This window comes from Phacochoerus africanus, chromosome 13 (genome assembly GCF_016906955.1).
Source record: "Phacochoerus africanus isolate WHEZ1 chromosome 13, ROS_Pafr_v1, whole genome shotgun sequence".
In the NCBI taxonomy this organism is placed as follows: Eukaryota; Metazoa; Chordata; class Mammalia; order Artiodactyla; family Suidae; genus Phacochoerus; species Phacochoerus africanus.
The window spans coordinates 5,933,568-6,005,266 of record NC_062556.1 but is presented as its reverse complement, the minus strand read 5'-3'; the positions used below and the strand labels follow the sequence as shown (position 1 = coordinate 6,005,266).

The window sequence follows — 71,699 nt, the reverse complement described above, 5'->3', positions numbered from 1 at the left end:
TGTCAGGGATAGTCAAAGTTTTCAGTAGCTAAAAGCTACTTCCTTTAAAAAGGAAGTGCTTTAATGAATACTGTTTTCACTTTTCTAATGTTTCAGCACTGACGGCCATGACAATATTTCCATAAGTAACACAGGGGTGACTGGGGAAAAAAAAGATTGCAAGTAGTTTCTAAGGAAACGTAAAAATGGAGGAAACAGCCAATCAGGATATAACGTAATTCGTATTTACAGAACCAACACTCATTCCTTCTTTCTGCCCAAAGGTATCCATTTCTTACTGCCCCACCCTCATCCCGGGAGCCCCCCGAGTCCCTGACAACCCACACCCTCTCCTGCCTCCTGTCTGCACACAGTGTTCCACCAGGCCTCCCCCCTCACTGAAACTTTCAAGTCTCAGCCAAAGCACAGCTTCCTCCGTGTGGCCTTTGGGACATTTCTACCTCATCCCACTCCCCCAGGTCCCTGCAGGGCTTCCACAGCTCTCTGTGTCCTGCCATCCTAGCACTTGCCCTCATCTTGTAACTTTTGTCTCCCTACTGGACAGTGAGCACCTCATTATCCCCTCAGGAAGAGCTGAACGAAATGACTACAGAATTGTGTCATCACTTGGAAAAGTTATTGAAAGCTGTATATTTAATGCATTGTGAGAGGAATCAACAATATCGTGCCATAATCATTAGGCCAGCCTTGCAAGTAAGCTGGAAAATGCGCTGGCCCGTATGCATGTTCAACTGGTGTATGGTACTTTCACAGGTCTTTCCATCTCTCCCCTTTTCTAAGGGTCCATATGTAAGAAGACAGATGTCCTGAAGTACATCTAAATGATTAACTCCTTTGGAATCTCTTGAAAGTAGAATCTTGCTTCATAGCATTGCTTGCAGCCTTTTCCTGTTATCCATGATTGCCTGACTAGCAAATGGCACTCATAATTTAAAATACTAGAAACCTTATTTCCAAGACCGTTCCTTTTAGGGTTAGCTAGTGTCTTCTGAGCTATTCTCAGACAGATGGACTGATTTGCATTTTACTTCCTTTTCAACACTCTTCCCAAACCAAAAGTAAAAGCACTTAACTGTTTACAGAATGCTTTCCACATCAGCTGATTTTATGCGCCTCATAACCCTGCAAAGTGGGTCTTCATTTTCCTCCTCTTATAGACAAGGAAGGCAAGCCTCAGACTTGACCTGACTGTGCTTATTCACCCACCGCTAAGCCAGGGTCAGACAGAGGTGGGTTTGGCACGGCGGAGGTTCTTCACGGCCAAGGTTAACAATGACAGACCACAAACCCAGCATCGAGAACTGGATCACAGAGGAGAGGCGGAAGTGCCCCCTGAAAAACACATTAGCACTATCTGTACCCAATTGCCTACAAGCTTGTCTGTTTTTTTTTGTTTTGTTTTGTTTTTGCTTTTTAGGGCCGCACCTGCGGCATATCAAAGTTCCCAGGCTAGGGGTTGAATCTAAGCTATAGCTGCTGGCTTACAACACAGCCACAGCCACAGCCACAGCCAAGTGGGATCTGAGCCAGGTCTTCGACCTACACCACAGCTCATGGCAACGCCAGATCCTTCATTGCACTGAGCAGGGGCAGAGATCGAACCTGCATCCTCATGGATACTCTTTGGATTCGTTTTTGCTGTGCCACAACGGGAACTCCAAGCTTGCATTTTTGAGGTTAGATAAGGTCTTAACAAAGTCCCTTCCAGCTCACCCTTCCCTGATTTCTTTCTTTTCTTTTTTTTATCTTTTTGTCTTTTCTAGGGCCACTCCTGCGGCATATGGAGGTTCCCAGGCTAGGGGTCTACTCGGAGCTGTAGCTGCCAGCCTACGCCAGAGCCACAGCAACGCCAGATCTGAGCCACGTCTGCAACCTACACCACAGCTGACGGCCACACCGGATCCTTAACCCACTGAGCGAGGCCAGGGATCGAACCGAACCGGCAATCTCATGGTTCCTAGTCGGATTCGTTAACCACTGAGCCACAACAGGAAGTCCCCTTCCCTGATTTCACACATTCCACCTGCACTGAAGAGCACACAGACGGAATGGTTTAATAGGGTGGGAGGGATAACAGTTTCCCCACCGAGCAAAAACTCTTTGAGGTGCAGTAAGAGTGTCTGGGGACTGGGCTGAGGTGGCCCAGGGTAGAAACACAGCCTGATTGGGCTAAGCCATCTCTGGAGTGTCTGTCCCAAGAGGTGGTTCTCCCTGAGGAGACTAGAGAAGCACCCAGACTGCTGGTTGGGGGGAGAGGAGGTGGTCATGACCCCACAGAGGCGGGGAGGAGCTACTATCTAATCTCCTGGCAGGTGACCTGGTTATCTAATTAGCTGAACAAAGAATATCAGTAGAATGCCCTGTTTTTATGGAGTCCACATAAAAGAGGAACCAAAAGGAAAAACATGTTTGCATCCATCGCTGTACAAGAGGGACTCGACAGACCACATCTGGTAGAAATAACCACTGCCATCACTAGGGAGGGTGTAATGTTGCTTCTTGGAGGCTGGACCATTCACTAGGATTCTCCAGAGCCTGCGCTGCACAACCTAAAAATCCATTGCTGTACTCTTCTGCTCACTCAGTAATCCTCGGGTTACTCATTCAGCATCCAAAAATCTTGCTAATAAGGATAGAAGGCCCTGGGTTCAGTTTCTTCAAGAAATGTCTGTATATCAGAACCAGCTAAGGAGTTTTTAAAGAAATCTCTGGAGATCCTGATTCAGTTGGTCTGGAGTGGGGTCTTAGAATCTATTACACAGATCTCTCCAGGTGACTGATACCCATTCAGATCTGGAAACTACTGCCCTGGATAAGGGCTTCTCATCCCCAAATGCACATTCAAATAATCAGCGTGGGATGAGCAGTAAAACAAACACAAATACTAAGCCTTATCTTAGGCCAGTGGCTCTTGGTCTTGGCTGACAGGCAGAACCACCTGGAAGCTTTAACACCACCAACGCCCAGGTGCCAGCCAGGCCAACTAAATCAGAATCGCTGGGAGTGGGAGGCGGACATAGTGTTTTTTCAACTGTTCTCCAGGTGATTCTACTACGTGGCCAGGGTTGAGAACCACCGCTCTAGATCGGGAGTCAGCAAGCTTTTTCTGTAAACGGCCAGAGAGCCGGAATGTAAATATTTTTGGCTTTGTGGGCTACATGGTCTATCACAGCTACGTACTTAACCTGCTGTCGTAACACAGGCATCCTAGACCATGCACAGGTGACTGCATGTAGCTCTGCTCCAATACACAGAACATGCAGTGAGCCCACCCCTGGGCCAGGGCAGGAATCTGCTGAACCCCTGCTCTCTGTGGGGGACACACATTTTGGCCACTGGAGAGATATGTCCCTCATTGTAACTACTGGGGTTTTAGATTACAGAATACACACAATAGTGTAAATATATAAAACCCTCTTACAGCGCCAGGTTCAGTTCAGGCGTGAAAGACCAGTCTTATTTGGTGTGAGGTGGTCCCTTGAGTCAGACTGATGCTGGCTGCACTGAGAGAAGTTTCTGGACCTAGCAAGCTTCAGGTCATTACTTAGGTACTGCTGGCCTGGGAATGACGTAGCTAGAGTGTGATCAAGATGGCACCTAGCTCAGATGGTTTCACTGCCACACATTTAAGGAACAAACATATCACTTCCACACCATGTTTCCAGAAAACAGAAGCAGGGAACCCCTTCCCAGCTTCTTTTCTGAGGTTGGCATTATCCTGATACAAACACAGACAAAGAAACGACAAGAAAAGCAAACTACTGTTAAAAAATAATTTAAAAAGACAAGTTAGGTGATACCAACTTTAACACTTCATGAAGGGGACACTCTCCATTTGAGAAGTGCAAAATGGGGTGGAAGGCATGAAGCTTTGATAGGAAAAAAAACAAAACAAAACAAAACAGAAGTAATCCACTTGGCTACATACCTGAAACTAATACAACAGTGTAAGTCAATTATACTCCAATAAAATAAAAAAAAAAACAACTACCGCCTAAAAGAATATAAAGGAAGTAAGTACAGTTGTCCCTTTGTATCCTAGAAATCAGTGCCAGGACCCCTGGCTCCCCGTCGCCATGAGGGTACCAAAAGCCATGGATGCTCAAGTCCCTTATGTGAAACGGCACAGTATTGCATGTAACCTAGGCACGTCCTCCCGCACACTTTAAACCATCTCTAGGTTACTTACAACACCTAATGCAATGTAAATAGTTCCTGGCATGGTAAATTCAAGTTTTGTTTTCAGAATTTTGTGGAATTTTTTAAAAAATATTTTTGATTTGCGATTGGTAGAACCTGTGGCTGTGGCATCTGTGGATAGAGAGGGCCAGTATTATAGAGCCCAGAGTTGGTTGGACATTTGGGGATTGGCTGACTGGATATGCTGCCTTTCTGGTCAACAGAAGCATTTACAGACACAGAAGTCATCTAAATTTTGGGTTGCTGATGTGGCATGCAGGCAGGAGTAGCTCCAGAAAGTTATTTCAGTACTATAGGCTAATAACCTTTAGCCCTTGTTGTGAATAGAAAGTTCACAACAAAATATGAACAAATCAAGCAATATATTAGAAAGATAATCAAGCAATATATTAGAAAGATAAGTGGAGGTCATCCAGAAGCTGCAAGGCTGGCTCAATACTTTGAAGTCACCTAATGTAAAAGTGCATCATATTAACAGATTAAAGGGGAAAAAAACACACACAATGATATCAATAGATGAAAAAAAAAATTTACAGCAGAGATGCTGCTGTGGCACAGTGGCTCAATCCCTGGCTTGGTGCAAAGGGTTAAGGAACTGACATTGCTGGAAGCTGAGGCATAGGTCTCAGATGCAGCTTGGATTGGTGTTGCGGCTATGATATAGGCCTCAGCTGCAGCTCCAATTTCACCCCTGGCTTGGAAACTTCCATATGCCTCAGGTACAGCTATGAAAAACACAAACAGCCAAAAAACCTGGGATAAATTTAACAAAATATGTTTAAGACCTGTACACAGGACAACTATAAAACACTGCTGAGAGAAATTAAAGAAGACCTAAGTGAATGGAAAGGTATATGTTTATGGGTTATGATAACACTGTTAAGCTACAGAAGTTCCAGAAGAGGGGAGTTCCCATCGTGGCTCAGTGGTTAACGAATCCAATTAGGAACCATGAGGTTGCGGGTTCAATCCCTGGCCTTGCTCAGTGGGTTAAGGATCCGGCATGGCCGTGAGTTGTGGCGTAGGTTGCAGACGTGGCTCGGATCCCTCATTGTTGTGGCTGTGGCGTAGGCCAGTGGCTACAGCTCCAATGAGACCCCTAGCCTGGGAATCTCCCTCCATATGCTGCGGAAAAGACAGAAAAGACAAAAAAAAAAAAAAAGTTCCAAAAGAAAACATACAAGAAAATCTTTGTAATCCTGGGTTAGGCAAAATTTCTTTGATAGGATGCCAAATACACAAAACACCAAAACACAGATAGTTTAATTGGATTTCACCTAAGTTAAAATTTTCTGCTCTCTGAAATACACTAATAAGAAAATGAAAAGGCAAGCCAAGATTCCAGAAGGTGTTTGCAATACACGTATCTGCCAGATGCTTTGTATCTAGCATACCAAAAAAACTCTTGCAACTCAGTGAGGTAAGCAAACTACAGATTTGCCTTGACTTATGATGGGGTTGTGTCTGAAGAAACCCATTGTAAATCGAAAATGTCCTAAGTTGAAAATGCATCTAATAGACCCAACCCACCAAACATCACAGCTCAGCCCAGCCTACCTTCATCGTGCTCAGAACACTTACATTAGGCTACAGCTGGACAAAATCATCTAACATAAAACCTATTTCATAATAAAGTGTTGAATATTTCATGCACTTTATCAAATACTGGACGAAAATAAGACTAGCGGTATGGGTCCAGACTGGTTGTAGGTTTATCAGCTGTCCGCTCTTGTGATGGATGGCGGGCGCACCCAGCATCACCAGTAGAGTATTTATTTACTGGGTAGACGGGAAGAGATCCACAGTCAAAATCCCAAGTACGGTTTCTAGTGAATGCCAATTGTTTTTGTACAGTGGAAAAGTTAAAAAGTCGTAAGTCGAACCATTGTAAGTTGAGGACCGGCTATAATATTTAAAAGGTGAAGGAGAGGGCAAAAGATGCAGAGAGCCAAGTCACAAAACAGACACGGTCATGCTCAACACCGCTAGTCATGAGAGAAATGCAAGTTAAAACCACAATGAGACACCATCATGTATGCTCTAGCACGGCTAAAGTTTAAAAAGTGTGACCAGACCAGGTACCAGGGAGGGTGGCGACACCTGGCACGTTCCCACTCTTACCACATGACTCAGCACTGCCACCTGGGTTATTGCCCAAGACGAATGAAAACAGATGTCCACACCAAGGCACGTATGCAAATGTTCACAGAAGCTCCGGCCAGGAGAGTCAAAGACTGGAAATGACTCAAACACCCTTCAGGACATGAATGAGGAGACACAGCACTGGTATATTCGTACAATGACGTAGTGACAATAGAAAAGAACAAAACCACTCAACGACCTAGGTAGGCTGTTAAACACTATACAACGCAAAAGAAGCCAGATACAAAGAAAAACTACCTACTGTGTGACTGCATGTGAAATTCCTGGCGAGTCTACAATGCCAGAAAGCAGGTCGCAGTTTGTGGCAGGAGAAACAGGGATCGAAAGGGACAGGAGAGAACTTTTCGGGGAGGTACAGTGATAAGGACACAGGGCACGCACCTGCCACCTGTATCCTTTAAACTGGCAGCTCCACCTTATGTAAATTACACCTCAACAATGCTCAGTGACGAAGACTGTGTCGGAGCTTGGAAGCCAGCACTCACGTGTGCTTGAAGCCCTTGGTAAAGCAGAGTTCGCCAGCTGATCTTGGGCAAGACAGGCGGCCAGGAGATGGGGGTTCACTCCCACCTTCTCAAAGTACTGGACTGCCTCCCTTTACACAGGGGCTCTCAGAGTGTGGTCCCTGGATTAGCAGCACCACCACCCCTGAGAACTCGCTGGAAGCACAGATGCTCGGGCTTCACCTCAAACCTCCTGGACCCCAAACTCCAGGGGTGGGGCCCAGAATTCTGCTTTTAAAAGCTGCCCTGTGATCCTAATACACCAAAAAAGCTTGAGAACCACTGCTCTGCACCATACGAAGAACTTCTGGCATCTCAGCTTCACTCACCATGGGCCTGTGTGGAATCCGATTTTGCAAATTATTAAAAACACACCCAGCTTCTTGAATTACGAGAATCGGGAACGATCTTGTGCAAAGGCAGCACGCTGATATTCTAAAAGCACAGTCAAAACCTGTGCCCTCACCTGTTTCTGCAGTTCTTGTCGGTGGAAATCGGCTAAGTGCCCACCTTCTTTCTACACGTTAGGTCTCTTTGGATGTGGCCCCTGGGGGGCATATGTTGGGCTACGAGCTCTAGGTTTGGCCATGAAAGAGCCCCGTGGCAAGAGGCTTACGGTTTTCCCTGACAGACTGGCCCCTCAGGTGAAGAAAGTCACAGGGACACAGGAAGAGCCTCCTCAGGAAGACAGGCCTCCTTCCTCAATCTGACTCCCGCTTGACTCGTCCTCAGGGGCCTCGTCAGCGCTGCTGTCCTGCTTTACGTCTAGCAGGGTAGTGACTGGAACAGCTGCACCGAGACTCACATCTGAGGGTTATACCTAGAAGCAATGACAATCTTTAGGTTTCTGTAGGTGCTTTGGAGATCTGAATGTGTTGTTTCCTTGCTTTAAACTTCCCAGTGCTTGGAGTTCCTGTCGTGGCTCAGTGGTCAACGAGACCGACTAGGAACCAAGAGGTTGCAGGTTCGATCCCTGGCCTCACTCAGTGGGTTAAGGATCCGGCATTGCCGTGAGCTGTGTGTGGTGTAGGTCGCAGACGTGGCTCGGATCTGCTGTGGCTGTGGCGTAGGCCGGCGGCTTCAGTTCTGATTAGACCCCTAGCCTGGGAACTTCCCTCCATATGCTGCCGATGTGGCCCTAAAAAGACAAAAAAAAACAAACAAAAAAAACAAACCTCCCAGTGCTGTCAGAAGCAGCCACCCCACCCTCCTGCCTTTTTCATATTCTGATTGCCCAGAAGCGTGCTCTAAAGTTGGGCATGTGGCTTCATGTGACCAGGTGGGGTGGCTATTTTCCGACTGCCTGCCAGAGACAGCTGGGTTTTGCAGCCAGACTCATGGCCTAACTGTATTCAGTCGGATAACTAATCCCCAATTCCCCACCTCTCTGGGGACCTGCCTCCTCTAACACCAACTGTCTGACGCCAATGACTGTATCATTCAGAGATTCCGTTGATTGCAGGCAACAACAGGTACTGCTTATCTTCAGCACCCGGGGATTTACTAGAATGATAGTAGGGGCTCACAGCTTCAATAAAAAGCCTAGGAACAGGCCAAGAAAACAATCAAGAGCCAGGGCAGCGCCTGAGATAAAGCGGCAGCAGCACAGCGAGCACCGTGCAACAGGAAGGGCGAAGGGTGCCGTTCCGCCAGTGACGTGTCACCTCCCTGCCCTCCTCCTGTCCTTGCTCCAGAGTCCGAGTCCAGGAGAGGAGTGTGATCTGCTGACCCAGGTCACTTGCCTGCCCCCAGGAGGCACCAGGAGCAGGGAGGTGGACCCTCTAGAGAGAGAACAGGCACCGTGTCCCTGAGATGACACAACACAGAGGCGAGGCGGTTCCGCTGCAGACGTCAGAGTGCCTTCAGGAAGTGAGAGTGGATGCCAGACAGCCCCAGTAAGACAAACGAGACAAACAAGTGCAAGGTGAACACAGAGAAACGGACTCTGGGGGCTGATCTTGCCTATCTTTCGTCTGTAGCCGAACCCTGGAGGGCCTTGGTGTTTTATCGAAGGAAGACAGAGCCTCTGAAGCCAGGTCTAGATCCCAAAATGGTCATTTGGTCTATGAGCAAGCAAGCGAACAATACAAAACAGAAACACAGATTAAACTGTATGCGCCTTCAATCTGAGACTGGCAACAATGACAAAAATGAATTGGCCGCTGGGCAGGACATTCTTTAAAAACTCATTTTAAAAGTGGCTAAGAATAAAAGTTAAAAAGAAAATATATCTTCCCTGTCTTTTCTGTATCAACTCTATCTCTAACCAAACAGAAGATCACAGTAAGTTTCCTTTGAAGGAAATACCCTGACTGGGAAAAAAAGAAAGAGAAAAATGAAAAAGGCACGACAGATTTAGACTCACCATTTCGCGCACACCCTAATAAGTAAGTGGATCTATGCGTCGCATCGGTGGCCGCCTACATCACGAAATGAGAGCCTGTTAGGCACCACTGTCTTTTTATGGAAAAACACACCACTCATGGGGTGATCGTGCAAAAAATAATGAACCTGAATCTAATCAAGCCCATAGACTCAACTAGCAAATTACAGGAAATACAGGAGTAAGAAGAGCATGTGAAGCTGTGTTACAAAGACGCAAGCAGTGGAGACAAATCCAGCTATGAACCATGAGGTTGCAGGTTCGATCCCTAGCCTCGCTCAGTGGGTCAAGGATCCGCCATTGCTGTGAGCTGTGGTGTAGGTCGCAGATGCGACTCGGATCTGGTGTTGCTGTGGCTGTAGTGTAGACCTGCAGTTGTAGCTCCGATTCGACCCCTAGCCTGGGAACCTCCATATGCTTCGGGAGCGGCCCTAAAAAGACTTAAAAAAAAAACAAAAACAAAAAAAGAAAACAACAAAGATGCCAACAGTAAAATCTAGACTGTGGGAAACTCTATAGAAACCACTTGGTTTCTTCAACAAACAGCAAGAAAAAGAGGAAGAAGTGGAGGTATAAATAAACACACAGCTGGCACAAAACCCAACCACAATTCGCGTAAGTGACTTGGATCATAAAGCATTCAGAATCCATGAGTCCATAAGGATACCTTAAAGAGAAAGAGCAATGAGTGGAAACCTGGCTTTACAAACATTTGTCAACCAATAAATTCAGAAAGGATGCTAAGACAGCACCATTTTTCAGTCCTTTCCTGTCTCCAGTGCCTGTGGAGGATGACTGACTGAGGCAAAGATTTTTCATGGATGCTGAATCCTCTGGATGAAAGATCCCTGGGGAACAGGACACACACAAGGTCTCATTATGAGTTCACAGATGATGCACTGCTTACAAAAGGAAAACTGTCCTTTTACAATGGACAGCTCTGGCAGCCACCACCTGTCAACCAAGTGATCCGCCCTTACCAATAAGGGGGATGACCTGACCTCACCTGGCTGCTGATGGGACACAGTGGGTACACGCATCACTTTTGTATCCCAAATCTAGTCTTGGGGAAATAAGACAACATGCTGACAACTGGTGAATCTCATGAAGGTTACATTGGGGATTCTCTGTATTGTTTTTTTTCCATTTTTCTCTGAGTTTCAGAATTAAAAGTTGGTGAAAAAATAATGTGGCTTATGTTTTGCGAGTTTTCTCTATGATACAGAAAACAAACAAATAAGTAGAGTGGTCTAAGTCTTGAGTTAAATCGAACCTTCTCTCCAAAAGTAATTAAATCTAGCCAAAGTGAAAGCAGAATTCCCCCTGGTCCCTCACTGATCCAAAGCCCTATCTTCTGTGTGGCCCCCGTTTCGTCACAGTAATGAACACTATAGCTCTTTTCTGTCTCCACCAGGTCAAGACACTGCAAAGAAGCAAAAGACACAGTACACCTGACAAAGCACATCTCCAAAAATAAAAATTCAAGATCTGGAAACGAACTCAACATTTCCAAAACTTGGTTTTTCATCTGTAAAAGAAAAAAAAAATCCCTAATATTTTTTTTCAATCTGAAAAAAAAAAAAAATCCTACTGAAATTCTATTTAAAAATCTAACAGTAGGAGTTCCTGTCGTGGCGCAGCGGAAACGAATCTGACTAGTAACCATGAGGTTGCAGGTTCAACCCCTAGCCTTGCTCAGTGGATTACGGACCCAGCGTTGCCATGAGCTTGATGTAAGTTGGAAATACGACTCAGATCCTGATAGCTACAGGTCCAATTCAAGCCCTAGTCTGGGACCCTCCATATGGGGTCCTAAAAAACCAAAAAAAAAAAAAAAAGATGGGGCCCTAAAAATCCAAAAACAAACAAACAAAAACAGAAAACTGAACAGTATGTTCTCTTTAATAATATTTCAATTTTAATATTACCTTTAATAATATTTAAGGACTAATAATAAAACACACTAAAAGCACAGGCTTTTTAAAAATTGAAATACAGATGACCACAATATTATGTTAGTTTCAGGGGTGCTGCATCATAATTTGACCCTTGCATACATCAGGAAACGATCATCATCACAAGTCCCCAAAGTGAGTACAACATTGTTGACATATTCCTTATACTGTATATTACATCCCTGTAGCTTATTTCTTTTATAATTAAGAGGTCTGTACCTCCCAATCGCTTTCATCTATTTTGCCCAGCCTCTTCCCCATCCTCCTCTCTTTGGTGACCACCAGTTTTTTTTTTGTTTTTTGGGTTTTTTTTTATTTTGCCATTTCTTCGGCCACTCCTGCAACATATGGAGGTTCCCAGGCTAGGGGTAGAATCGGAGCTGGAGCTGCCGGCCTACGCCAGAGCCACAGCAACGCGGGATCCGAGCAGCGTCTGCCACCTACACCACAGCTCACGGCAACGCCAGATCCTTAACCCAAGGAGCAAGGCCAGGGATCGAACCCACAACCTCATGGTTCCTCGTCGGATTCCTTAACCACTAAGCCACGACAGGAACTGCTGGTGACCACCAGTTTGCTTTTGGTATCTGTGAGTCTGCTTCTGTTTTGTTGGCTTTGCGCCTTTGTATTTTTTTTCTTTTTTCTTTTAGATTTCATGATGGTATTTGTCTTTCTTGGACTTGCTTTCCTTAGCATAATACCCTCTAGGTCCATCCATGGTGTCGCAAATGGCAAGAGTTCATTTTTTTATGGTTAGGATTATGTGTGTGTGTGTGGATGTCCCGCATCTTCTTTATCCTTTCATCTGCTATGGGCGCTTACGCGGCGTCCACGCCTTGATTACCGGAAATAATGCTGAAATGAACATCGGCGTACATACACATCTTTTCAAATTAGTGTTTTTGTTTTCTTCATAAAAAGACCCAGAAGTGGACTGGTGGATTGTACAGTAGTTACATTTTTAATTTTTTAAGGAACCACCCTCTGTTTTCCACAGTGGCTGCACCAATTTACATTTCTCCCGGACAGAGGACAAGGGTTCCCTTTCTCCCACACCTTTGCCACACTCTTCTATCTTTTTGACCGGCATTTGTTCTGATTTGCATTTCCCTGATGATTAGTGGTGTCAAGCATCTTTTCTTCTGCTAGCCGTCTGTGTATCTTCCTTGGAACAACGTCTATGCAGGTCGTCTGCCCATCTTTTAATTGGGTAGGTTGTTTTTTTGATGTTGAATAGTATGAGACCTTTGGATATGAATTCCTTATCAAATACATCACTTGCAAATACCTTCTCCCATTCAGTAGGTGGCCTTTTTACTTTTTTTTGGCCACACACATGGCATGTGGAAGTTCCTAAGTCCGGGATCAAACCTGCGCCACAGCAGCAAGCTGAGCCACTGCAATGGCAACACCAGATCCTTAACCTGCTATGACACAAGGGAACTCCAGCGGCCTTTTCATGTTGTTGAGAGTTTCTCTGGTTTCTCTGCAGGTGCTGTTTTCCCCCCTGACTTTATTTGGCTGCTCTCTTTTTCCTTAATGAGTCTGGTTAAAGGTTAACCAATTTTGCTTGTCTCTTCTTCAAAGAACCAGCTCTTCTGGAGTTTTCTGACGGCCTAGTGGGTTAAGGCTCTTGTATTTTCACCACTGTGACTCTGGTTGCTGCTATGGCTCAGGTTTGATCCCTAGTCTGGGGGAAATTTCACATGCTGTTGGTGTGGCAAAAAAAGAAAAAAACCAAACCACACCCAAGCGAAAACCAAGAGAGAACCTGAAATAAACAATACGACTCTCGTTTGAAACATTTTTTTTTTTACTTTTGATCTTTTCTACTTTTGTTTTTTGTTTTTTAGTCTCTATTTGATTTACTTCTGCTCTGTCCTTTATATGATTTCTTTCCTTTCACTAACTTTGGGTTTTGTTTGTTCTTTTTCTAGTTCCTTTACTTCTAAAGTTAGATTGTTTGAGATTTTTCTTCTTTGCTGAAGTAGATTTGTATTTCTATAAATTTCCTTCTTTGAACTGCTTTTGCTACAGTCCATAAGTTTTGGCTAGTTGTTTCCATTTTCATTCGTCTCCAGATTTTTTTATTCCTTCTTTGATTTCTTTAGTGACTTATTGGCTGTTTAGTAGCATATTGTTTAGCTTCCACATGTTTGTGGATTTTGTAGTATTTTTCCTTATAATTGATTTCTATTCTCATTCTAGTATGGTTGGAAAAGATGCCTGATATAATTTTAATCTCCTGAAATTTACTGAGACTTTTGTGGTCTAGAATGTGATCTACTCTGGAGAAGGTTCCATCTGCACTTCAAAAGAATTTGTATTCTGTAGTTCGGGGCGGGAATGTTTTATATACGAATATGTGTTAGTTTCATGGGGTCTATTGCATTGTTGAAGGTCTGTATTTCCTTATTTCTTTCTGGATGATCTGTCCAATAAAGTAAATGCTGTGTTGAGTCCCCTGCTATTCTTGTGTTACTGTTGATTTCTCCCTTTATGTTTGTTAATATGTGCTTTATGTGTTTAGGTGTTTCTAATTCAGGTGTGTATGTATTTACAATTGTTCCTATGTTGGGTGCATATATTTACAGTTGTTTTAGCTTCCTCTTGCGCTGATCCCTTTATCATTAGGTCCTTCTTTGTTTCTTGCTGCAGTCTGTTTGAAAGCATGCTTTGCCTGCTACAAGAATCACCACCCCTGGAGTTCCCTTTGCGGCTCAGCGGAAACAAATCTGACTAGCATCCATGAGGACGCAGGTTCCATCCCTAGCCTCACTCGGTGAGTTAAGGATCCAGCATTGTCGTGAGCTGCAGTGTAGGTGGCAGAAGTGGCTTGGATCCCACATTGCCACGGCTGTGGCATAGACCAGCGGCTACAGCTCTGATTCAACCCCTACCCTGGGAACCGCCATATGCCGCGGGTGCGGCCCTAAAAAAAAAGACAAAACCCAAAACGAATGAAGCGCCACCCCAGATTTGCTTCCATTTGCACCTTTTGCCACCCTCACTTTTAGTCTGTATGGATCTCTGTGGGCAGCATATTTATGGGTCTTTTTTTTTTTTTTTTTCGGTCTATTTGGCAATTATATGTCTTCTGATTGGAGTATTTCATCCATTTACATTTCAAGTAATTATCAACAGGTATGTACTTATTGACATTTTGTTAATTGCTTTCTGGTTGTTTTTATAATTCTTTTGTTCCTTTCTTCTTTTGCTCTCTTCTCCTATAATTTGATGACTGTCTTTAGTCTTTAGTGTTATGACTGATTTTTTTTTTGTGTGTGTGTACGTATATACTATAGATTTGGGGACTTTGGTTACCATGAGATTTATATAACCACATATATATGATTGTTTTCAGTTGATGATCTCTCACTTTTTTTTTAATGGCCGCATCTATGTATGACATATGGAAGTTCCCAGGCTAGGGGTCGAATTGGAGCTATAGATGCTGGCCTACGCCACAGCCACAGCCACTCAGGACCTGAGCTGCATTTGTGATCTGCATCACGGCTCACAGCCACACCAGATCCTTAACCCACTGAGCAAGGCCAGGGATCCAACTGGTGTTTTCATGGATACAGCTGGGTTTGTTACCGCTGCACCACAATGGCAACTCTGACACCTCTTAAATGCAAATGCATTCTTGACACCTTACATTTTTACCACCCCCATGCTTAATGTTTTTGAGCATTTTTCTTCGAGTATCTTTACTTACTGTGGATATAGATGATTTTATTACTTTTGTCTTTTAACCTTCCTACTAGCTATGTAAGTGGTGGATCTTTACTGTCCACCACTGTTTGTCTTTACCAGTAAGATATTTCTTTCCCTACATAATTTTCATTTTTAGTTGTGGACTTTTCTGCTTAGACAAGTCTCCTTAACATCTTCTTGTAAAGCCAGTTTAGTGGTACCAAACTCTTTAGCTTTTGCTTGTCTATAAAACTCTCTCGTTCAATTCTTAATGACAGCTTGCCAGGTAGAATATTCTTGGTGGTGATTTCTTCCTTTCTTCACTTTGAGTATGTCCCTTCTGACCTGCAAAGTTTCTACTACAAAGTCAGCTGACAGTCCTGTGGGTACTTCTCTGTAAGTAACTAGTTGCTTTTCTCTTGCTGCTTTTAAGAGTTTCTACCTTGGGAGTTCCCGTCGTGGCTCAGTGGTAACAAACCCGACTAGTATCCACGAGGATGTGAGTTCAATCCCTGGCCTTGCTCAGTGAGTTAAAGGATCTGGCACTGCCGTGAGCTGTACTGTAGGCCGCAAACGCAGCTGGGATCCTGCATTGCTGCGGCTGTGGCGTAGGCCAGCAGCTGCCGCTCCGAATCCACTCCTTGCCACAGGTGCGACCCTAAAAGGAAAAAAGAAAAAAATTCTTTATCTTTTGCCACTTTGTCATGTGTGTCTTGGTGGATACCTCTGTAGGTTCATCTTGTTTAAGAGTTTCTGTGCTTCCTGGACCTGGCTGTTTCCTTCCCCAGGTTAGGAAAGAAACTTTATTTCTTCAAATAAGTTCTCTGCCTGTTTCTCTCTTCTTCTGGCACTCAGGTAATGCAAATGTTAGTATGCTGGATGCTGTCTCCAAGGTTTCTTTAAATTGTCATCATTTTTCAAAACCATTTGTTCTGTTTCGCTTGAGTGATTTCCACTGCTCTGGCTTCCAGACAGCTGATCCATTCCTCTGTATCATCCAATTGGTTGATTCTGTCTAGTTTATTTTTTGTCACTGTATCTTCAGCTTTATAGTCTTTTTATTCTCTGTTGACAACTTCACTGTGCTCACTCATTCTTCTTCCCAGACTCTAGATTTTGACATCGTGACCTTGCTCTCTATCCTGGAGATGGCTTTTTCTCCACTTCATATGGTTCTTTTCCTGAGGTTAGGTTTTGTTCCTCCATTGGGAACATATTCTCTGTGGTTATTTCTCTGTTAGGTAGGCCAGCTGCTTTCCCAGTCTTGAAGGGGTCTTATGTTGGAGATGTCCTCTGGGGCCCAGCAGCACACACCCCTCTGGCCACCAGAGCTGTATACCCTAGGGACGCCCCCATGTGGGACGTGTGCCTGTCTGGTGGTGGGTGTGCTGGTAGGTGGGCCTGGCTCCTGGCCCATGTGGTGGTGAGGCTGTGCCTCCAACAGTGCTTGTACCTGCTGGAGGGCAGGGTGGGCCCCCCACACAGCTGGGCACTCAACAGGGGCACAGAGCTGCTGCTGGCCCAATGGAAGGTGGAACCAGGTCCCTAGAGCTAGCAGGCTGTGAGAATTCCAAAACACTGCTTGCCAACACTAGTGTCATGTGGTAGAACAAGTTCCCCAGAATGGCTGCTGCCAGCATCTCCATCCCCAGGGGGAGTCCCAGTTGCCTTCTGCCTCCCCAGATCCAAGATCGGCAAGCCCGTCTGACCCAGCCTCCATTCACAGTAAGGTCTGCACTCAGCCGGGTTGCACATACCCTTTAAGAGTGAAGTCTGCTTCCTACAGCCTTTCAGCTCTTCTGAATGTAAGCGCCAATGGTTTTCAAAGCCAGATGTTTTGGGGGCTCATCTTGCTGGTGCAGGATCCCCAGGCTCGGGAGTCCAATGCACTCAAGGCTCCCGCTCTCTGGGGGGAAATCTCTGTGATGACGGTTCTCCTCCTGCCTCCTCACCAACCTGTGGGGTGGTTCCTAAGTGCAAACCATGTCTCTGCCCTTCGACCTGTCTCATGCTCCTTCTTTATGGGTTTAGTTATGGAAAAATCTCTTCTCTAGTCTTCAGCTTGTTTTCATAGATACCTGCTCTGTAAATAGGTGTCACTTTGGCATGTTCACGGGAGGAGGTGAGTTCAGGGTCTTCCTACTGTGCCATCTGGGCGACCGCCCCCACCAAAGTATAGGTTATTAATTAAGGATTGACTGCACTTGAAGGAAACTGAATTTCAATTTTGAAATCACGAGTTAAATAAGTTCAATCAATGAGGTATCACAACATTTTTGGTTTTGCTTTATTGAAATATTAAGTCAAAATTTGGTTAAACTTGGACTCATCCAATTGCTGATTCCAGTGGAAGATTATGCGCTACAGAGTCTTTCAAAAGTAACCTACTGTTCAGACCATCTTTCACTTCCTTGAAACGTCTGCATCCAAGAGTAACAAAACGCAGGAAAGCACCGGGCTGTGTTTCTGTGTACTGCTGAAAGAGGGGTAACACCTACTGCAATAAGCCTTTTATATTTTGTACAAGGGGGCAGGACTGAAGAGGCGTGTTTAGTCAGAGCCATTCCATGCTGTGCCAAGTAGTGCTCAATTGTTTGCCAACCTATTCAACGCCTTGAGACAAAACAACCCACAAATTCTTTTATTCCCACATATATAAAAACCTCAGAACTAGACGGTAGCCTCATTAAGTATGTTTACATATTGTGAATTTTATCATTTTAGTGTTAATAAAACTAATTTTAATTAGGCACCAATCTGTGAAGTAACTCTTGCACCAGATTAGTATTTCACAAGCAACAGACAAGAAAAATACTAAATTAATTCCTAAAAAGAGAAAAAAAAAATCACAGCATCTGAAAGAAAAAAAATGCCTAACTGAAGAGTCTGTCGCCTAGGTAAGGCGACTCAGAGGAACCTACGACTGACTCTTCTGAAGGAACCCAAATTACCCTCCCACTCCAGGCAAACACTGCAGACCGAAGAGGTTAAGAAACACGAGCAAATTTTCAGCACCCAGGTACACGGGAAGAACTAACCGGTGCTAATGAATGTCATTAGTATAAAGGCAAAAGCAAGCGAAGAAAGGAAAGCAAGCTTACAAATCAAACGTTCTCCACCCTGGAGAGTTTTTCAAAAGTAGACTTCCTGGGATCTACCCCGGACCAGTCCTACTGGAACTTCTAAGATTCAGACCATGACACTGACTTTTTTCACGAGATTCCCAGGTGATTTTACACGTATCCAGGGATAAGGATCATGGATATAAACACAAGGAAGGTAAAAGAGGAAAAAGGAGAGAGAGGGGAAGCAAAAGACCTCCAGAAAATAAGCACAAATCACGACTGCCAATTGCTGTGTTTAAGGCATCAGCTTTTCCATTTAAACGATGCTCACTAATTTCACAGTACCCTCTACTGGTCAGGAAGAGTATCTATTATTCCTAGAACTAAGGTACAGAAGAAATCTCAAACTCTGTTAGTTAGCTGAAAGAGAACATATTTAGAAACAATCAACTACTGAAACTCATTATTTCCATATTTTCTATAATTTAAGCGTAACGTGGGTTGACAAATATCGTGCAGGCAAAGATGGTTTTAAACTGAACCGCAATAGTCAGGGGCAATTTTTATTACGGGATGTTTAGCACAGTCTCGGCCTTCATGCACTAGATGCCAGCTGGAAACCCGCCCTCCCAAAGTTGTGACAACCAAAATCTTCTCTAGACATTGTTAAATGACCCCCAAAGGGGAGGGGCAATATTGCCTTCAGTTGTCAATTTCTCACAATAAAATGTTCCTGAGAAATGGATAATCATTCATTTTTGTATACTCGGTTCATAAAAAATACGTTATTAAGAACTAGAGATTTATTTTTAAATAATTATGGAATTTGTTCATGTATAGTGTGTGTGTATAGGAATGTCCTTTTTTTTTTTGTCTTTTTGCCTTTTGTGGGCCGCTCTTGCGGCATATGGAGGTTCCCAGGCTAGGGGTTTAATCGCAGCTGTAGCCACAGGCCTACACCACAGCCACAGCAACACGGGATCCGAGCCGTGTCTGCAACCTACACCACAGCTCACAGCAACACCGGATCCTTAACCCACTGAGCAATGCCAGGGACGGAACCTGAAACCTCATGGTTCCCAGTCGGATTTGTTAACCACTGAGCCACGATCGGAGCTCCTCCTTTTTTTTAAATTTAAGCATCTTGTGATATATAAATCTAATGCAGTACCACAGTTTGACATCTGCCAGTTGTTTTAATTTTTCACTTTAAAGACCAAAATTAAAACCTCTGAACTTATACTTTCCAACCTGAAAGAACCAAATAACTTATATTTTATAATTCTAAAGTAGCATCAGTAAAGCAAATGTTATTCTTATTACTATTAATGGACTGTACTAAAAGAAAATAAATATAACACTGTTATTTTGTATTTACTTTGAAATGTTCCCACTGAAATCAATTACAGACATTTATTTGAAAGATGCTACCATGAAGGCTGCTGACTCAAATGCTGATAATGGTTACTCAAAATTAAATTTACGGAGTAACTAGAAAGACTGAATTGGAACCAATGAAGTTTTATATTATTAATTAGCAACATTTTTTTTAAAGACAGAAGGCTATTGTTTTAATATAAATGAGATGTTTTAAAATCATCTTCCTTTAGTGCTTTCAATTATCACACGGGCATAAACCAAAGACCCAAAGAATTTCAAATGATTACAGATACTATTTAGGCAAAAATTCTCAAGTGTCAGTACTTTTAATGTTGTGCACATCAAATTGTAGTAAAAAGACGACTATAAAGTTGCAGACCCTCTATTTCCATGAACAGCACACTGCATTACAGTAAACCGAGTTTATATTCAACCATCAAATGTGGTTCTCCCATTAGTTCACTTTGTGACGGGTCTGAAAACAAACAAAAACAAACATATTAAAGATTCTCAAAAAAAGATAAATTCAATGATTCCACTCACATGAAACTTTACAACAGGCAAAATTAATACAAAGTGACAGAAAACAAACGACTGGTTAGTTGGGGTCCCGGGTGGGGGAACTGACTGCAAAGGGACAAGGACCCTCTGGGGATGATGAAAACCTTTTACATCTTGATTCGGGGCGGGGGGGGGGGGGGGGGGGGGGGGGGGAGACAGTTACTAAAATTCACAGAACGGGGTGCTTACAATGGCTGCATTCTATCGTGCGTCAATTACTTCAACTGAGTTGTTTTTTAAAAAAGAAATACCAACTGAAAAAGTTCTCCTTTTACAAAGTTGCTAAGTTTTCCGGTGGCTTCCCAGATGACTCTAAGAACACTCTCTAATTAAGATTCAACAATCCTTTATCTAATTTGCAAAAAAAAAAAAAAATTATCTCTATCATTTTGTGCTCTGTTGCAAACATATTTACACAAATCAGAATTCTAGAGCAAGAAAACCTTAAAAATCTTCAGTCTCTTGTTTGTACTGATAAGTCAGACAAAGGTCTTCCTTTAACTGAGCACCGATGCTAAGCTGCCTACAGACAAAGCCTTTTTTCTTTTTTGCCTTCTACTCCTCAACACAGGACAAGAAACAGAACACACACCCAAGGACTTAAACTGTAAAATCAGTTTGTAAAAATAATCATTAAAATAATGATCCCTAAGAATAATCACTAAGATCAATTTGGATGTTTCCTCACGGGACCCCTACGGGACTGGAGATTACTGGGTCACGTCAGTCCAGCAACCTCTACTCTTTCTTTTCTTCTTTTGATCTTATGGAAGTTCTCGGGCTAGGGGCCACAGCTGCGGGCCCACACCACAGCCAAAGCAACACTAGATCCAAGCTGCATCTGTGACGTACACCATAGCTCACAGCAACACCGGATCCTTAACCCACTGAGCCAGGCCAGGGATCAAACCTGTGTCCTCATGGATGCCAGTCACATTCATTTCCACTGAGCCTCACCATGGGAACTCCAACGACCTCTACTTTTGACGCTTGCCACACAACAAAGCAGCCCTAGCAACAACTGATGCTGTTATAATTGCTACCAGATTAACTGTGGATACAACAGGCATTCAAAACCTAAATTAAGAAAAAGGATGTCTGCACATAAGTACCAAGAACAAGAGATGTTTGCTGCAGCACTGTTTCGTGTACGTAAGAGAGAAAAAAGTATACATCCAGCAACACATGTGGACGCAATATGCGTACTGTGAGACACAGCATGACACCAACCATGTTAAAAACACAAACCCGAAGCAATGCGCAACTTTTTTACTATATATGTTTGTATGAAGACACAGAGAAAAGAGTCTGGAAGGATATACACTAAAAGCAGCAAGCAATCAGGAAAGGAAAGAAAGAAATGGGTTTGGGGTAATCACGGAACACTTGAGTTTCAGCTGTAATATTTTCAAATTTTAAACAAAATACCTTCATTTATAAAGGCAACTCTGCTTCTTTAAGCTACTGGCGTTAACATTAAATAAGTCACTTGCACCACGTAAGCAAGGCCCTGGTCTAGAGCCTCTGCCATGGGACTCCCAGGGAGGCCAGGGCCTCTTGGTCCGTCTGTCTCCTCATCTTAAAGTGACAGCACTGGAGGAAATAGGAGGCCATGTTTGGCTTTCAGAAGTTGAGCTTTGACTTTCTTACTGCGCTGCCCATACACCCTTCCTTCCCTGTAAAATAATGTGCACACTGTTCCTGGCGAAGCACCTCGCTGATGAGCAAGCAAGCAAAGCCTTCATCATCTCCAACCCTTTAAAAACATAAGTTGGTGAATTATACACATTTTCAGAGTTCCCATTGTGGTTCAGTGGGTTAAGAAGCCAACTAGTATCCACGAGGATGTGGGTTCGATCCCTGGCCTTGCTCAGTGGGTTATAAGGATCCAGCGCTGCTGTGAGCTGTGATGGAGGTCGCAGACGAGACTCAGATCCTGAGTTGCTGTGGCTGGGGTGTAGGCTGGCATCTGTAGCTCCGATTCAAACCCTAGCCTGGGAACTTCCATGTGCTGCAGGAGCAGCCCTAAAAAGAAGAAAAAAAAAGACAGATTTTCATCATGGTTCAATAGTCTTCATGTGGTGCTTAGATTCACAGACCACTCCCTCATTAGACTTAAAATTCCCTCTGAATCAAAGGCAACGAGGAGAACGCGGGGAGCAAGAGCTTTCAACACTCACCAGGGATCAAGCACCTTACGAGGCACTGGGGACACAAAAGTTAACAACACAAAGTCCCCAGCTCTCATGAGGCTTGTATTTAAGTTGGGGAAAACAAATAAGAAACAAGAAAAACATGGGTAAGTGAATGCAGAGAATTAAAGTGAGGTGACAGGGTGGCTGGGACTACTTGAGACTGGGTAATTCAAGGAAGAAGTGACATTTACACGGGGATCTGAAAAATGGAGGGGGGCAGAATACTGTGAGCAGAAGGACTAGCTAAGGCAAGGCCCTGAGGTGAAGCCATAAATGGACCATAAATTATGCAGTCACAGTTCCCTGGAGTGCAGTGCAAGGGTCTCATCCTGAAAAAACCCACCCACCTAATCAGGGCATCTTTCCAGTTCACAGCTCCCTTACAGAGATGCAGTTAAAATGAATATAAAAAGACATCCACAAGTTAGCTAGTGACTTTTAACCAAGAAATTTCATCACACCAAGTCACAGCTTTAAGCCACTCAATGGCTTCCCACTGCAAACTCGGCTGCTGTCTGCGAGGCTCTGGCTCCTCTGTCCCTAACTGGGCTCAGGCTCCTTGCCTTATTCTACTTCCACTTCCCTCACAACACGCCAGCTACAGGGCCTTCTTAACACGCTGTTACGTGTGTTGAGAGACAGTTCTCTAGGGGGCCTCTCGATTCTGCGAATCTTGGAAGTGGAGGCATGTCCGCCTTCATTCTGGACTCTTTCCAAGGCTGTTTCTAAAGAGAGATCGTGTTTCCCATGCAGCACACAATTGGCAGGCTGAGAGCCTGTTACAAAAGATTCGGGCCCCCTGAACTTGGGGTTCCCCAACTGTAATGGAATATATTCATATTCCATTCCATATGTCGGTTTCACCTAACCCTCTTCTTGCTGCCCTGGGGGAACTGGGGCTCAGGGACCCAACAGGAAAGCTGTTGTTCTGGCTCCTCTCCTGCTGTGAGTAAAAAACTGCCCTCCCTCCAGAAGTCTGTCTCTGCCAGCATCCAGGAAACCAAGGCAGGGTCCCCTGCTAGATGTCAGTGAGGTAAGACCTTAAACCCTTCAGAGCTCTTCAGCTGTTCTCGGGTTAGAGACCCTGGACACACTGCTTCTTCTGTCTCAAACATTCTTCCCTCCACTTTTAGCTCAACTAATTCATGTACTTTCCAGGAATCAATGTGTATGTCATATTCGCAGAGGTGCCTGCCCTTCCCACCCAACAACAAACTACGTATCTTCTTTATTCCTGGAATTTAACCACAATATGTAACTGCATGTTTGTGCTTTATCTATTAATGTTTACCTGCTTCATTAGAAAGCACATATGTTTTACTTTTTTTTAACGTCATATATTCAACACCTAGCCCAGTGCCTGACACACGGCATCTGACTAGATAAATCCTCAGTAAGTCCTTCTCCCTTTTTTCACACAGCTTCACAGAGGTTGATTTTTAAATGAAGGCATTTTTGTAACTAATTACAAGTTAGTATGGACCTGAGCAATCACCTTACAATTTTAAATGAGGTCCAGGTTCAATGTAAAAGCTTGGGAATTCTAGGTTTCCTGCATTTCAAAGTTCCCCCAGGAAAGATTCTCAAAGAGGAGGCTCACTCACTAGACTTCTGTTGTGTCCACAGCATCTCCTTACCAGACATTAGCAGCCAAGCAAAATTAACATAATTTAATCTTGTCAGGTTTTTCTGTTTCTCCTGAAATTCTCAGGCATAATGAGCAGAGGCAATACTGGACAGAATTATATTTATCTTCCTCAGAACCAGAAAAAACAGAGGATGCTGCATGCTGAGGATGCTGAAATCACTTATCTCATACATAATACAATTAATTCAGAGAATTTTGTTAAAAATGATAGACTCTTTACTATTGACCATCTACAGAAACACAACTATTACTTGGGGGGAGAGGGAGGCTACTGCTGTTTTTAAAACTACTCTCATCCCACAAACATTTAGAATACTGAAACAATCCTTGTTTAAGCTGCCCTAAGAACATATTAGCCTTACACATCAGACTTGATCCTCAGGGCAAGAAATGAAATTACTGTCATTAGTTGACTGAAATGACTACACTCTCAGAACTCAATAAATAATTTTCACTTTTAAAACCAGCTAAGGAACAGTGATTACCATCAAATTTTATCTTATTTCAGTGAATAAACACAAGTGAATGCAATCAGCTACAAGCTCCATGAATACAAAGACACTGTAGGTTTCGTTTGCTGCTGTTACCTTAATCATTATTCAGCCTCCAACAAAGACACGGAGTGACACTTACCATTAAGAATATCTTCAAATCCAATAGTCTCATCATTACCCCGCAAAATATCCAGGGACAGGTTTGAGCTTGGAAGAAATGGAAGACGCTGAACCTTTAAGAAAAGTGTAACAGGACAAAATTAGGAAAAAAAAGAGAGAGAGAAAATACACATGACCAAATTTCACATTCTTCCCTTTGCTTGTAAAATCGCAAAACTAAGTAAAATATCAATTTAACTGCAGGGGCACAGGGGGAAGGACAGGTTCATATTTTAGATCCAAACCAAATTTTTAAAAACATATCAAAACTTTATTCCTCGAACTAAATAAAGGCACTGAAATTGAACGCTTTTACTAATACTGCATAATTCCATTACGTTTGTACATATTTGGGGGCTTAGCTTCTGTCCAGAAAAATAAAAGCATATACTATGGGATAAAACGCAAAATCCCAGAGCCTAACGCCATGCTTTGTTCCTAATAAATGCAGGATAATCAAATTCCTGAAGAAATTCCAGCTCTCTGAGAGCATTATCCTACCTAGTAAGCTCACTACTCCTTGCTATGTTGTTTTGTACTGGTTATGACCCTTTGACCCTTTAAAGCAGAAAACAATAGTGATAACCAGAAGTGAAGATCAGAGTCACCGTAGGCCTTTAAAAAAACACGATGCCATTCTGAACTAGTGTTCTCTACTTTTTTCAATTATCCATTCAGTCATTCAATGAATACACATACTGTAGGCTAGTACTTAAGTACAGAGGAGAAAGTGTGGGCTGCAGAGTCAGTGAGACCTGGACTCAAATTCTGCTTTTACTGCTTACCAATCCTATGCCTTTGCCTCAGTTTCCTCATCTGTGAAACAGGACAACAGCACCTTCCTCTCACACCTGTAGCATGGCGTGGTATAAGGTGCGTACATATATAGTCACTGGCACATAGTCACTCATACACATATGAGTCACTGGCACTCAACGAACCCGAGCATCTTAAATTCAGTGTAACCCCCTCGAAACAGAAAAACATGTAAGTAGATGCAGGTAAGTTTTCCGACACTGAGCTGATAATGTGGAGGCGTTTTCCATTTCAGGCTTCTTTTCTCTATGAAGTAAGAATCAAGGTCATATCCTAAAACGAGGAAAAGCATGATAGGTTGCTGGGGAGAAGAGAAGGTAAGGTCTGTACAGCTGTTACGGAAACAGAAGACCACTGACCGCCAGCAACACCCCCGTGGGAGGCAGACATGTACCTGACATCCACACACTCACCTGCTGTACTGCCTTGAATTCCATTTGTAGTTTGAGGGGAGCAAACAGACCCTGGATGTTTCTCAGGGTGGAAAAGTTCATTTTATCTTGGTTGAGCTGGAACTACAAAAGACAACAATGTAATTTTAAATGTTATACTCAACATTCTGCTTTCAAAACAGGTAGCATTGAAACATAATACTTAGTGGGAGGATTTCAATATCCTTAACTGAAATAAAAACAGTCTTTTTTACTACTTCAACAAATTTTAGAAAATATACGTCTATATTTCACGTACCATGCAGGTACACTTCACCAGTGTGAAATTACCACCCAAAATTTAGATTTACAAAACTAATAAATTATGGAATGTTCTTCGCATTGCAAAAATATATTTACACAGCATAATCATATTTTGGTGCTTTTGATGAGAATTACCACAAAACTGGTAAAGCAAAAAAAAAAAAGGTATAAGTACTCTGAAATTCAGAGTTACACAGGGACAAAAATTAATAAAAGATTTCTAAGTATGAAAGTATCTTCTTCAAAGGATTTCATCAAAGAAATAGATTTATTACACCATCCTGTTAATTAAACACCAATGTTTAGACTCCACTTTTTTGAGCAACTGAGTCTGGGCACCAAATTCTTTATGTACAATTTGTACTGGGTAGCGATGAGCAATTTTTTTCTGGAGCCATAAGCACTTATATTACTTCTAAAAAACAAGGTTTACTCCACCTAAATGAGTACAACTTATCTTTTGAACCCGAATAAAGAACTTCATGTTCATCTCTTTAAGTATTTTTCTTGAACTTTTGGCCCAGTCCTTTGGTCTATTGTGATGTAGTTGAGCTATCCATCAAACTGAGCTATCCGTACCAGATTTTTCTTCTATAACCCTATTTACGTGACTTCTATGGTTAATCGAAAGTCATTTTTTGACTTGAGATTTTGTAATCTTTTTTTATTCTTTGTGCAGCCACACCTGCAGCACATGGAAGTTCCCAGGCTAGGGGGTGAATCAGAGCCACAGTAACACCAGATCCGAGCCACATCAGTGACCTGATGCTGCAGCTTGCAGCAACGCCGGATCCTTAACCAACGAAGCCAGGGATGGAACCTGTATCCTCACAGAAACATTGGCTCCTTAACCTGCTGAACCACAATAGCAACTCCGAGATTTTGTAATCTTTGAAAAACAATCTTCCGAAGTCAACTTCTTTTTTTTTTTGTCTTTTTGCTATTTCTTGGGCTGCTCCCGCGGCATATGGAGGTTCCCAGGCTAGGGGTCACATCGGAGCTGCAGCCACCGGCCTGTGGCCAGAGCCACAGCAACGCGGGATCCGAGCCGCGTCTGCAACCTACACCACAGCTCACAGCAACGCCAGATCCTTAACCCACTGAGCAAGGGCAGGGACCGAACCCGCAACCTCATGGTTCCTAGTCGGATTCGTTAACCACTGCGCCACGACGGGAACTCCCGAAGTCAACTTCTGAGCATGAAACCAGAATGCACCTAAAGCAACCAGGGGCCTCTTTATTTTCGCATCCAATTTGAACTTTAATTTCATCATTATCATCATATTTGTTCTATACTTTCTCCAAGATCTTTTCCCCTTGCTAAAGAGGGAGGGAACAAAAAAGAGGATGAGGTCAGCTTTCTGTTAACCGCATAACACTGCAGCACCAACCCCAAGTAGCAAGATACTTTGTGCTCTGAACGTGCATCTAAAAACCCTTTAGTTTGTCTTTAGAACATCGGTATAGTCTATATGCTCTTTGGGAATGACCTTTCCCCACCTAACTCTTCAAATATCCCCTCTTCCAGGAAGCCTTCCATAGGTGGCTGCTCAATCCTTGGTCCTCCGCACAGCTTTATGAAGCCCCTATCCACTGCTTGTCCTCCCATTAAATTCTGTCAGCCCCTTAAGGATGGGACTGTATCATATTCGTCTGTGTACCTCCTGCCCCTAGCGATAACTTGGAGATGGAGGGTTTGAAAAGAGGTCAAGGCTAGAGACATGGGCTTGGAAAAAATCAACAGCAAAAATGGCAGGGAAAAGTATACAAGAAACAGGATCATCAAATGGGAAGATATTTTAAGAGGAATAGAGAAGGTGGCCCAACCTCTAGAAATGTCCATTAAAAAAAAGGAGAAGAATGTGTAGAAAGGGAGCCTTAGTGAGGCGGTATAGGGATAACTTGAAGCCCTACTCTGTAAGGATACTGAGAAGAAGGCCTCGATTTCTCTATGGTCAAATGTGCAACATCAGAATTATCTTAATAATGTATTTTTCTACTAGAGGACAAAAATAAAGCCACAGGTAACGTACTTACATTTTTTTCTGATAATTCAAGAGGATGACTGGGCAAAAGTTCATTTCTGACACAAGAAAAGCTGAAAATAACATTTAAGAGGGAGGTTATATATCACTCAACATCTAAAGCTCAAAATCACATCTATAAATATTGCAATGTAATTAAATGGCACAAGGGAGTTTGGGTGGGGGGGATGATGAAACTGTTTTGATCCAGCTTGTGATGGTGATTACAGGACTTGATGCATGTATTGAAATTCACAGAATTACACATCGAAAGGGAGAAAAAAGTCACATTTACTGTAGAATTGTTTGAAGTGCATCTATTATAGATACTGGTGGTCAAGACTTCAATTCACTGGGAGAACGCTCCAAAACATGGTACTGATGATGCCCTATAGCTACAAGAACTTTAATGAAGTATATTTATTACTATTGCTCTGATGACATCATTCTTGTACTATATAAAATATCTACGCTTTTTCTGTCTGTCCAGAATTAACTCATATTCAATAGTAAATGTAATTTTTTCTTTCTTTTTTTTTTTAGGGCTGCACCTGCAACATACGGAAGTTCCAGGCTAGGGTTCGAATCAGAGCTACAGCTGCTGGCCAACATCACAGCTCACAGCAATGCTAGATCCTTGACCCACTGAGCAAGGCCAGGGATTGAAGCTACATCCTCAGAGATTCTAGTCAGGTTCGTTACCACTGAGCCACAACAGCAACTCCAGTAAATGTCTTTCTTTCTTTGTCTTCCTTTCTTTCTTTCTGTCTTTCTGTCTGCCTGTCTCTTTCTGTCTTTCTGTCTGTCTTTCTCTCTCTCTCTCTCTGTCTTTCTCTCTCTCTTTCTTTCTTTCTGTCTTTTTAGGGCCGCATCTGCGGCATATGGACATTCCCAGGCTAGGAGTCAAATCAGAACTACAGCTGCTGGCCTACAGCACAGCCACAGCCCAACCTACACCAACACCAGATCTCAGATCCAATAAGCAAGGACGGGGATTAAACCTGCATCCTCAAGGATACTAGTTGGGTTCCTTACCACTGAGCCACGACGGGAACTCTCCCAGTAAATGTATTTTTATGGACACATGCCGAACAGTCTGTGTGACATTTACTGAACATCTACTACATATAAAGTACCACGCTAGGTGACACAGAGTGAGAACCAGGCCACTAGTCTGTGTCACTCTAGATTTATAAAGATGGTATCCTATATCTTATCGTTCACACCAGGATTTGAGAACTGAAAGAAACCTTAGAAATCCTGCAACAATAGTAGGTACTGAATACTGTCTCTGTACAGAACACTATCTTTGAAGTGGAATTTGCAAATGGTTCTGTCACGGCAATCTTACAGACTAAATGGGAAGAGAAAAGACCATTTTATGTGACCAAAAAAAAAAAAGGAAAACAAAAACCAAATCAAAAGACTTGATTGTTGGCTAGCTTATGAATTTGACTGTACTATAGATCAAGCTTTATCTCCAATTCCAAAGGCTTCAATACACCACACCTTTTGCTAAACAAGGCAAAGGCAATCATGAGGCTGCTCCCAGAGATGGAGTTAGAATGGCCTTCCAGTAAGACTGAATACCTTAAAACTACACATAAAATTTTAAATTTCACAACTCAGTACCTACATGGGAGAGGAAGGCATTACCCTTACTTGATTAAGCTGAAAAACGATCTGTCAAGAAAAAGAACCAGTACTAGAAACTGAGACATAAACATATAAAAACAGAAAGGCCATTGAGGGCAGAGGTGTAACTGTGCTGAAACTAGAAAAGAAAAACAAGAGCAGCTAACACCTAGGTAATGCTTACCAATGTCAGATACTGGTTTAAGTATTTTCCGTGTATTAATTCATTTATTCTTCCAAATAACATATAAGCTATTACCAGCCTTATTTCACAGATGAGGACACTGAGACAGAACAATTAAGTGATCTGCCCAGAGGCAAACATCTAGCTAAGAGCAGAGCCAGGACTAAAACCCAGAGTCCAAGCTTTTTACGACTCTGTTCTAGTCTCTCGCCCCAAAGTAAATTACAGTAACAGTTAACAAGACAAAGAAACAAATGAGCCTCCCAAATTACATCAGCAAGAAGAAGAATCCTACCAGATATGCCACAGGATATCATCTCCTAGGAGGATGCCCTGTTCTAGACACCTACTACCCTGATAAGATGCTCCTTCCACTAAAGTAAGGATCCAAACCTCCTTTCCCTTCCTCCCCTAAAGTGTATTATTTGCTATCTCCTAAATTAAATATATACTTATGACCTATCAAAATCTTTTTAGGAGTTCCCATGGTGGTTCAGCCATGGCAAGCCTCACTGGTGTTCATGAGGATACAGGTTCGGTCGCTGGTGTTGCCGTGAGCTGTGGTGTAGGTCGCAGACATGGCTTGGATCCCACGTTGCTGTGGCTGTGGTGTAGGCCAGCAGCTGCAGCTCCAATTCCAGCCCTGGCCTGGGAACTTCCATATGCTGCAGGTGAGGCTGTAAAAATAAAAAGACCACAAAGTACAAAACAAAATTTAAAACATTGTGGCAATTTACATTTTATTATAACAAAGTCAAAATCACAATTTCCCCACATACCCTTTTCGAAGAAGATCATGACTTTCAAAAGGTCCACTTGCTGAAAGTTCAGTAACTGGAATACTGTCCTTTAGCTGAGATCCAAGTCCTCGGGCATTCTACAGCACAAGTAAAAAACATTATTAAATACAAGAAAAAATTTTAAAACGCACACTGAACATCTATGTTAAAAATACTGTTTAAAGGAGTTCTCTTCTGGCACAGCAGGTTAAGGATCTGGTGTTGTCACTGCAGTGGCTTGGGTTTGACTCCTGGGCCAGGAATTTCCACATGACATATGGCCAAAAAAACAAACAAGAAAAAAAAACAATGTTTAAGCACTATGGAGCAAAGATGAGGGCTTTGCCCTCAGAGAGCCCACAGTCTAGACAACCACCATGAGCCTTAGCATTACGGGAGAGGGATACACACGGGTCAGTGAATAACACTGAATTTAGGGGTAAGAAGGATTCCTGGGTTGATCCGTAAGCGCTGTCATATTGAAAGGCATTCTAGGAGAAAAAGCACATGGCTAAAGGTATAAAACATAAATGAATAAGCTGATGACTACATGTGTGAGTAGAGGAGAAGTAAAGGCTGGCAAAAAGGAACAAATGAAAAGATTTAAATACGCAAAGACAATCGGGTTTTATTCTGAAATTGATGGAGCACCTTCAAAGGGTTGTGGCATGATCAAATTTACTTTCATTGGCAAGATCCCTCCTTGGGTTAGAATGACTGGCACAGAAAGAAAAAAGTTGAGGACAGAGGCCTGGGGAATACCATTCCTCAAGGATCAGAAAAAACAAGGAAAATGGGATTAGGAACAGACAGAATAGCTAGAAGAGAGTAGTCATAGAAGCTAAGAGGAAAAAAAGGGATTTCATTAAGTGTTTGATTCTCATAAGAGGGTACTACCTATGAAAAATAAATACATCTAATTAGGATGCTGTAAATAAAAACAAACAAAAACAAAGACTCACAGTATACATTTGGTACTGGTGTACTGGCACCCTACTCATTTATACTGAGTATTACATCACTTGTTGCTGAAATGTAACATCCTTACAGATGCTGTATTCTGCAGAAAAGGTAAATTCTGCAGAATTTACAGAATTTTCTGCAAATCTGCAGAAAAAAACGTAAAACAGCTACAGGTGGTTTGGTATCCAGTCTTATACTCCTCTATGAGAAGCTATTCTGAGAAATCAACTTTTTTTTTCCCGTCTTTTTGCCTTTTCTAGGGCCACTCCTGTGGCATATGGAGGTTCCCAGGCTAGGGGTCTAATCGGAGCTGTAGCTGCCAGCCTACGCCAGAGCCTCAGCAACGCGGGATCCGAGCCGCATCTGCGACCTACACCACAGCTCACGGCAACGCCAGATCCTTAACCCAAGAAGCAAGGCCAGGGATCGAACCCACAACCTCATGGTTCCTAGTAGGATTCATTAACCACTGCGCCACGATGGGAACTCCAAAACCAACTTTTTAAATTGGCTTTTAACTTCATTTATCTATTTTATTAGGTCAGGTACTTTAAACTGTCCAGGGTTTCTTCAATCTACCGCCTAGTCCAGGCTCTCACACCTGGATAACTTCAACAGCACTCTACTGGGACGTGCTGCCTCTAGCCTCTTCCATTTTCCAATTCTGCAAAGTATGGTTTGCCTGATATGCAATCTCCCCCACCAAAGCCGTTAAAAAACAAGCAAACAAGCCTTTTGGTGATTACACCTAGAACTCAAGACCTGCACAACAGGTTTCAACTCCCCGACAGAGAAGTCATGATTAACTAGGAAAAGCAGCTCAAATGGAGTGTGGATTGTCACTAACCTAACATGTGCCTGTGATGAAGGCAAAGACCCTCTGGTCCTGCTCACTCATCCTTCCAGGTTTCTGAACTCCTTCCAGGACTCGACTTGTAGGGTCCTATTGTTCCAAACACACCTCCTCTTACTTTCCTACACCAACGTTCTCCTCCTCCCAGGCTGCTTTATCATACCACAGAGAGAACGTTTCTTTTGCACACACACAGAAGGTGAATTCTGATCTCTGAGTTCCAGTGTAATCACTGTCCTAATTCTTTTCTGTAATCAGCATTAGTACACGTTTCTAATAAAGTAGTGGAGAAAAACGAATCTATGAAACGTTATGCAACACTAGTTAAATAAAGCCTCTTTTATTTTATAAAACTTCTGAGTCTTTATAAAACCTCTAGATCGGCGGTATTTACCAAAAGAAACTTTCTAGATTTGGATGATCCAGCAGCAAAATTGGTATCAGAGTCACGGACAAAGATCAGGAATCTCTCCTAAATATCGTAACTTATAAGTTAAGAAGAGAAAGAGAAGGGGCGGGGGAGGAGGAGATCCACTAACAGTATGGAAAACAGGGAGCGGTAACTATCTAGTTTTTTCCCCAACATCTGGCTTACTACAAGCTTCCAGAAATGTCTGCAGAGTTACGCTGAGTGATGGAAAGACGACCTACAGTTGTGGGTTTGCTGTCATGGCAGTTCCGAGGGTCGGGGGTGGGTGAGGAGTCTGAGAACTCGGCTCCCAAAGGGTCCCCCCTCGGGGGAGGGGTACTCGGCAGCTCCGCACCCCAGGCCTCGCCCTTTCGGACGGTCCTTTCCGGCTTGGCGCCAAGTACGGGAAGGGGCCAGGCTGGGGCGGGGGGGCTTGGGGATGGGAGAGAGGAGAGGAGGGGGGAGAGGATGAAGCCAAGTCGCCGCTCACGGGCAGCGCCGGAGCCCGGCCCAGACCTCGGCCACGAACCCCCGACCCCGTGACTCGACAGATCATGGCGCCCGAGGCCGGCCTCCTCCTCCCGCCGCCGCTACCACCGGGGGACGGGCTGGGAGCCGGCGGCCTGCTCTTGCAGCCACAGACCCGAGCCCGCCGGCCACTGGGGTCGTCCGGGATCTCACTCACCATCTTCGACTCGCTCTTCTCACAGCCTCTCAACCCGTTACCGTCAGCCGGCCCCGCCGCTCACTTCCGTTTCCGGGGTTGCCCCCCCACATCCGCCGGAAGTGCGTCCGTCCGGGCGAGGAAGGAAATAGGGCGCGGGGCGCCGGTAGGGAGCCGCTCGGGGCCGGGGCTCCCACGCCTGTGGTCCCGAGGGACCGGGGGCCAAGGGCGCAGTAAGGGCGTGGGCTGGAGGGGGTGGCGGGCGGGGGACGAGGGCCGCCGCGCTGTTCGCTTGTGCGGAGTTTGGAGATGGGCCATGCGCCTGGCGAAGTGCTTCGCCCTGTTAATACCGAATCTCTTTGTGGTAGAGATTACGTTTTTCATAAGGGTAAACGAGGCCTAGGGGGATTGAGCTAGACAGACAAACGGGGAACCCAAGGCTTTGGCCAGTTTTTTAATTTTTTAAAATCATGTATCAAAGGCCAGCTGTGTTCAGGACCCAGTGCTGAGGTTGAGAATGCAGAAAGCAGCCAGGCTGATGGGGTTCCTGGGCTACAGGAGTAAAGGAACTGTTGGGGGTGCGGAGGGTGACAGCTGAGAAAGCAGTATGGTTATGACTGACCTTTGGGGGCTCTTACTATATATAGTAACAGTTCCAAATGCTGTACATGAACTATGGTCTTTCATCCTTTCAGCAATCTTATGAAGTGGGTACTACAATTCCCTCAGTTGCATAGGCGCAGAAAGCAAGACATAAAAGGAGTTTAAGATGCCCAAGGTCATGTGATCATCATAGTTACAGTCATAACACTATACTGTATGGTCTTCCAAATAATACGTGATAAGAGACTCACAGTCTGTCACCATGAGATGACACCATGTCACTATCTATCTGGAGATAACTTAAGGAGTCCTTGGGCTGACAGCCAGGTGTAAGGGTGAACTTGGGAGAGTAGTTGAAAAAACATTGCTGGCAGGTTTGCTTGCGCAAAATGCGGGGTGGGATAAAAGGCCAATGTGGCTCAAGTTCAGAGAGTGAGGTAGAGAGTAATGTGACATGAGGCTTTGTAGACGGAAGCAAATTTATTTATTCCCTGTGTGCCAGATCTAAGGAGAAGGCTTTACCTTTAAAAAGCCCCTGAAGGAGGGAAGTGATAAGGTTGTGTGTGTTCTGCATATCCATTGTCATGGTCCGACAGCCTTGAACTTCTGGGATAAGGCAGATTTTTGAGTCTTCTGCACTGCTGTCCTTATGTCTCCCTTTCTTCTTCAGAAGGACCGTGTTTACCTTGAGGTTTGAGCTTGAATGTATCACTTGCATCTTTTTCCTTTCACCTAATCTAAGTTCAACCTAAGGAGAAAGTTTTACACTACAACTCTTTAAAGAAAGGTCCTTTTAATGTTTGTTAGCTACTCACAGTTCAGTCATTAACAATTTATTGAGCATTTGCTTAGTACGAGATTCTGGAGCTAAAGAGAAGCAAAAGCCATTTTCCTGTACTTGAGATGCTTTTATTTTCCTGGGGTAATAGGAATGTAAATAGATATTTAAAATGCAGTGTGGTAAATGCTTAGTGGAGAAAGGAGCTGGATCCGGAAGCGGTTGGGGATAGGGAAAAACAGCATTTGAGGAGAGCAAACGTGGAGGGCAGGGACTTGCAAAAGGGCACACGGGAAGACGCTCTCCACGTGGCTGTAATTCTGTGGGTAGGTGGAGCTAAATGAGATGAGATCGGTTGGGGCTAAAGTGCCGGGCCCTGTGGGGTGTGCTGCGGCTTTGGACTTTTGCTTATAGGAAACAGATAACGGAGGTCTTGTCATAAACACTTGACATTAAAAAAAAAAAAATTATTCTGGTGGCAGCATGAGGGCTCTATGGCATCAGGAGAGACCAGGAACCAGAGTACCATTTAGAGTGTTGTGCTAGTCCGAAGCAGAGATGGTAAAGGCGTGAATGAACGAACGGAGCTCAGCATATTGGAAAGACTCTGAGAATCAGTGGCAAGGAAGGATGAACCTGAGAACTAGTGGAATTCGGGAGGCAGCCGGGAGAAGGGGAAGTGCCTTGGAGACAAAAAAGATGGTCAGAGGAGCAGAAGGAAAACCAAACTGCTCTCTTAGAATCCAGGGGTTGGGGGAAGAAAGTGTTGAGAGGTAGAAAGTAGCTCAAAAGCAAGATGAGAATGTGATTTTAAAGTAGCTTTAAAAAATTGGAGTTCCTGTTTCGGCTCAGCAGGTTAAGAACCTGACGTCTCTCTGAGGGTTTAGGTTGATCCCCGGCCTCACTCAGTGGGTGAAGGATCCAGGATTGCTACAAGCTGTGGAGTAGGTGACAGATGTGGCTTGGAGCCAGTGTTGCCAAGGCTGTGGTGTAGGCCTCAGCCACAGCTCCATTTTGACCCCTGACTGCAAGTGCCGCCATAAAAGGGGGGAAAAAAAATCGTGAAGCCTTGAGAATAGGCCTTTGGTGACCAGTGTGAAAGCAGGCGAGGAGAAAAATCACCTTGTTTTGAGTACTGCACTCAACCAAATTTATATCCTTTTAAAAAGGTTTGTTAGAGCATCAACTAATGCAAAACAGTGTTGAGTATGCCAGGTAATTTAAGGGATTAAATTAGGTTTGATTGTAGAATGGTGTGCTGTGGTTGCTTAAGCTTGCTGTATGCTGTATAGTTTGGAGGATACAATATAACAATAATAGTTAACATCCCTGTTCTTAGTTCATCCTCAGTTACCCTATGAAGTAAGGACTATTGGGTCCACATTTTACACAATAAACTGGCTCATTGTGTGCCTTGTGTGAGAGCAAATATCCCATTTTACTTTTTATTGTCTTCCTCAACTTACCCTCAGGCCTCAATGGCAGAAATATTTGCCAGATGTATGTTAGTTAACATAGAAAACACTCCCTCCTAGACTGCAGGCCGTGATGAAACGTGGGTGAGAAGCAGGTGAATGAGCCCAGCCAGGCAAGCAGCTGAGCCTGCTTATTAGGAGATGTGAGAGCATGCCCGCCTGAAAAACTCCCGTGGCTTTGCTCGAATTCTCATCCCTCCGAAAGTAGAGAAAGGGCGGGGTGACGTAGACGCCTGCCTTTGCCAGAAGACGCAGTTGACTGATGCTGTTGAATGATGAGCAGCAAGAGGTAGGCTGGCATTTTCTTGCCCTGTGGGTCAGGGCAAGTGGGAGAAAGAGCAGACACCACTGGACAAGCTTTTGAGGAAAGAGGCGTCACTTCTGAGAAAGCTGGGTTTCCTCCGGGGTTGGGATGTGCAGAGAAAAAAGCACTGGGCAGTGCAGTTGGAACAGATTGGAGAGGTTTAGCTGCACGGTCCCAGGGACACAGTGGCCGAGGCTGGTGAAGGGTTGGGGGGCTGAGCAGATAGCAGAGGAGTGCCTGAGGGGGAGAAGCCAAGTTCTCTGTGCCCGCATGCTGCCTAGACGCCCTGTACCCACTTCACCATAACCTTTAGCCCCCAGCCGCCGTGCTCTGCTTCCAGGTCTATGTGTGTCTCTTCCACGAGCTCGGTGATGTCTTACACATTGTTGTGGCGGCATCGGGCGTGTAGAAAGCACCCAGTAAATGTTGATTAAATGAAAAGTGTGAGAAAGAGCAGATCAATGGATAGTTGTGCCTAGTAGATAAGACTGATGAATATGGTTGGGAAATAGGTTGGAGATGGATATGGGCGATCTAGGAGCACTTATTTGGAGAAGTTTCTGGAGCAACCTCCTGGGCCTGGAACCCAGCCCTAAAGCTCAGCACTGTAAGCCAAGGCCCTGAATCCTTGTCTGCTTCCCATTACGCCCCTTCCCCCAGGGCTAGACGTACCGGAAACTGGCATCCCACCCCAGAGGCCACAGTTGTGACATCCCCAACATCAGGAGCCACAGGCAGGGAGTTCCCGCTCTGGCACAGTGGGTTGAGGATCCATTATTGCCACAGCTGTGGCATAGGCCGCAGATGCTGCCGGGATTCAATTCCTGGCCAGGGAACTTCCACGCGCTGTGGGTGCAGCGGAAAATAGAGCCACAGGTGGGTGGGTGTGATGGGCCCTCCCCCAGCAGCTACAAATTCTTTCCAGGCCTGCTTGGCCTTTCTTCCTCCCAGTCTCAGAGGGCAGCTCTCAGCCAGATGGAGTCAGAACAAGGGGGTTTGGAGAGTGGCTGGTGGCCATGGTTTTCCCTCAGAGTTTAGGGTAGGGAAGCATGAGCGCTCCATTGCGTGAGAGATGGGAGGGAAAAGGAATTCACTTTGTGTCTCAAGTTTGTAAAACATGACTGTCTTCAAGGTGCCTCATGCTTAGAATATTGTGTGACTGTTTCCGTTTTAGAAATTGCTCCCTTTCAAAGTTGGGCAGGGGTGCCAAGCTCCTGTGGTACAAAGCTCAACGAGAAAGAAACGGACGTTTCAGAGGACTTCTGGAAAGAATATCTAAATTCTTGCAGTGTCAGCAACGGTTCAATGTGCTTAATTTAAGATAAATCCCACTTACACAACTTTCTTGGCAGGTCCCTTTACGCATGTTAAGAGATGGAGGAATATGTTACCTCGAGTTTTATTTGACAGACTCTTCTCTTTCACCCTAAGAGATGAGGGCTTCCTAAATTCTTCTGAAACACTTTGCCGACTGTGATTTCAGTTGGAGCTGCTTTTATTTATTTTTATTTTATTTTATGGTTTGGAGCTGCTTTTAAAAGAGTGTCCTTTGATTATGAAAAGCTGGGTTTTGAGAGTGCTTCCTAATGTAAGCGCTTTTAAGCACAGGTGTTTGGCTTTCCCGGTTTACGTCTGCGTGGCATCAGGTGCAGCAGAGGCTGGCATCCCCTTTTCATGTTTTCACAGCCCTGCCTCGGGTCTGTGTTCCTGAGCCGTGGTTTATATTTTCAGCTTGGTGCGTGTTTACTCACTGGTCTGTGGAGCACGTGGCTTGTAGAATTTATCCAGTGAATTTTAAGTGCTAGCCTTGTTTTTTTTTTTACCCTTCATTTGCCACGCCACATGAAGGAGTGTAGAGTCATTTTAATATTAACGAAAAAAAAGTTCAGAAGGCATATCTGCCAAAAACATTGTACACTGCCTTACAAAACCGAGTAATTACACATGTTTGCTATTGAGGTGCTGTTTTCAGTGACACTGCTGTCAGTACTCGCCTCCACTGGCTGAGTAATTGAGAGGGAAGTTTTTATATTTTTGACAATTCAAAAATTAATTCCCTGAAGTCAGTTAAAGAATCGAGAAGAAACTCGCCTATATTCAAAGCACACCAGAAGGGTGTCTCAGAAGGAATTTACCTTAGTCTGATTTGGAATCAGCAGATTTAGAATTTAAAAGCTGAAAAAGACCGCCTCAGTCACTCTGCCTGATGGGTCTACTTGACTTTTTTGTTTTTTCTTGCTGGAAGCAATACATGCTCATTGTAGAAAGTTAGAAAACCCCCCAAAGCCCAAAGAAGGGCATGGAGAACGAGATACCCCCGGGAACCACGGGCGCTCAGACTTGGGGGTGACAGAATATATTCTTTCGTTTTAAAGAAAATAGAGTGACTCCACTTTCTGAGTTGGGAAGTTTGGGCTTTTTTCATGACCCCGTTAGGACTTAAAAAGAATGTCATTCTGAAGCCTTAAAAACTCCCCTCCTTTTCTTCTTCAAGAAGGGGGATTTTATAAGTGAGCTGGGAAGTTTTCTTTTGGTGTTTTTCATGACCCTGTTCGTACTTAACAAAATGTCATTCTGAAGCCTTAAAAAACTCCCTTCCTTTTCTTCTTCAAGAAGGGTGAATTATACGTAGGCTATTTAACATTTTTCATTCTGTCAGCGTGTTTGGATGCCACATGGCTCTTCTGAGTCATTTTTGAAGGTGTGTTTTTTTGACGCTTTGCCAGGAAAATCATAACTCTTAGAACGCTCCATAGCCCTGACCATTCAGTCGGATTTATGGATAGATATTATGTCCCATGTTTTGTTGTTTTCTCACTATTTTAGTATCTGGGATTAATGCCAAAGGCTCTTCAGCCTCCCTCCATGTATCAGAGTCTACAACTAAGTTTGCACAGTAGGGTTTGGAGGGGCAAAAGGACCTTATTGGTTTAGCCTTCTATTTAGGTGTCTTGGCCTCAGTGAAAAAGGAAAGTATTGTTTCTGAAGTACCTCAGAAATAGAGTATCACGGTTAATGGCATTTATGACCCAGCACCGGAGCCACAGGAGCTTAGGTGTTCCTGAAGAGCTCCTTGCCTTATTCCACACCGTCTTCCCTCCTGCTACCGGTGATGTTTCGTCCCCTGAAATCCAAATCTGTGACTTGCCTCCTTCACGTCATGTGGTCCTCGGTCCTGTCCTCCAGCATTAATTCCAGACTCTGTCGAATGACAAACAGACCGTCTGTGATGTGACTGCCAACCTCATTCTTTCTTGTAGGGCCACCTCTGCAGCAGATGGAAGTTCCCAGGCTAGGGATCCAATTGGAGCTGCGGCTGCCGGCCTGCAGCACAGCCACAGCAGATCCAAGCTGCGTCGGCGACCTACACCACAACTCACAGCCACACCAGGTCCTTAGGCCACTGAGTGAGGCAGGGATCGAACCCACAACCTCATGGATACTAGTTGGGTTCGTTACTGCTGAGCCACAACGGGAACTCCAAAGCAACCTCATTCTTAAATCCTTTCGTCGCATTATTTCTCAAAAATGTCACCGCTTTCATGCCTGTCTTTTATTCCTGCTCTCCCTCTTTGTGGCGTGCTCTACTGCATGGTCTCGGTCAGCCTCACTTCCTCTGTGAAGTCTTGCCATCCGGTCCCCCCTCGTCCCCCTGCCCCTCCCGTGTCCCCCGTCACCTACGCACACTTGTTTTACAGCATCTGTAACACATGGTTGCACTTGTTTTCACATGTGCCTCTCCTTGTCTTTTCCAGTTTTTTAGACTGCAAATCCCACTCACCATCTTTTGGGAGCCCTTTGTAGCTCTCCTCTTTGGGAGCATTTTAATAAATAGCCTTTTGGCCAGCTGCCTGCCTCCACTCTCCGCCACCCCTTCATTCACTGTCCTCTCCAGGGCCCTGTAAGCTCAATAAACAGTGGCTGGATGTTTCAAAGGTCTGGTTGGGACTGGGTGAAACTAGCTTCAGACTGTTAAACAGTTAGCACTGGGGCTCATTTATTCCTATATCAAGGTTGCCTTGACCCCAGCACCAGAGGCTGTGAGAAACTAGACAAAAAATCAGGTGCAGACAGCCAGAAAAGTCTCAGAACCAGAAAGGTAGGGCTGCCAGAACCTGCGTGAGTAGGGTGTTCAGCGGTGTGTTACTGGGGCTTCCTTGGGGTCCTGGGTGGGCGTGGTCATAAAGTCAGAAGCGCTGTCCAGGGACCACAAGGAGAAACAGAGTTCTTTGTTTGGAGCTGGAAGGGGTGTACAGTGTGGCCCAGAAAGGGCAACAGGGGTCTCTCTCGTCAAAGTGTATTCCCTAGGAATCTGAAATTTAAAAATACTGTGGTTCGTGTATGATTACTTGGAATACAAAATAATTCCTTCCTTTTTCACAATATTATCAAATGATTGTTTTGAGACATCATTTGAAAAAATAAATGTAAACATTCAGACTGTAATTCAAATTGTTGATCTCATACGTTAGAAGTGATGGTTCATTGTTACTTTAGTGTGTGTCTCCCTGATTGCTAGTAGAATTAAGCAATTTTCATGTTTTTTTATCATTTAGACTTGTATTTGCATTTTCTGTAAATGCCTCCTGTTCATACAGCCTTTGCTCATTTTACTATGGAGTTTTTCTTCTTCCTATAAATTTGTAGGCCTTCATTATGTACTATAGATATTAACCTTTGTCTTGTGCATAACAAATATTTCGCACAATCTGTTGTTGTAATGGTTTTCTTTTGTTTATGGTATGTTTAACTTAAACATTGAAAATAAATGTCTCCTTTCCTTTACAACTCTCTGGCTTACTGTTTCAGTTGAAAATTTTTCTCTGGAGTTCCCGTCGTGGTGCAGTGGTTAACGAATCCGACTAGGAACCATGAGGTTGCGGGTTGTGTCCCTGCCCTTGCTCAGTGGGTTGACGATCCGGCGTTGCCGTGAGCTGTGGTGTAGGTCGCAGACGCGGCTCGGATCCCGTGTTGCTGTGGCTCTGGCGTAGGTTTGTGGCTACAGCTCCGATTGGACCCCTCTCCTGGGAACCTCCATATGCCTCGGGAGCGACCCAAAGAAATAGCAAAAAAACAAAAAAAAAAAGAAAAAAAAATTTTTCTCTGACTCTTAGTGTATAAATTCTCAAATTTTACTCTAAAACATCATTTTTCACATTTTTTTAAATTCATGGAATTTATTTTTGAATATGGGTTAAAAATAGGAGCCTGATTTTTTTAAAATTTAATTTAACTTTTTTTGTCTTTTTAGGGCCGCACCTACAGCCTTATGGAGGTTCCCAGGCTAGAGGTCGAATCAGAGCTGTGGCCCCTGGCCTACACCACAGCCACAACAATGCTAGATCTGAGCTGCATCTGCGACTTACACCATAGTTCATAGCAACACCTGATCCTTAACCCACTGAGCAAGGCCAGGGATCAAACCTTCATCCTCATGGATGCTAGTCAGATAGTTTCTGCTGAGCCACGACAGGAACTCCAAATCTGTTTTTAACTTCCTCTAGAGGCTATATTAAAATGCCATTTTTACTAAGATATATTTTGAGCCGCTCCATTCTTATAACCTAATTATTTTTCCAAATAACAGAGTTAGGTAACATCTGTTGTATGTACATATGCCAAATACTATCCTAAGCACTTTACATATTCCAGCTAATTTAATCCAGGCAGCAGCATTGTAGGTCAATTTTATTATTCCATGTGAACTCTAAAGTGCTTTTATCAAATGAAAAAGAAACCATTGGGATTATGATTAGAATTACATTAGATTTATCTGCTGGATTTGGGGAGAATTAACATGTTTTATACCCTTCCATAATATGTTATAATTTTATCATGTGTCTTAAACCTGTCTTGTCAACCTTAGCCTTAAGTATTCTGTACTTTTATCACTATTAGAAGTGGAATATGTGTTGTTGTTTTTTTTTTTTCATTTTTACTTCTCTCAGGCTCTTCTTTAAAGCTTTCTTACTGATGCAGTAAGGATGGTATGTAAGTTATTTTGCTTAGGGTGAATTATGCCACAGTGGTAACTGGAAACTCTGAACAGCAAATAATTTTCTCCTGCTCATACGGTGTGTCCATCACAAGCCGGCAGCCTCTCCCTGCATGTCGTCTTCACTGTGGGACCCAGGCTAGTGGAGTAACTGCCGCCAGCACACTGCAGCCATGTGGTAGAAAGGAAGCGAGGCGTAGCATCTTCTGGCTCATAAAGCCTGTGCAAAGTGTTCTACATCCTCCCCCATCCTCACAGTGCACAGTCCGAGGTAAAACCCATGCCCGTGTATCTGACCTTGAAGTGTCAAGGGTGTGGGATCCTCCCACAAGGAAGGCCCCTTATGGTTTTAAGGTTAAGGGATTTTATTTATTTTTTTACCCCAATGTAATTACCCTATCCTGATGAATACAGCATACATATTTTATAATTTTAAAAAAATATGTTCATATTAATTTATCCATATTGTTATATAAAACAAAGTTGGGGTCTACTGACTTGGATGCCATAATATCTTTATTTTTTTGTACGGCTGCATCTGCAGTATATGGAAGTTCCTAGGCCAGGGGTTGAATCTGAGCTGCAGCTGCAGATCTATGCCACAGCTTTGAGCAACGCCAGGTCCTTAACCTGCTGAGCAAGGTCAGGGATTGAACCCCCATCCTCACAAGACAATATTAGGTCCTTAACCCACTGAGCCACAATGGGAACTCTGCCATATCATTCTTGCATAAAGCACATTCATAATGCATCCTATACAGTTTCTAGTTTGGATTTGTCTGCTATGGATAAGAACTTTAAAATACTTGTAGAGAAATATAAATACAAAATCTTACAACTTCCCCTTCATCTTTCATCGTTGTCACACCAAACTGACTGCATTTTTTTTCAACTTACGTTTGTTGTCTCTAAAGCAGACAACTTAGCTTTCATAAAAACACATTATTCTTTTCACATTTTTTATTGGATTCAGTGATATTTAAATTACATGCTTATAATAACAGTACAGCTGTCATAAAAATTTTACTGTGTTTTGCAAGCACAGGGTACGATCCCTGGCCTCAATGGGTTAAGGATCCGGCATTACAGTGAGCTGTGGTGTAGGCTGCAGGTGCGGCTCAGATCCTGAGTTGCTGTGGCTGTGGTGTAGGCCAGCAGCTACAGCTTCAATTTGACCCCTAGCCTGGGAACTTATATATGCCATGGGGTGGGGCCCCAAAAAGCCAAAAACAAAACAAACCAAAAAAAGGAGTGCATTAAGAGAGCTTCTGTACCATGTTTGTACTATACTTACATATTATATGTTCTATACTTACATATGTGTGAATCTGTGTGTGTTATATTTATCTTGTGTCCAGCCACATCACTCAGTTATCTTACTAATTCTCGTATGCTCTTTTTTAAAAAAAATTTTTTGGTGTACAGTTGGTTTATAATGTTGTGTTAGAGTTCAGGTCTACAGCAGAGAGAATCGGTCATGCATATATATAGTCATTCCTTTTCAGATTCTTTGCCCGTAAAAGTTTATACACAGTATTGAGTAGCTTTCCCTGTGTTATACAATAGGTCCTTATTACCTATTTATTTTATGTATAGTAGTGTGAATGTGTTAATCCCAACCTCCTAATTTATCCCTCTCCCTGTGTTTCCCTTTTGGCAACCATATGTTTGTTTTTTTTTTTTTGTCTTTTGTCTTTTTTGTTGTTGTTTGTTGTTGTTGTTGTTGTTGCTATTTCTTGAGCCGCTCCCGCGGCATATGGAGGTTCCCAGGCTAGGGGTTGAATCGGAGCTAAAGCTACCGGCCTACGCCAGAGCCACAGCAACGCAGGATCCGAGCCGCGTCTGCGACCTACACCACAGCTCACGGCAACGCCGGATCGTTAACCCACTGAGCAAGGGCAGGGACCGAACCCGCAACCTCATGGTTCCTAGTCAGATTCGTTAACCACTGTGTGCCACAACGGGAACTCCAATATGTTTGGTTTTAAAATCTTTTAGTCTGTGTTTGTTTTGTGAATAAGTTATTTTGTATCATTTTTCTTAGCTTCCACATATTAATGATTTCATATGGTATTTGTCTTTTGTCTGACTTATCTCACTGAGTGTGATAATTTCTAGATCCACTCTTATTGCCGCAAATGGCATTATTTCATTTTTTATGGCTGAGTAATATTCCATTTTAATCCATCCCTCTGTTAATGGACATTCAGGTTGCTTCCATGTCTTGGCTATTGTAAATAGAGCTGCAGTGAACATTGGGGTGCATATATCTTTTTGAATTGTGATTTTCTCTAGATATATATCCAGGAGTAGGACTGCTTAATCATATGATAGTTCTATATTTAGTTTTTTAAGGAATCTCCATACTGTTCTCCATAGTGATTGCACCACTTTGCCTTCCCACCAACAGTGTGGGAGGGTTCCCTTTTCTCCACACCCTCTCCAGCATTTATTTTTTGTAGACTTTTTGATGATGGTTGTTCTGAGTGATGTGAGGGTGGTACCCCATTCTAGTTTTGATTTGCATTTCTCTAATAAGTAGTGATGGTAAGCATCTTTTCATGTGATTTTGGCCATCTGTCTTCTTTGGAGAAATGTTTGTTTAGGGCATCTGACCATTTTTTAATTGAGTTGTTTGTTTTTTTTATATAAAGCTATATGAGACATTTGTATATTTGGGAGATCAATCCCTTCTTGGTCACTTCATTTCCAAAGATTTTCTCACATTCTGTGGGATGTCTTTTTGTTTCTTTTGTGGTTTCCTTTGCTGTGCAAAAGCTTTTAAGTTTAATTATGTCCCATTTGTTTGTTTTTGTTTTTTATTTTCATTATTCTAGGACGTGGATCAAAAAATATATTGCTGTGATTTATGTCACAGAGTGTTCTGCCTATGTTTTCCTCTGAGAGTTTTGTTGTATCTGGCCTTATGTTTAGGTCTTTAATCCATTTTGAGTTTATTTCTATATATGGTATAAGGGAATGTTCTAATTTCATTCTTTTACACTTAGCTGTCCAGTTTTCCCAGCACCACTTATTGAAAAGACTGTCTTGATAGATCAAAAGATTGTGGCATAGAAGGACTCAAGCTCAGCTTCTTTCATGAGAGGACCAAAATTACAGCTAACTGTTGAACAGGCATCAACAAAACAGACTGGAAGCTACCAAAAAAGATATCCTATACCCAAAGACAAAGTCACATCAAAATGGTAGGAGGGGTATTTTCACGATATAAGTAACCCCTTAGCAGCTGGGTGGGTGACCCACAGACTGGAAAATAACTGTATCTCAGAGGCTGTCCCACAGGAGTGAGAGTGTGGAGCTCCACGTCAGGTTCCCACACCTGGCATTGGCAAGAGGAACCCCTGAAGCATCTGGTGTTGAAGGCCAGTGAGGCTTGAGCTCCACAGGACTGGGGGAAACAGACCCCACTGTTGGAGGGGACACACAGGGTTTCTTGTACACTGGGTCCCAGGGCAAAGCAGAGACTCCATAAGAATCTGGATCAGGCCTACCTGTAGGTCTTGGAGGCTCTCCTGGGAGAACAGGGGGTGTGTGTGTGGGGGTGCTCGCTGTGGGGCAGGTCATTGGACACAGAAGTCCCAGAAATAATTATCAGTGTGAGCTCTCCCGAAGGCTGCCATTTTGGAAAAATCTGCACCCACTCATCAGGGCTGAGAAGCCCCAGGCCAAGGAACAAACAGGGGAGGAACACAGCTCCACACATCACCAAACAGGCTGCCTAGAGTCCTTCCAGGCACACAACTGCCTTAAATCACATAAAAAGAATAAAATAATGCCATTTGCAGCAACATGTATGGACCTAGCAGTGATCATACTAAGCAAAGCTAGACAGTGAAAAACAAACATACGATTTCATTTATATGTGAAATCTAAAAAAAGATACAAATGAGCTTATTGCAGAACAGACTCTTGCAGACTTTGAAAACAAACTTATGGTTACCAAAGAGGGCAAGTGGGGTGGGGCGGACTGGGGGTTTGAGAATGCCATAGGCCCCCTGAAGTATATGAATGACTGGCCAACAGGAACCTGTGGTACAGCACAGGGAACTTTACCCAATATTCTGTGATAATCTATATGGGAAAAGAATACTAAGAAGAATGGATGTGTGTTTATGTGTAACAATCACTTTTTTTGTACAGCAGAAATCACAACATTGTAAATCAACTATACTTCAATAAAACGTTTATAAATGAGAGGAAAAAAAAGACAAGCCTGTCTTTTCTCCATTGTGTATTGCCTCCTTTGTCTTAGAGTAATTGACCATAGGTGTGTGGATTTATTTCTGTGCTTTCTTTGCTGTTCCACTGATCTATAGTTCTATTTTTGTGCCAGTACCATACTGTTTTGATGACTACAGCTTTGCAGTATGAAGTCAGGGAGCCTGATTCTTCCAGCTCAGGATTTTCTTTCTCAGGATTGTTTTGGCTGTTCAGGGTCTTTTGTGTTTCCAAGCAAAATTTTAAATTTCTTGTTCTAGTTCTGTGAAAAATGCCATTGGTACTTGAAAGGGATTGCATTGAATCTGTAGATTGCCTTGGATAGCACAGTCATTTTGATAATATTAATTCTTCCAATTCAAGAACATGGTATATCTTTCCGTCTGTGATTTCCTTCGTCAGTGTCATAGTTTTTGATTGTTTGTTTAGGGCTGCACCCATGACATGTGGACGTTCCCAGGTTAGGGGTCGAATCAGAGCTGTAGCTGCTGGCCTGCCCCATAGGCACAGCAATACAGGATCTAAGCTGCCTCTGCGACCTGCACCACAACTCACAGCAATGCCAGATCCTTAGCCCACTGAGCGAGTCCAGGAATCAAACCCGCAACCTCATGGCTGCTGGTTGGGTTTGTTTTACTGCTGAGCCGTGATGGGAATGCCCCATCAGCATTGTAGATTTTAGAGTACAGGTCTTTTGCCTCCTTAGGTAGGTTTATTCTTAGATATTTTATTATTTTTGGTGTGATAGTAAATGGAATTGCTTAATTCTTCTTTCTGATCGTTCATTATTAGCATATAGGAATGAGAGAGATTTCTGTGTCTAAAATTTGTATCTTTCAACTTTACTGAATTCATTGATGAGCTCCAGTAGTTTTCTGGTAGCATTTTAGGATATTCTTTGTATAGTCTCGTGTCATTTACAAACAGTGACAGTTTTACTTCTCCAGTTTGGAGTCCTTTTCTTTCTTTTTCTTTGATCACTATGGTGAGGACCTCCAGAACTGTGTTGAATGAAAGTGGCAAGAGTGGACATCCTTGTCTAATTCCTGATCTTAGAGGAAACGCTTTCTGTTTTTCACCATTAAGAATGAGGTTAGCTGTGGGTTTTGTCTTATATGTGGGTATGTCTTATATATTGAGATAGGTTCCTTCTATGCCCACTTTCTGAACAGTTTTTATCAGAAATGAGTGTTGAATTTTTGTCTTTTTTTTGCCTTTTCTAGGGCCGCTCCCACAGCATATGGAGGTTCCCAGGCTAGGGGTCAAATCGGAGCTGTAGCCGCCAGCCTACACCAGAGCCACAGCAACTCGGGATCCAAGCCACATCTGCGACCTACACCACAGCTCACGGCAACACCGGATCCTTAACCCACTGAGCAAGGCCAGGGATTGAACCTGCAACTTCATGAGTCCTGGTCGGATTTGTTAACCACTGAGCCACGACGGGAACTCCATGAGTGTTGAATTTTGTCAAAAGCTTTTTCTGCATCTACTGAGATGATCATATGGTTTTTATTCTTCATTTTGTTGTTGTATCACACTGATTTGCAGATATTGACGACTCCTTGTATCGCTGGAATAAATCCCACTTGATCATGGTGTATGACCCTTTTAATAAACTGTTGGATTCGATTTGCTAGTATTTTATTGAGGGTTTTTGCATCTATGTTCATCAGTGATAGTGGCCTGTAATTTTTTTGGTTTTGATATCAGGGTGATGGTAGCCTCATGAAATGTTAGGAGTGTCCCTTTCTCTGCATTGGTTTTTTTTGGGGGGGGGGGTTGTTTTGTTTTGTTTTGTCTTTTAGTGCCACACCTTTGACATATAGAAGTTCTCAGGCTGGGGATCACATCAGAACTGCAGCTGCTGGCCTATGCGACAGCCACAGCAATGCGGGATATGAGATGCAGCTTCGAGCTATGCCGCAGCTTATGGTAATGCCAGATCTTATTATCCCACTGAGCGAGGCCAGGAATCAAACCCTCATCCTCATGGATACTAGTTGGATTCTTAAACTGCTGAGCCACAATGGGAACTCCATCTCTGCAATTTTGTTGTTGTTGTTGTTGTTGTTGTAGTTGTTGTTGTTGTTGCTATTTCTTGGGCCGCTCCCTCGGCATATGGAGGTTCCCAGGCTAGGGGTCGAATCGGAGCTGTAGCCACTGGCCTACGCCAGAGCCACAGCAACGCGGGATCCAAGCCGAGTCTGCAACCTACACCACAGCTCACGGCAACGCCGGATCGTTAACCCACTGAGCAAGGGCAGGGACTGAACCCACAACCTCATGGTTCCTAGTCGGATTCGTTAACCACTGCGCCACGACGGGAACTCCAGATCTCTGCAATTTTTTGACAGAGTTTCAAAAAAATCGGTGTTATTAACTCTTCTCTAAGTGTTTCATGGTATTCACTTGCGAAGACATCTGGTCCTAGACTTTTGTTTTTTGGAAGTTTTTAAATTACATTTTCTGGGTTCTCTTTTCTATTGGTCAATTTGTCTATCTGTGTAAGTTCAGTATTATCTTAATAACTATAGCCTTATGATATCTCTTGGTATATGATGGGACAAGATTTTCTTCTTCCTTTAGAAGTAACTAAGCTATCTCTGGTAGTTTGCACAAATTTAATTTGAGTTAAAGAGGTTATTTGGATTTTTATGAAACCTATAGAGTCTGGGGAGGATTGACAACTTTATGATAGAACTTCATTCATGTGATATATTTTTCATTTACTTAGGTGTTTTATATATATTTCTATAAGTTTTTATAACATTCTACATGAAATTTCTTAAATATTTTTGTTAGATTTATTTCTAGATACCCTTTTTTTTGTGCTATTGTAAATGATTTTGTGTGTGTGTGTATTTTTAGGGCCACACCCACAGCACAGCCACAGCAATGTGGGATCCAAGCCATGTCTGTGACCTACACCACAGCTCACGGCAAAGCTGGATCCTTAACCCGCTGAGTGAGGCCAGGGATCGAACCTGAATCCTCATGGATACTAGTCGGGTTTGTTACTGCCAAGTCTCAATAGGAACTCCCTGATATCCTTTTAAAGTTAAAATTTGTGGGCATTTTTGCTGGTATATAGAAATACAACCTACTTTTGCCTGTTGACTCTATATCTACCTAGCAACCTTGATAAATTTTCCTATTTCTTATAATTGTGGTAGATGTTTTGTGTTTTCTTCATAGACATTTAATTTATAAATAATGATAATTTGGTCTCTTCCTCTCCAGTGCTTATACTCCTTTGTTATTTTTCTTGATGCTCTGCAATGGCTAGAGCTCCAGCACAAAGTTAATCAGAATGGTAATAGCTTATCTCCTTTTCTTAATGCTTATTTTTAAAGGAAATGCTTTTAAATTTTTACAGTGGAGTATTATATTTGCAGGAGATGTTTTTGCAGATAACCTTTATTGGATAGGTTAAGGATATTCTTTTCCTTTTTGGCTATGAGTTTTTTGTTTGCTTTTATTATAAATGCCTTGTAAGTTTTTTTGAATGCTTTTTTATCAACCTCTTTTGAAATGACCTTACGATTCCTCTCTTTTAATCTGTTCATATGGTAAATTACATTAATAAATTCTTTAATAGTGCAACAACTTTCCATCCTTGGAATAAACCCATTTGATCATTGCCATCATCTGTATATAAAATACATAGTTATTAATATTTTGTTTAAGATCTTTGCATCTATGGTCAAGAATGAAGTTGGACTGTAACTTTTTTCTTGCCTGGTTTTTGTATAAAGTTACACTAGCTTCATACAATTAGTTACGGAAGGTTCCTCCCTTAATAAAAATCCTTTGAGACAGTTTAAGACTGCAGTCGTCCATTCCTCACATCTTGATAAACCTGCCTGGACCTGGTGCTTTCCCCTTACCCTTATTCTTATTTCATTATATTTAGATTCCATCTCTACCATCATATTTTATGAATTAGATTCTACTTTTTCTATATTCTTTATTTTATTTTATTTTTAGGGCCGCACATGCGGCATATGGAAGTTCCCAGGCTTTCAGTCGGAGCTGCAGCTGCGAGCCTACACCACAGCTCACAGCAACACCAGATCCTGAACCCACTGAGCAAGACCAAGGATCACACCCTCATCCTCACAGATGCTTGTCAGGTTCATTACCGCTGCACCACAGCAGGAACTCCTCTATATTCTTTTTAAAATCTTTTCTACTTTTTTTTTGGATTAAGTTTTATGTTTTACTTTTCTCTTAATCCATTTTTCCCTTTATTAGTTTAGAGCTTATACCTTTGCTTTTTTAATATTGGATGTCCTAGAATTTTTAATATACATGTGTGCAATTTAGTAGAGTGTATAACTAATAATATGTAAAATTTAATGTCTTAAGGTAGTCAGTTTATGAGTTCTCTGGCGGCCTAGTAGTTAAGGATTTGGTATTGTCACTGCTGTGGCTCGGGTTTGATCCCTGGCCCAGGAATTTCCACATGCCACAGACGTGGCCTAAAAAATGTGTTTTAACCTCCCAAACAAAGTACAGACTTTTGAATGCCTTATGCTTATCACCTCCTTCCTACTTACATGCCATTGTTTTTTAACCAGCATTTTGATTCTGTATTTCTTAATCCTATGATTAAGAAATTATTATTATTTGACATAACCAGTGAGTGTTTAGATTTATTCATGTATTTATCATTTTCTTTGCTGACTTGGATCTCTCACCTTCTTTCTGGGATCAGTTTTCTTCATCCTGAAGAAAATCAGTTTTCTCTGTCCTGTAGAAGTTTCTTTAGTGAGTGGATAGTAAACTCTTATTTCATAGTTTGTCAGAAAATGCTTTTTATTTTACTCTCATTCTTGAAAAATAGTTTTTGCTGGGTATGGAAATAGAGGCTGTCAATTATTTTCTCTCTGCATTTTTGAAGATATTGTGTTCCACTGCTTTCTAGAATCTGTGTTGCTTTGGATAAGTATACCCAGAATCCCTTGTTCCTTTGTGAATAGTACGTATTTTTCTGTGACTGCTTTTAAGATTTTCTTTTTGTCTGCCTTTGCGCACAGTGTGTCTTGGTATAAGTGCCTTTTCATATCCTGCCTTGAACTGGGAGGTATGTTTCCATGGTTGCTCAGCAGGTTAAGGATCCAGTGGTGTCACTGCAGTGGTTTGGGTCACTGCTGTAATGTGGGTTTGACCCATGGCCTGGGAACTTCCTCATGCTATGGGCCTGCCCCCACCCCCGCCCCCCAAAAGGAAGAACCCCTACAAAAAATTCACATTTACCCTTGCCTGTCCTTGCCCCCTCCGCCACCACCTTCTTTGAATACAATTCAAAGCACTGGAACTACGAGAATCATTTTGCAGTCATGAGTTTACAAATATAAGAGTGGAGAAACAGAATCCAGATCCTTGATAACCTCACTGGGCACGGAATTGCCTACTTCCAGGCTTCATACTTTTGGAAGAAAATAATTACCTTGTTTAATGTGCACTCTTTAGTCATGTATTCTTTTGCATCCAAAATTAATCTTAATCAAAACACCATCCTTTATTTCTCCCATCGCATGCAACAAACACTGGAACAGTGTGTGCTCGAATGTCTATCATTTTGTATCATGTGTAGAGAAATCTATTTTGTCTTTGAAATTTTCTGAAAATATGGATGAATTTGATTACATTTAAGAATTTTTTGAAATCAAAAACCTATAGCTGACCTACCAATTAATTAAAAAAGACAGGCTAATAACATCAGATACCTACCAGGTACCAGGAGGTGTTCCTTCCACGACACCATAGCTTGTCAGACCTAGCTGGAGTTTGAGGAACCAGAAATGCATTCTAAAACATGTGAAATACAGGACTCTTGTGTCATTAGGTTTGGTCTGTACTCACTGGGACCAATCATTCTTAGGAGGAAGCAAACAAGTGAAAATGAAGATTAATCAAAAAACAAACCAAAAACAACATGATGACCAGAGAGTTCCCTGGTGGTCTAGAGGTTAGGATTCGACGCCTTGACCACTGTGGCCCAGGTTCAGTCCCTAGCCTGGGAACTGAGATCCCACATGAAGTTGCTGCCTGCCACGGCCAAGGAGAAAAGAAAAAGAAAGAAAGATTGATCGGAAGGAGTTGCCAGTGTGAGTGGGGAGGACAAAGAAGAGAGGAGACAGAATGAGAGCCGTCAAAACAGCTAGTCCCCTTTTCTCCGCAACCCCAGTCAGTTCAGCTGTCTTTTAAAAGGGGTGGGGAGTTGCCATTGTGGCGCGGAGGCAACGAATCCGACTAGGAACCATGAGGTTGCGGGTTCGGCCCCTGCCCTCGCTCAGTGGGTGAAGGATCCGGCGTTGCCGTGAGCTGTGGTGTAGGTTGCAGACGCGGCTCAGATCCGTGTTGCTGTGGCTCTGGTGTAGGCTGGTGGCTACAGTCCGATTAGACTCCTAGCCTGGGAACCTCCATGTGCCACGGGTGTGGTCCTAAAAAGACAAAAAAAAAAAAAAAAAAAGTAGGCCTGTCTTTTAAGAAGGCACCGTCTGCAGGTGAGCTGGACGCAGAGATGCCGTTGATGGATCTGTTCACACATTGCTCCCTGGGAGTGCCGGCTGCGTGGCTCATGGGTGATGTGCCGAGACAGAAGGGCATGTGTCCTGCTGAGGGCACGTCGTGCAGCACTCCAGGGAAGCTCCGAGGGCCCGTGTTAGCCTCCTCTCCCCATCACAGACACAACTACTGCGAACACCCTCTTCCTCTAGTTGACGCTGCTGGGTTTCCCCTTGTTCGGTGCAGGGAATCCCATTTCAGGGTCTGCCTAGAAACAGAAGTTCCGATGCCCAGGGCAGTCACCGGAGACTCAGGCGAGCTTTTATAATGAAGATAAGGAGATACAGGAACGTGCGTCTGGCTTGGGGTTTGAGAGCCGGTCCTTCAGTTGACAAAATGCCCTCTGGCCCCCACGACAGATGCGGGAGACCCTGGGTCCTCCAGGTCCGTCCACCCTGTGGTCCTGGGCTGACATGGCCCAGCCTTCTTCACGGGTCAGAATGTCACACACACTTTTAAACAAATAGGAGAAACAGGAGCCCATCTGAACAATCCCCGAGTGCCATTCTGTCCTAAGCAGGGCTGCATCTTGACCTGCCCAGGGGAGGGGAGCGTGGCTGCCGGGGGGAGCTGGGGTTTCCTTCTATTTCCACTGTGCCCTGGGCATTAAAACGGGGGGTCTCCGCAGAGTTAAAAGTTATTTTACACAGGAAGCACATTCAGTATTAGTACAACAAATGTTTTCCTTTCTCCAGCCGTGGAAGAACTCCACTCAGAGGCAGTCATGATAAACCAGAGCATCAGCCCTTTCCGCTGGGATACCAATAAGTCTTGAACTTCAAAACTGCTGACCTAAAAAGGATACTTGAGAAGGAGCAAGTCTTTCCTTTTTTCTTTTAAAGAAAGCAACACCAGAAGCAGTCGAACTTCCTTGTTCACTTAGGTGCATGCAAAAAAGAAAAGTGAGTCACTCTGAGTTTCTAACTTTAGTTGATAGAAACAAAGCACTGAATCATATAATTTATCAGGGAAGACCTAGATATAGTTTGCTCTAGACAATGTCCATGTTGAAAGAGTCTGAAATTCTATTTCTGTGGTAGAGTCATGGGATCGGAGCTGCCACTGTCTACTCACCAATAATTTTACAGATCAGGATGTGACTCTAAAAAAACATTGCAGTACAGATACGGCCGGGCCCTCTCAGCCCTTCTGCCTCCATGGAGCCAGCCACACTCAGGCCGAAGCTGCTCTGAGTCCAGACCTGCAAAGGGACTGTGACACTAATGTTAGGGGAAGCGTTGTAGACTCAGTCCAAATACCATTGTTAATCATGCAGTGGATGAAGTGGTTTTTTAAAAAATCTCTCAGTCGATTAGGAACTGGAAACCTCCGTACAAAACACATTGAAGAGACGGTCCAAGCTCAGGCCTCCTCAGGCTGGAACAACTCTTTGGAATCCTGATATAGCAGAACCAGTCCACCCCAATCCATTAGTCCTGTTTCTTCCCTTTTAAAAGCACTAGTCCCCTACCCTGCTTCATTCTAGAACTTAGTTGTATTATCTCTCATACACATGAACTACCTTTCTAGCCGTTGTGGTAGGTGTGTTATTATAAATTGTCAATCAACAATCATGAGCAATCATTGATAACACTACCGTGACATACTTTTTACGACAGCTCTCCCCCGCGTCGCTGCTCTGCCACGGTGCCTCCCGTTGATGTAAACTAAGCAAAACAAAGTCAGTTGCTGATTCAAGGCATTCCAGAACTGTGAACTGAGGCACTATCTGATGTTTGGGATATTTTCATTACTGCTTTCCCAACCATGGGAAGGGAGGGGGTTGTTGTTTTTTGTAAGATTTCCTGAAGCCATGGGCTGTTTATCACATGCTGCAACGAAGTTCAGTCCCACATAGAGTTGTTGAGGCATGATTGGATCAACAGAACCCCCTTCAGCATGACCATTCTGTCCTGTCTGTATTTAGCAGGTTTACTCTGCTTCAGGACCCTCTCTTACCCCTCATGGCGTGAGCCTGAAGCCTGTCCACTGAGGAACGTTCTAAGAACTTCCAGATCATTCCATGGAACTACAGCAGAAAGGACCCGAGGTGAGAAGAGGTAATGTGCCATCTTTTAGGTTCCTTGTTACTGGTTTAAGGTCTTAGACATGCATCCTTCCTTATTGTAGCAATGGCCATCATGTCAATACCAGGCCCCGTGCATTTGATTCTGTGTTCAAACCTAATAGGTTAAATACTATTAATATTTGCCATTTGGCAAATGGGCAGATTAAGTCTTGGAAACCCTCAGTGACTGGCCAGATCACACAAGTCACTGAATCCGTCAGGTTCTAAAGCTCAAGCTCGGACCTATTTTGCTTTATTTACTTCTTGGGCTAAAAAATTCAGCATCAATGTGGTGAAAAGCCAGAAATCACAATCTAACCACATGCAAAACATTTGCTGAAAGCTTTCATTAAAAATAGCCAACAGGAGCTCCCATCACAGCGCAGGGGAAACTAGGAACCATGAGGGTGTGGGTTCAATCTCTGGCCTCACTCAGTGGGTTAAGGATCCAGCATTGCCATGAGCTGTGGTGTAGGTCACAGACGCAGCTCGGATCTGGCGTTGCTGTGGCTGTGGCATAGGCCAGCAGCTGTAGCTCCAATTGGACCCCTAGCCTGGGAACCTCCATACGTGGTGGGTGCAGCCCTAAAAAGCAAAAAAAAAAAAAGTCCAACATATTGTGAAGCTGTTTGGAGGGGACATATACAAAATAAATGAAAAGAACTGTTGTTTCTCTTGAATAGTATTCTTGTAGGGCTTATGTGATAACTGCAAACTGAAAACGACTGGATATTGCACCAAGTTGCTGGGGCTGATTACAACGGCCCCATAAAAGGAAGGACCATCATTGTACAAACCTGTCTCTTCCAGGCCACCACCAATTGAACTGAAGATGTATTTCCATCATATCCTATTCTGACATGTCAGCCCCTAACCGACTTAACTAGCTAGTATCACTAACTTAAAACCCAAATCAGTAAGTACTTAGGGAAAAAAGGGTTTTTTTTCATTGCTCTAAAAACACATTCCTTCCCTTTGTTTGTTTGTTTGTTTTTTAGGGGCGCACCCACTGCATATGGAGCTTCCCAGGCTAGGGGTCGAATTGGAGCTGTAGTTGCCAGCCTACGCCACAGCCACAGCAATGCGTGGTCTGAGCTGTACCTGCAACTGACAGCACAGCTCATGGCCAGATCCTTAACCCAGTGAGCAAGGCCAGGGATCGAACCCGCAACCTCTTAGTTCCTAGTCGGGTTCGTTTCCTCCTCTGAGCCACGACAGGAACTCCATCCTTCCCTTCTTTATTAAAGGTAGTGTTAAATCGGCACAGTGTGAGAGCCGCCCTGAACTCGGAAGCACTTGCATCCGAGATGGACGCAGAAGCCCAGGCAGCTCTAGTTCCTGTTCGGGGTTGCACTGGTTATATACGGCCCATACACAAAGGAAAAGCCCCAGTACTGCCTCTTTCATCCATAATTTTAAGTAAGATTGAAAGACATGCCCCAAAATGCCATTGGCTTGATTCATGTACTGTCTTCAATCAAATCTCAACATTCCATTCCAAACACGAAATATATGTTTTTAATGTAAATAAGTAAACTTTCCAGCTCTGAATACGAGGGGGTGGGAAGCCTTTATCTTGGCGGGGGTTGGGCAGTGCAGCCATCTAACCTCCTTCAAGTAGCCTTCGAATCCCTTAAAGTGAAAGTGCTTGTTATTTGTCTTTAGCAAATAAAACAAACAGCACTCTTTGATCTTTAGGAAGCTCTTTCTTGTTCAAGTAACATTCTGTCTGACTTTTATGTTTCAGCATTGTATATTTAATTATTTTTTAAAGTTTTGTTTTCAATGATTACACTTTTTCATAACTTAGGATAAACACAGGCATGCTTTGTTAAAGATTAAAAATAAATCTCACGAAACTGCAAAAGGTGGCAAAGATAATACCACATGGGGTCGGTATGTTCCAAAACACGATTCTCAGGGGACCCCCTCTAAACACACTGCTTCATTAGAATTCTTGTTCTGAAAAGTTTCAGGAAGCCCCTGACTCTAACCCACCCTTTCCTGAAACTGGTGAAAGTAGGAAAAAAAATTTCCCCTGCAGTGAAAAATAGAAGAATCTCTACACATCAGGGAGGCATGTTGTGTCTTTTTTTAGATTGTTCCTTGGTGCAAAAATACCTTGCTGCTAACTTTATCATGTCCGTCAAACAGGGAACACACTGGGATAGCAATCACAAAAACAAGTGTGTTTACATCATTCAGTAGATATGCTATCAAAGGACGGCTTTTAATTCAACTTGAGAGTAATTTCTAGGGCTTAGTACATTGAAAACAGCATCTCACTGCAACCTATTCAATATTGACTGTGACCGTTTATAAATAAGGGACCTTTTGGAAATAGCAAGATAGAGATAGAAACAGATTTTTCCTTGGCGACTCATTTTGCAGCCTTTTCAGACGTATCTTTGAATGTTCACTTGTTCTTCCACTTTATTCCTTCTGTTGCATTTCCTTTATTCTTTCTAAAACATTTCCTCTTTTTGCGGCTGGAAGATCGGTCGGCCCTCAGGGGTCTGGGACGAGGCAGTCTGAAATGCTAGTGCAGTTCTTGAAGCAGACGGTAGGTGGCGATGAAAAGCCGTGCCTCTCTGCCAGCCGTCCTTTCTGGAAGTCCCAAATCAGAAGTGTGAAAAGTCAGAGCTAAGAGGACAGGGGAGAGAGCAGACGAGAACCAGAAAATGTGGGTGCTGCGCCTCCGGGAGACACCCACGTTTACGACTAGGATCCAGCTTCCTTACTTTCAGATGGGAAACGAGTCTACTCCAGCAGAAGAAATTAAATATTTAGACCCAATGATATCTAAATGAGGGTATTTTCCACTTACTCAATGCTCCTGATTTTGCACATTCTAACATGCCAGTGCCATTTGCTAAAACTAAACAAAAATGCACACATGTGAATTCAATAAAGTATTAAAAAGTGGGTTTTTTTTTTTTTTTTTAAGTTTAGAATTACAGGAGTCTTTTACAGACCTTTCATAACATCAGATTCCTGGAAGGAAATCTTTTCCATAAGGAATAATGAAATAGAAAGGTTTTCTAGAGTTTCTCTAAGAGAACAGGGAATGAATTGCCCAAAGATGTCAAGTGGAGCTGTAGCTATGGTCCTTAGCTCGGAGGGGAATGTGATCGGCCATCGGAAAGGAATGCAGTCTGTGTCCGCTGGAATGAAGTGGGCTTTATGAGTTATTCTTTCCCAGGACCAAAAATTGACAATCGGTTGGCCTAAATGAAAGTGTTGCTCTTTGGACAGAGTTGTGGGAATTAGGAGAGAGACTTAGACAGCTACAAGTTCAAGCACATTGCTGCCCTGGCATTGGGCCCACTGCAGTCTGAGTAAAATAGAGCTAAAAGCCAATTAATGGAGGGTTAACTCTTCCTAAAACCTGGAACTGTATCATCTTGCAATTAGAGATCCTGTGTTCTGACCACTCTCCAGAAGGAAGTATCGCCGGAGGGACATCTTTGAGAGGCGACCTTCCAGACATCTTCTGGAACACTCTGAAGCAAGAGCGCCAGCAGCCTTTCAGAAGACCCCATTGCATCCCTGCGCCCTCGATTTCAGCATTTCTTAAACTGTCTGGAACACACAGACATACTCTTGGAGGCCTCAGAGTTCTAAAAACGATCTGCAAATTTTTGTCTTTTCCTTGGGATCGCCATCCAAAAAGAAGTGATACGTGAGCCTCCTCCGGTGACCGCGTTTCTTTTTTAATTAGTACACTTTATGTGGACGAGTGGTTTGAGGTTTACAGAGAAACTGAGTGAAAAGTGTAAACTTACCTTCCAGCCCTGACTCCTCCACCTCCAGTTCCCACGATTAACAGCTTCCGTCAGGGTGGCGTATTCGTCACAGTTGAGGAGCCCATAGTAATACATTCTTATTCATTAAAGCCCATTCTTGGCACTAGGGTTCATTCTCTGAGTTATACATCCTAGGAGTTTTGACAAATGCAATGACTCCTTTTTATCTGAGGACCACCAGAGAGATTTTCAGTCTTACCTTGCTTTTGTGTTTCGAGACCAGTTCCGCTTTTCATTGTCCCGGATGAGTAAGACAGGAACAGAGTTGGACTTAAGAGGCAACACGTGATGACAGTTTTAGTGACGGAAACTCACACGCCTCAGACATGAAGGTTTGTCTGTGGTTCAGAAGAAGAAACGGGTTTGCTTGGAGTTACCCCAAGGCGTGCCGTGGTCCGCCCTCCCCAAGGCAGACGCCATCATCGCTGCCATGTTCACATCCTGAAAGGTGATGTTTGTTTCAGCAAATAGTGTTTCTCACATTAATATAAGGCTATTGCAATATCGCTGACATTGTAGTTTGCATTTGCCTTTGCATTTGGAGGTGTAGTTTAATTTGTAAGTTTGCATCACTGTGAGTATAGGGACTTTATACCTAGTCATATGCCCATAATTAAGAAATGCTTTAGAGAAAATATTTGTACGTGATATGACTGATAGGAGGGGAATATCCAAAATATGTAACAGCTCATACAACTCAGTATCAAAAAACAAAACAAAGCAAAACACAATTAAACGTGGGCAGAAGACCTTGATAGACGTTTTTCTAGAGAAGACAGGCAGAAGGCCAACAGCCACATGAAAAAATGGTCACTATAATTACACCAGAGAAATGTGAGTCAAAGTTGCCATGAGAACACTTCACAGCTGTCAGAACGGCTACCATCAAAAAGACCACACATAACAAACGTTGGCAAGGATGTGGCGAAAAGAAACACTTGCACACTGCTGGTGGGCGTGTAAACTAGTGCAGTCACTGTGGACGTCAATATGGGGGTTCCTCCAAAACTAAAAGTAGAACTGCCATGTGATTCCGCAGTTCCACTCCTGAGTGTGTGTCCCAAGAAACTGGAAGCACTCATTTGAAAAGATGTATGCACCCTGGTGTCTGCAGCAGCATTATTTATGGTAGCCAAGATGCGGAAGCAAGCCAAGTGCCCATCCATAGATGAATGAAGAAAATGTGGTGTATGTGTATATATTCGTGTGTGTGCGTGCGTGCCATAAAAAGGAGATTCTGTCATTTGGAGCAATGTCAATGGACCTCGAGAATATTATGCTCAGTGAAATAAGACACAGAGAAAGATGAATACCGTATGATAAAAATTCTATGTGGAATCTAAGAAATAAACGAATGTATATAACAAAACAGAAACAGACTCACGGGTATAGAGAACAAACTAGTGGTTTCCAGTGGGGAAAGGGGATGGTCAAGGCACAGGTGTGGGATTATAGGCTTAAGAAACAAACTGCTATAAAAATGGATAAGCAAAAAGGATATATTGTACGGCACGGGGGAATACAGCCATTGTTTTGTAATCACTTTAAATGGAGTATAGTCTAAAAATCCTGAATCACTCTGTTTTAAACCTGAAACTAATATAATGCTGTACATCAACTACAGCTTGATTTTTTTTTTAAATGTTAAAGAAAAATATTTGTAAACCCTAGGGATCTGCAAGAATATTTTTCTCTGCGAGGGGGTCTGTACATGACTCAGGTTTAAGAAACTCTGTTCTAAGTGTGAGATAGTTTTCCCCTATATGGAGCCCGAAACCGCCTGCCTGTGAGTTGCACACACTTACCCTGGGTCTGCCCTCTGAAATCGAATCCCTTTCTACACAACAACTGTCCAAGTATTTAAATGTAACCATCGCCCCATTTAAAGCTTTTCTCTTTTATATTTTAAGAGGCAGAAACAGATTAATATAGACTGGATATACGTCTAATCCCTGGAGGGCAGGTTAGAACTACTCCGCTCCCCTTCCGCTGCTTGTATGGAAGCTGAGGTTAAGATTGGCTTTTCCAGAGTTCCTGTTGTGGCACAGCAGAAACGAATCCAACTGGGAACCATGAGGTTGTGGGTTTGATCCCTGGCCTTGCTCAGTGGGTTAAGGATCTGGCGTTGCCCTGAGCTGTGGTGTAGGTCGCAGACATGGCTCGGATCTGGCATTGCTGTGGCTCTGGTGTAGGCCGGTGGCTACAGCTCCGATTCAACCCCTAGCCTGGGAACCTCCATATGCTGTGGGTACAGCCCTAGAAGGACAAAAGACATTTTTTTTTGGGGGGGGGGGTGCTGCAGTCTCGGCATGTGGAGGTTCCCAGGCTAGGGGTCCAATCGGAGCTGTAGCCGCTGTCCTACACCACAGCCACAGCAATGCGGGATCCCAGCTGCATCTGCGACCTACACCACATCTCACGGCAACGCTGGATCCTTAACCCACTGAGTGAGGCCAGGGATCAAACCCGCAACCTCATGGTTCCTAGTTGGATTTGTGTCCGCTGAGTCATGATGGGAACTCCGACAAGAGACCAGAAAAAAAAGACTGGCTCTTCTCATTTACCAGCCTGCTCACCAGTGAAGACAAGGCCAGCCTGGCCCAATTTGTTCTTGGTGAATTCATGACGACTCGTAGGGCTTTTTCCTGGCCTTCTTTTCTGAGTGCTCTCGACCGTGTCCAGGGTGAATTAAGCGGAAGGGTTTTGTTTCTGTAATACAACCTTCTCCATCTGAACACTGAGACCGTGCTTTCCTGCAATCAGTGTTCTGGCCGCTCTCCTCTGAGGATGGTTCTTCAGGCAGGACCTCACGTCTTTTTTTTCCCGGGACTGTTGTTTTGTTACCTGGACCTCGAATGAAGGGTGAACGGTGCTTGCTGGAGCCTGACCTCACTGACAACAGGCAGGAGTTACTGCCTGGGGTCTGTGACGCTGCAGCTGAAGTCGAGGGTCAGGGTCACGGCAGGGGGACCCAAAGGCCCTGTGGGGTTGGGAGAGGTTAGCCGGTTGCTAAGACAGAAAATGAGGCCTCTGTGACAGGAGCCCGTCCTTCTCCCACGAAGATCCCGTGTGTCTTAGGCCTGCAAGTGCGAGTCAAGAGAAAGGCCAAAGAAAAGTAGAGGCCACGACCTGAAGAGAGTTGAGAGCGGGTTGGGACAAGGTTTGAGGAAGAGTTTCTCCAGGCAGGGCATTGAGGAAAGGGCACCCGTGATGTGGGTGCCCCGTGTGTGTGCGCGGCGGGGCGGGGGGAGGTATATGGGGGTGGTTGTGGGGGGGGATACGGGGGTGCGGGGTGTGTGTGTGTTGGTGTATACATGTGTGTGGGCACAAGTGAGACAGACATTGGAACTGGGGGCAAGGCAGTTTTGCAAGTGATCTAATCTATGCAGCCTAACCTTAAAAGGCTGGGGAATTCCTACCTGCTACCTTTCAGTAATGTGATTTTGACTAATGTTTATAATTCATCGTGAGGCTCTTAAGAGCAAGTACAGGAGTTCCCCTCGTGGCTCCCTAGTGGAAATGAATCCGACTAGGAACCGTGAGGTTGCAGGTTCAATCCCTGGCCTCGCTCAGTGGGTTAAGGATCCGGCGTTGCCGTGAGCTGTGGTGTAGGTCAAAGACACAGCTCAGATCCAGCGTGGCTGTGGCATAGGCTGGCGGCAACAGCTCCAACTAGACCCCTAGCCTGGGAAGCTCCATATGCCACAGTGCGGCCCTAAAAAAAGAGAGAGAGAGAAAGTACAAATGTTGATCCCTCAAAGCCAGGAGGTAACTCTTGTGGGAGTGGCCAGTGTTGAGGAGGGTGGTGCCGGAGGGCCAGCATCCCTGCAGGGCAGCCTTTGCTAATTCAGGCGTGTGCTGGGGTGGACTGCTGATTGCATAAGGGCAAGCCTGGGTCCTCTGCACATGCCAGGGGAGCATTAGCCTTGGAGACAGACAAGCCGGGCGAAGGTCTTTCATACACCTACCAGCCATGTGACTTCAGGACACTTACTTAGCTTCCCTGTTTCTGTTGCACAGTTTCCTCCATGGTAAAATAGTTTGCTTCGCCCCTAGGGTTGTTGTGAGAATTTAAACGAGTTAAAATACATAAGGTACTTAAAGGGTGGCACCTGGAAAATGTCGTATCATGTACAAAGTGTTACTTTAACTGGGTCTTTCCCAACTTCAGAGGGAGCTGGAATGGGAGTTCCCTGGCGGCTTTGTAGTTAAGGCCTCAGCATTGTCACTGCTGTGGCACAGGTTTGACCCCTGGCCCGGAAACTTCCACATGCTATGGGTGCAGGCAAAATAAATAAAAAAAAATAAATAAGGGGGGAGCTGAGAAAATGAGTGTGTGGCCACGGAGAAAAGAATTCCTGCAAGTGACTCAAACCAGCTACCACTTTCCCCCCGGGTTGTGTCAGGATGGATTTCCCAGAGAACAGGGACTCTCCACCTGCATCTACAGAAAATCGGAGTCGTGTTAGCAGGGAGGGAGGGGGAGGGTGGCACTGGCTGCAGGAGAAGCTGCAGACTCTGCTGCACACCTTGCTCTCCAGGTGAAGCACGGAGATGCCCGAGGCCACCCCCAGATGGCCCACCTACCGTGTGGCCAGCCACAGCCACATCTAGGTCCCTTGTTTCAGTGTTCCTGTCGGATACCAAACAACCTGATAGCTTTCTGCTTCCTACGTAGCATGGCCCAGATCCGGAGTGCTGATACACCAAATTTATAGGCCTTCGACATTCTGACAAGCACAGGACGGCTGTCACACAAACCCAAGCCAGCAGTTAAATGACCGTGCATCCGACTCAGAGCTCCTGGTGCTGGGCTACTTGGTTATGAGTCTCGTGGTTGTCTCTGTCGGCGGTGCTCTGCTTGGCTTCTCTGACTAGAGAACTTGCATAAGAACACGCATTTCCATCGCGTGCAAACAGCACCAGCTCTTCGGGCTTGAACCGAAGTGAGTGAGCTCTTTGTCGCCAGCGCACTTGTTCCATTTTGAAGTGATGATGTAGATTTCCAGTGTCAGAGGGATGGATGATGATTCCATTATGAAATGTGATACAGAAATTAACCTCGCAAGGGTAAAGCCTGTGTGGCAATGAGGAAGTATAGGCAGGTGTCGTAATTAGTGTTAAGTGAACAAAGCAGCGAGCAGACATTCTGGGTCCGCCCATGTCACTTAGGGCTCTTTCCAGCCAAGTTCCAGCTGCCAGACTGAGCATCCCTGACCCGCGGCGGAGGGGGGGGGGGCCTCTTTCTTGAGCACCCCCTGGTTGCAGAACCCACACATGAGCTACCTTCTTCCCCCCCAGCAGTCCTCGAACAGTGGCGGTTGGGAGTCCATGTCTAAGGACCCCAGTTCTCCAGTGCCCCCTTGAGCTGCATGTTTTGCACCATGTCCCCAAACATCCTCGGGGATTAAGCTCCTGTCATGTGATAACCATGCTCTGTTGGCAGCGTCCCCTTCCCCGTGTTGACTCCCCATGGCCCCAGGGGTGTTGGCTGCTCTTCTCGAAGACTCTGTCTCCATGTGGGTACCCTGTCGCAGAGCCTGCTTTGGGGAGCATCCGCTACGACATAGGTAGGGATGGGGGATTGTAGACAAGTCCCCAATGGCCCCTCTCGGTGATGGGTATACACACAGAACAAGACAAAAAGGAAAAACACAACCACAGCAGGAGTTGGGGTCAGGGTGTTGAGAAGAGGTTAGATTTTTTTTCCCTTCTATTTTCTAAACTTTCAGTGAAGTTGTTGCGTGAGTCTAAACATTTTTTGTTTTATATTTTTGAGTCTCCATAAACACTTCGGTCTGCCTCAAATCCATATGCACAGAAAGGCTGGAAGCAGAAGTGGGAAATAGCTGGTGAGGAAATAGCTGGCCTGCAGAACAGTATGTTGTAAGGAGGGCAAGGCTGAGAGCGTGGGGGCAGTGAAGTTTCTGGAGCCAGAACCTGACCTGCGTCTGGTCCACATCGAACACCTACACAAACTCAGGGTGTACAGCACCCAAAGTACAGCAACGTCTATTTTTTCAAAGAGCAAACTGCCTAAGTGCAAACACATATTGCATTCATTCCTGTTTTTTCTAAATTCCAAATAACTTAGCATTTTCTTTGGAAAATTCCTTCACAAATAAGTAAAATCGTTTGTGTGCAAATACTGATCTACAGTTTATATGATTGGAGCTTCTTTGATTTTACGGAGCTGTTTTTCCTTGTAAAACCTATTTTTAACCAGAAGAGGCGAGCTTGGTTATCTTGCATCCGGAACATGATAGTAGGCTGTAGGAATGAACATGTTACTTGACTTTTCCATCATTTTCTTCTTTAAAACTTTTGATTTTAAAAAATACACATGGGTGCGTGCCATGGATTCTATTGTAAAGGACATTTAGACCCCAAGTCAAGAGCTGAAGAGATTGTGGGTGTAAAGGCAAATTATTTGGATGTGTAGTCTCTGCGATAAACATTGTACCCAACAACCATCAGTTTTTGAAGTGGGGAGTGGAAAGCTACCACATCCAAGCGGGTAGGTGATTTTATTTGAAAGGCTAATTAACTCAACGTACAAGTTTTTCTTCTCCCAAAGACAAAGCGAGGGTGGGGTAACTGTCTACCAGTTAAATGAGGAAGGGAAAAGTTCTCTTTACCTCTTGTTACCTTTTTTGCATGGGAGGGCTGATGCAGGCTGTTGGATACAGTGGTGAAAGGCCCATGCTTTTGGAGTTCCCCTGTGGCACAGCACGTTAAGGATCTGGCATCCCTGCAGCAGCTCAGGTCGCTGCTGCTGCATGGGTTTGATCCCTGGCCCAGGACCTTCCACATGCCACAGGAGCAGCCAAAAACAAACAAACAAAACCCCACATGCCTCAGAGCTAGAGAGATGATCTAGGTTCAAATTCTGTTTCAGCCACTTATTGGCTGGGAGATCTTGGGCAAGTTACTTTTTTCTCCGTGCTGCTCTTCCTTCCCCTGAAAATCAACATCATGCCAAGAGAAACAGCCCTTCCTAAAAACAAAGAATGGAAAGCAGCAGAACTGCCCAGGAGCAGAAGCATCTATGGGAAAATGACGCAGCAGAGAAACTGAATGAACCGCAGCTGCTTGTGCAAGTGCGGATGGCCCCGAGGGGTGAGATGCCCAGTGAACAAGCATGCCACCCTTTTTCATCACGTCCAAATCAAACTGAAAGAGCAATAAAGCATCTGGGCACATGAGAGAGAAGCAAAGAATGCAGAGTTCTGGGTCATGTGTGTGGGAAGAGCAAGAGAGGGGGGCGAGCTGGTGCTCACCTTCTGGCTGGGGGTTGGGCAGCAGGTTCACGGACAAGGTGGTTTTGTTATTGAAGATATGAATAAATGACTAAACGATGAACGAGAGAGGGAGGGCCATGCCTGGGTCAGCAGTGTGTTCTGAACCAGTTAACCCAATTACACGTTACTCTGTGCTGGGCTAGTACATCTGATCTTGCAAAAAAAAGAAAAGAGAAAAAAAAAGGAGAGAGAGAGAGACAAAGTAGAACCTACTTTATAGAGCTGTGACAAGAATTAAATGAGAAAATGCATGTCACATGCTTAACATGCTGCCTAGAAAATAGTACGTTTTTAATAGATGGTATCTCAAATTGCTATTTTGCAAAACCATAGTTTTTAGACTATTACAGACTTAGAAATGTCTCATAGACTTGGAATGTATCAATTTCAACCCCACAAGATGAATTCTAAGACTGTTCCTGTTGTCAGTTCAGCTCTGCATCTATTCCAGACGAAGAGAACAGATCCCCGAATCCAGCCATTCGTTTTTGAGGGCCTGCCACATGCCAGGTGTTGCGCCGGGTCCTGTGGCAGATCTGGTGTTTGCCGCTGCAGGGTACAGGGTGGCGAACGAGTCAACAAATAGTTGCAGGGTCACCGAGGTGACTGGGGCCAGAGGAGAGGGACGCGGTGCCACCTGGCCCTGCTGACCCACGGAGAAGCAGCACAGGCTGGCCCCAGCCGTGAGAGCCCGGCTGCACCTCCCTGGGCGAGTGCCAGGCTCAGGGTTGTGCGTGAGCGCCTTAGCCGGAGTCCAGCCTTGAGAAGCGTGCCCCGCACACAAGGAGGATCATGGCAGTGTTATAAATAAAACGCAGCAAGTGTACGGACCGAAGGGTGCAGCTGCCCGCTTCCATTTTTATCCACCGCACGCAAAGACCTCTTATGCGGGAAAGGGGGGTTTTCTTTCCACCCCGGCCACTGGAACAACTCCCATTGGCTGGGTGGCTTAAAAACAGCAGAAATTTCTCCCGATTCTGGAGGCCGAGAAATCCACGGTCAAGGCACCAGCAGACTCAGGGTTCGGTGAGAGCCCACTTCCTGGTTCTTGGCACCTCCTTGCTGTGTGCTCACGGGGCGGGAGAGCAAGGCCTTTCTCTGGGGTCTCTTATGAGGACAGAATGCATCCTCCTGCCCTAAGCCCCACCTCCTAATACCATCATCCCACAGGCCCCACCTCCTAATACCAGCATCACCTTGGAGATTAGGTTTCTGCATATGAATTTGGGGATGGGAGGGGGTCCACCACACCTTTGTCCTCTGGTGCTTAGTCACGTGGTCATGTTAGTACTCTCACCTCTGGCTCTCCCTGCTCAAAATAACCTCAGAGACCTTAGATGTTCTTTAACATTCAGTGCAAGGAAACGGTGCTGGCTGAGCTGTGAAAATGTCACATCACCTGGGGGTTTGTAAGCAGAGAGGAGGACAGGCTTCCAACTCGGCTCACGCCTGAGTCCACAGTCCCACCAAGCATGCGTCTGTTTCTCGCTCCCTGGGCCCGACCACCAGGCATTCACATGTGGCTGTTTATCTGGACATAAGCCGGTGTGATCACCCCAGAGCCCAAGGCCCCAAGGGCTTGATCACCTCCACATCTCTCGCCCATCCCACCCCTGAAAGCCAGCAAGAAACAATTTGATAGGATAAACTGGGTTTACCCACGTGAAAACTGTCGCCTTACAATATAAGAAAAGCAGTACCCTGGATATAAATGACAGGTGTGACTAACATAATAAGCTGCTTCTGTGCAGTGAAATCGAAGGAGACATTTAGGTATAATCACTGAGACACTTTTCATTCAACAAGTGCTTCTTAAACATCATGCGTACTTATCTAGACAGTTTATACAGAGGTGTCGGCTTTCGCTTATCACTGGAAATAAATGTACTCATGATAAACTTACAAGGTTACTCATAACAAGCTTTTAAATACGTTTCTCTGTTTCTGTGCTACGCATAGTTGATTCTGGGGCAGGGATGAGGCGTCACATGAGAAGGTGACGCCTCAATCATCACGGAGCGGTAGTGGTCCGTGCCTCCAAGTTCAATGCTAAGATACTCCATTCTCGGCTTGGGGTGGGGGTGGCATTCGGACAGGACTTTATGCAAAAAAGCTAGGAACCAGTAAGGTTCGATTCTTCTCCGTAACTGTGAAAAGGTGTCTGGTCCTGATGAAAATGGGTATAAGTTCTTGGACAATTCCAATTAAATTCCCTCCCGAAAAAGGTAAGGCGTGCATTCTCTGAGGAAGGACTGAGGTCTAACCCTCTAGCCTCAGGGAGGCCCTGCCAGGGCCCCGCCCCTAAGCACCTGGAGGGATGGGGGCTCCCCGTGGCTCCCCTCTGACCCCGAGTCACCCAGACCCAGGGGCCTGGAAAGGATGGGGAGTGCCTCTCCCTTCTCACTCCCCAAGCCCCGCTCTGCCCCATCTAGGTTTTGACGTTAAGGAAGCTTGTTCCTGCTCCCCGCATCCCCCCTCAATGTCATGGTCTTGGTGTACATGCGGGCATGATGATGTGGGAATTTCTGAGTCCTTCATTTAAACCCGTGCTGTCGCAGAAACTCAGTTTACCTGCCCTTGTTACTCTCAGTGTGGCGCCTCCTGCCTTCGGAGAACAGGGCCAGGCAGGCAGTGATGGAAGCCTGGCCTGGGAGGTGAGGGACAGGCACTGGTGTTGGGTCCCCACCAGCCAGCTTCGGGTCCTGGGTCATTGTCACTGAAGGGTCACCCCCAAAGCTCCTGCCTACGTCCCAAGTTTCTGCAGGCTGTTGCTGGGCCCATCGTTTGCACAGAGGACAGGAATTCCACTGCGTGGCCGAAGCCAGTGCGGCGCGCCAGCCCCGCTTCCTCCCGGTGCTGGGAGCCTGGCTCTTGCCCATTCGAGTCGCTTGGTCATGTCCAGTTTAACGCTGTTGCTTTGGGGTCACCCCTCGGTCAGCTCCAGTCCTCCAGTTTCTCTCCTTCTCTTTCCTTCTGTCAGGATTAGTTCTGGATTAAGGGAGGCTTATTTAATGTTTTGTTATGTCTGTGATGGGCGGGGGACTAGAGCAGGTTGTGTCTGTTCCAGGGTTGTCTTTGGCCTCCAATGAGCTGGGACTCACCCCTGGGTCCAGAGTGTTGTCCTTAGTCCCTGCTGAGCCCCTGCCCCCACGGTGATGTCCCGCGTGTGGCCTCCCTTTCCTTTGGCCGTTCCATGCACCCCAAACTGGGGACGGGTGTGGCTGGGAAGCTGGGGGGTCTCCTTAGGCACCATGCCCTATCAGAGCGCCCAGAGAGCCCTCACCCATGCCTGGGGCTGGCCCTGAGCAAAGGCCGCCCCCCCCAGACTCAGGGACTGCCACCCGGGCTTGTCCTTGGTTTGTTTGGTTGTTTGTTTTTTGGCCACGCCCGAGGCAGGAGGATGTTCCCAGATCAGGGAGCTAATCTGCGCCGCAGCGGGGACAGTGCCATATCTTCATCGCTAGGCCTCCAAGGAGCGCCAGTCCGGGCGGGTTTTGGTGGAAGACGTTGCCCGCTCCTCCGAAGCTTCTCGGCATCTGGCCCCTCCCCCCACTTCCTCCGATTCTTCTCCTTCCGCCCCTGACCCCACTGAACTCATCTTAGCCAGAAAAACAGCTCTGGTGGTACCTTCAGCGTCCTCTCTCCCCCTCCCCACCCCACCCCCACCCAATTTCTGTAGGGTGTAATCTGTTTATGCTATAATCCATGCCCGGCTGGGTGAGGGACCTGTGGGCCGGGAATGTGATGAGCAGGCCCTGTTCGTGCTCCAAGGAACTTGGTGAAAAGAACGATAAAACCACATCGAGTTTATTCCGATATAAAGGCACAGGTTAATTGCATCAAAACCTGAGGAAGGTCAGAAATGACAAGTGAGACAGTGCGATGGAATGCACCAGGGACGGGGAGGGAGAAGCAGAGAGTGGGGGCTTTTGGCAGTGGACAAGAGAGGCCGCCCAGGACCTGGGAGGCATGGGTGAGTGTCCACGACTTGGAGGTGAATGTGAGGTGGGGCCGGGAAAGACTTTTTTTGTTTTTGTCTTTTTAGGATATGGAGGTTTAACCCTGGAGGTTCCCAGGCCAGGGGCCGCATTGGAGCTGTAGCTGCCAGCCTACGCCACAGCCCTGCCAGATCTGAGCCTCGTCTTCGACCTGCACCACAGCTCACAGCAACGCCGGATTCTTAACCCTCTGAGCGAGGCCAGGGATCAAACCTGCATCCTCATGGATACTCGTCAGATTCGTTTCTGCTGAGCCACAACAGGAACTCCCAGGAAAGACTCTTGAGCAGAACAATGCTGACCAAGGAGGATGTGGGTGAGCAGCTGGGGGAAAGAACTGAGCAGGGTATCGTTGAGATGGATTTGATGAGATGATTCTAGAGGGCCCAAGAGAGCAGAATCCTGGCCCAGCAGGAGAAATGGGTACAGGTCAGACGGTTCAGGACCAGTCCTTGGAGCCGGGGAGGAGTGGGTGGGAGGGTGCTGGGGGCCCATAGGAAGAACCCTGTTGCAGGTGCAAAGCCATCTGGTCCCGGTCAAGGGATTTGGATGGGATTCTGGGGAAGGGAAAGACACAGACTATAGAGGAGGAAGCTGCAGTGCTTGGCACCCACAGTGGGTGACGAAAACCAGAGAGGCGGCAGAGATTACCGAGGCCTCAGACTTGCAGAAGCAACAGGACACTGGCACAGCCCATGAGGACAGAGAAGTTGGGCAAGAGGGAAGGCTGGGTGAGGAAGGGTGGGGAGTTTGAGGTCTCGGGGCTATTTATATTCAGCTGGAGACCTTGGTACGTGACTGATAGGAGAGGCCAGGGCGTGTGCTGACGGGGACGGGGGCAGCGGTGGGTGGGGGGGGGCGTGAACCAGAGGATGGGGAGGTGGGCTCTGTGTGATGAGAAAGACAGGTGCCCCCTAGAAGGCTGTAGGTTGGTGGGGGGCCTGTCAGCCCTCTGCCACTCCACCCCTGAGCTCAGACCGCCAGGAACAGAGCCAGGGCACCACCATCTCGCTTCTCTTGCATTCAATGTACGTGAACTTGACAATCCCCCCTTAAAGCACTGACAAGGTGACGTGGTGCAGGCACAAAAGGAGCATAAATAGGATAGTTTCGGAGCCTCGCAAACTTG

At 44.6% G+C, this 71,699-nt stretch overlaps 2 protein-coding genes and 1 long non-coding RNA gene across 6 annotated transcripts in view; 2 read left to right on the top strand and 1 right to left on the bottom strand.

Moving 5' to 3' along the window:
• Positions 1-1,081, top strand: part of SLC46A3 (solute carrier family 46 member 3) — a 14,142-nt gene extending 13,061 nt beyond the window's left edge. For all 3 annotated transcript variants that reach the window (XM_047756018.1, XM_047756019.1, XM_047756017.1), the window contains one exon: positions 1-1,081. This exon is cut by the window's left edge and continues 636 nt beyond it. The gene's annotated coding sequence lies outside the window, so the exon portion shown is untranslated.
• An 18,577-nt stretch (positions 1,082-19,658) lies between these two features.
• Positions 19,659-33,621, bottom strand: POMP (proteasome maturation protein). Its single transcript, XM_047755776.1, has 6 exons — positions 33,449-33,621; positions 30,539-30,636; positions 27,954-28,014; positions 25,635-25,736; positions 24,386-24,479; positions 19,659-19,823 (listed from the first exon to the last, which is right to left on the bottom strand). Exons 1-6 carry the CDS (start codon positions 33,449-33,451, stop codon positions 19,756-19,758), a joined length of 426 nt encoding a protein of 141 aa, XP_047611732.1. The 5' UTR covers positions 33,452-33,621; the 3' UTR covers positions 19,659-19,755.
• LOC125113218 (uncharacterized) lies at positions 33,534-60,875 on the top strand. 2 transcript variants are annotated; one of them, XR_007131385.1, is made up of 5 exons: positions 33,534-33,593; positions 36,344-36,572; positions 54,093-54,299; positions 55,325-55,457; positions 58,880-60,875. It is a non-coding gene; the product is annotated as an uncharacterized LOC125113218 (long non-coding RNA). The 2 variants fall into 2 exon arrangements; XR_007131386.1 differs by lacking the exon at positions 36,344-36,572 and having other exon boundaries at positions 33,535-33,593.
• The last annotated feature ends 10,824 nt before the right edge of the window (positions 60,876-71,699 follow it).

What these genes read in the sequence shown, in the direction of transcription:
- POMP (XM_047755776.1), bottom strand. An exon ending in CATGATCTTCTTCGAAAAGG is followed by an intron (nt 28,015 to 30,538) that starts GTATGTGGGGAA and finishes TGTTATTTTCAG; the next exon opens with CTTTTCTTGTGTCAGAAATG. An exon ending in AATTCAAGGCAGTACAGCAG is followed by an intron (nt 24,480 to 25,634) that starts GTGAGTGTGTGG and finishes CTTTTCTTAAAG; the next exon opens with GTTCAGCGTCTTCCATTTCT.